General features: G+C 36.9%; 1 protein-coding gene and 1 non-coding gene across 2 annotated transcripts; both read left to right on the top strand.

Moving 5' to 3' along the window:
* Window positions 1-20618: 20618 nt before the first annotated feature.
* LOC126162008 (esterase FE4-like) lies at window positions 20619-55308 on the top strand. Its single transcript, XM_049918230.1, has 11 exons — window positions 20619-20731; window positions 21030-21173; window positions 35103-35237; window positions 37333-37483; window positions 41473-41658; window positions 42876-43075; window positions 45038-45203; window positions 49587-49768; window positions 53351-53483; window positions 53636-53756; window positions 55026-55308. Exons 1-11 carry the CDS (start codon window positions 20663-20665, stop codon window positions 55177-55179), a joined length of 1641 nt encoding a protein of 546 aa, XP_049774187.1. The 5' UTR covers window positions 20619-20662; the 3' UTR covers window positions 55180-55308.
* Window positions 55309-62663: 7355 nt separating this feature from the next.
* On the top strand, window positions 62664-62738 carry Trnas-cga (transfer RNA serine (anticodon CGA)). The gene has a single exon. It is a non-coding gene; the product is annotated as a tRNA-Ser (tRNA).
* Window positions 62739-72089: the final 9351 nt, after the last annotated feature.

Consider the following 72089-nt stretch of genomic DNA (forward strand, 5'->3'; position numbering starts at 1 on the left):
AAAAATGACAGAAAACACACACACACACACACACACACACACACACACACACACACACATCTAAACAGCCACAATTTACATATTTACGACCAATATCTCTGACCAGAGTGGAGTAGTTGTCAGGTAGTGTGAAGTGTGCCTGCTTGTGTGAATGTGTGTGCGTTCTTCTTTCTTTGCTGATGAACACTTTGGCTGAAAACTTAGTATGAAACAGTCTGTTTGCTGTGAATGTTTGCAACTCTGTGTGTCATATTTACATGGATTAGCACTCTATCTCTATCATAACTTACCTCTGCTGCATGTGTGTGCAGGTATTTTAATTCTGCATTCCATATGCAGGTATTCAAAAACTTGCTTCACTGCTCTCTGCAGTCTTTAGCGAAAATTAAATATTTTAATGAACAGGAGATTTTGAAATAGTTTCTGGACTCCTCAACTTCCACGACATTTAGAAGCATTATAACTCTTTAAAAGGTTTTCCCACAAGTGTGAAAACTCGCTCCTGATAGGATTAGTTTGTCATAAACTGGATGTCGAACGAACCCGGTGAAAGTAACGCAACAAACAGCAGTAAGTGCGCTATGAAAATATTGTATCACCAGTGATTCCTCCATACTCATGGAGCAATTATTTGTGCACATGGTTGAACTTCAAACATGACAAATATTTTTCTTCTGTGTCTGCATTGAAACCAAGCACCTGCAGCCATTATCGCTTACCAAATTTTTTGGGCCTAACCAGGACTCAATAGCAACAATATTCGTCATTGGTGAATAAGCACAAAGAGTTATGGAATACTGAAATTTTCACCAGTATCAGTTAGCAAATCTAAACTTGATAATTTTTTAGCTCTCCCTCGAATGGTGTCATGTTATCTAACTACGAAAAACGTTTAATACAAATTCAAGTAACACAGTTTGCACATATTTAAAACGAAGTGCCATGATGTAAAGTTTTATGACAGGAACTTCAATCCAGCATGTAATCAGATTTTTGACTAAGTAAAGTCAGTTGTTAGATACAGCCCCAGATCTATGATACTTCTGAACAGGTGCAAAAACTTGATGGTGGCACCCACCCTTGAACGTTTGAGTTTTGATGTAAAAATTTAGAAGAAAACTCGATTTTTCAAAATACATTTATTTTGTAGCGCACATCTTTCTGAGGAGTTTGATATATAAAACATATATGTTCAAGGAAAGGTAAGACATGTTATTCAGTCTTAAGTGTGGCAAAGTGCAGTGTCACGCCTCTTCACACAGCGTTTTAGTACTGTTGGTCCACAATATTTCGCTCTGTGGAATTCTAACGAGTATATTTTGTAATAGGAACTATCAAACCTATACTCAGGAGACTGGGAATTAAAATATCCTATTGTGCCTTTCCAACTCCCAGTCGGCCAGATTGACATCCTATCCTCCTTCAAAAGGAAATAGGAAGCTCGCAATTCGGTGAGATTACTAATGACAGAGAGAATAAGAACTGTTCAAAAAATTTGTACTCTTAATTGCCTATTACGTCATAACTTTCTCTTTTGTGGGACAAAATTAAATACAGAAACAAAAGCCCAGTAAATACAAGAAACAAGCTAGAGTATACATTTCTTGAATCTTTAAGTCCTGGCATTTTTTCCTCTCTAAGTTTGCTACAGCTTTAAATTGTATGCTTTCCTTTCTTTGAAAGAATCTATTATCTCATCAAAGTTCGTCAAATGTTTTGGTACATGTAAAATCGAAATGTCATCGTCTAATACTGAAAAAAGCTATTAATACGAATAGTACCCAAACATGGTGTGAGTTCTCGAATTGATTACGTCTATTTTGTCACTGCCTGCTACATAAAACGAAACAGGCCTTTCTAATATTGCAGCCATTGCAACAGATGCCAAATAAGAGAGACTGTTTTGGTACAAATGGTCATTTTTGTGTACTTAATTTACATACGTAACAAGAGAGAACATAACTCACGATGTACCAATACAAAATGCCTATTGTGCCTACTACAAGCAAAAAGTTTTATTTTAGGAAATAGTTTCACTTTTCATTCATGTGTTCCAGTTTTTTAAACATGAGGTCGAAAAGTAGTAGCAGTGCAAAATTTATATATAAATTTGGAATCGTCATATCCTTCCATATAATTTGTGTGATGTCCCTATTTCTTCTCCTTCCTCATTCCAACAAACAATCTTGTCATCATTAATTCTGTAACTATTCCTGCCATTGTCAAAGGTTATTCTCTGGTTAACTTTGCTAACCTTGCCAGAATCAGAAGTTCAGTTTTCACGCGTTTTTTCTCCGTTTAGGGCTTTAGGCATTATTATGTGTCCATACAACGAGTTTTTCACGCTATTTCGAGAATAGAGCTTAAATCAACTCCTAAATGGGATCTGTACAACTGACAGGGTAGCGATCTAGCGAAAATTTTCTGTAAAAATTTCATTTTCTTTGATACACCGATAATATGTCATCTTTTATGCTTGTTATTCCTGTTAGTCGTTTGTTTCCGCTCTGGTAGTCTGAATCTATGGATTTCGCTAATAATTATGACAAAGCTGGTCATTTGCACACCCAATCAACCACATAGACTAACAATGATTGCCGTTCACGTGTTTGGGTTTATTCGGCTCTGCTTGTATAGCCCTGTCTCCTTTTGTCTGTGGTAAAGTTTTTTGTTTCCAGATGCGACACAGATTCACTTGACAGAGAAATCACGTACACTGTGCACGCATTCAAAAGAACCTAATGAGTTCAAAACAGTTCAAAAACCAACTGGGATGCATTTCGAAATCATATGAATAATTGATAGACTAACATGTGCTGGATGCTAGGCGCTTTGTGAAAAAGGATTTTTTTTCTTCAAGAACATGACTTTGGTGCCTCCTGAAATTGCTGCTGGAGTTAGCTACCCCAGTTTGCCCCCAACCCCTCTACCCCACAGATCAGGGCCCAGTCATACCCAGACTGGTCAAATATGTCACTTGACATATCGCGTGGGGTTGGCTGCACTGCGATTACGAGTTTGCAATAGGTGCCACCGCACACGCTCACAACTCCGAAGTACGTTTCGTAAATGTAAGCTACAATCAATGTTTATGCATAAGTGCAACGAAGTATGTTATCCTAACAATGGAGAGAACGACGACGGAGACTAAGCGTTTGATAGTATATGAAACCAGGAAATAAATACACCCGAAGTTAATGACAATATCTATGAAAAGTCGTTCCAAATCGTTACAGTAATAGCCGCGTGTAAAAGTCATATAATAATGTAAATCTATGCATACCAAATAACACGCTATCCACACTCATAGAAAGAAATAAAGCAACACATGCATAGCCTACCTGGCTGCAGAGAGAAAAAGAATTAAATCTGTATAGTTTTACACTTACCAATTAACGATGTCAATGGCGCAATTCCATCCAATTCTGCTTCTCTGTCGTCGGAATCGGCGCCAAAGCCGTTGTCTTCCTCATCATCATTATTAAGAGAAATCATTAATTGTTGGTTTTCATTTATAATGCCATCTATAGTCTGTGCATCTCCCATCAGTTTAGCAACATGGTCTACTTTTTTCCTCCATGACGTAGCGTCTACAATAGCAAGACCACGTAGCAGTCTTTCCACTTCTGTTAAAGTAAAAGTCTTGTTGTTACTTCTAATGTACGCCTTGACTTCACTTCAAACCAATTCACTTGGATTAAAATGGCAGTGATAAGGCGGAAGCCTAATTATCAAGTGACCCTGGTCGCTTACGATTTCATCTACGACGTATTTAGGCGTCACAGGCTTATTTTGTTTCGCGAGCGAGTACAACAGTTTCTTTCCGGTCACTAGTGGTGGGAGTTTTATCAAAAATCACGGAATGGTACGGTGCATTGTCCATCACATAAACTGTTGGAACATTAAACTGGAGCAATAAAATTTTAAACCACTGTAGAAACTGTGGGTGATCCATATCCTCATGATAGTCACAGGTTTTTTTCGATCGAAAAACGAGAAGTCCTTCAGGCAAAAAGCCGTTTCAAGACCTTGCATGGGCCACAATTGAACGTTGGCTGATGACCGCTGCTATTCTTAGTATCATCTATCCAGCATTTCTCAACTGATTCTCCAGCGTTAACCTAGGTTTCGTCTAACCAAATGACTGAGAGTATGTCCTTTCCTACAGTTTTGTATAAGAAAATGGTACGAGTTGCAACAACATGAACTTTTTCTAGTAACAGTTTTCGTCCATCTAACTTTTTGAAATGGAAGCCCATACCTTTTAATATCATCTTAAGTGACGTTTTCCCCCCAGAGGAAAGTTCACTTCCTTTTAAACAAATTGGCAACTTCGCTATTGTGGGGTATTCTTTCCTTTTATAGTATCCGTATAAGTGCCAACGAAATGCATCGGATTGGAAAGAATCAATATCTGCAACAGGACAAGGCTGCTTTTTTTTTTCTTGCCCGGAGTACTTAAAAACATACTGTTTCTTCCACAGGGGCTTCCTGCCACACTGTTTACTTCACTGTCTTGTAAGTCTTGAAGTAGCACCCCTTTCCTTATAATTGTTCTTTCGCTGAGTCCTAGAGTTTTCGAGGTACGCTCGACAGGAATCGACGCATGCCCACGAACAGAAACAAATTCTTTTTCTTGTTCGTAAAACTCACGCGTCCTCCGTAGCAATTCCAAAGCCTGACTGTTTAATGGCACTCCACCGCCCAACGGATTGTCGCTTGGTGAACGACATCATTTTGGTGACATTGTTTAACAAACAAAAACTGTAGTCGAGGCAGTAACACAACACAACAGCAGGCGTTCGCGCACTAACATACAATGTTTGCATGGTAGCCGGCAACGTGGTAGCGTCGACGACGGAACCGGGTTTTGTTCGGTGCTGTTATTTGTTCAGATGACGCGGCGCCTCCCGTTCTTCACTTGTTCGTTTGTTTCAGCGGCCCGGGTATAGATATCACAATTTTTTCACCAGTAGCGAGATGTTTGAACTTGAAATGAAGATGTAATTTTTTTTATGACTTTGAATCGAATCTGGCACCTACCGCCGATGTATTCTATCCATGAATTATTTTCTCATCAGTAGTCAGACGCGTGCATGTTTGGCTAGAAATAATGGCTCACATATGTACCTTTTATGGAGACCTAGAGGAGTCTGCAGTCTTGAGGAAAACAATGGAATCACCGAAATGTATCATTTGGTATGGGTCAGATACAATGAAAGAGGAGATCCCAATTCGAATTCCAGTCCAGCACTAAATTTTGCAGCGTACCAAGTTCAAATAAAATAAGAGCACTGGGATCTTAAACGATCATTGCCTCATTAAGTAAAATAAATTTTCTCCTGTAGGAAGCTCAGTGGCTACAAAGTTTTTGTTTGCCATGATTTCTGCCTCTGCTATGGACAAACCTAAATTTTCTCTGTTCCAGTTGGTAGTGAAAGGATGTGACGTTTGTAATGTGGATCCTGAACTACAATGCAACCTGATGTTATTCAGTTGGCATTATTAAAGTTAAAGGAGATCTGTTTGTTGTGTTTAAAATACCTGCCGGAAGTAGGACTCGAACCCATACCTAGAATCAGTCCATCAGATCACTGAAGCCCACATTTATTACAGTCATGATTGTCTTATAACTTAGGTTTTACGTAGATTATTAATTAGGCATGGTGAAAAAAAATTCAATTCCCTATCAACTGGTTAATAATGAGCAGCCTTCTGACATGTAAATTACGCTAGTCTCATGTCAGTGGCATATAAAGACACTTTTAGCCATGATAGGCTTGACTCAAAGCCATTTTGAAAGTTTCTCTATTTCAAGAAATTTCTTACATTGAGAAATACCATTGAATAGTATGGAGTTTTCAGAGAATCCGATTATTACTGCCATTGTCACTGTTGACTTCTTCATTCTGCTGCTGCTAACTGAGTGCTTGAAGGAAGCATTTAACGTTTCTTGATCATTTTTAGAAGCAGCTTCCCAAAAACAAGTACCAGTAAGTACGGTATTTAGTTCACAGTAAACTGTTGCCACGTTCTGTAGCAGCTGGACCATAAGAAGTAGTTTTTCTTTCCATGTTTAAGGAATGGTTTTGAAGTAAATATTGGATACCTCCATTTATTTGTAGATTACACTGAAACTAAATTGACTGATGAAGACGTTGCTTCATGACAGAAATAGCGTTGTATTTCTTCATTTAGTTGCAATTAGCAACAATGTTTGTAAAATGTTAAAAATTACAGTAAATGCCACCTTCAGAGCCAGAGGATGTTAATGTCTCCCGTTAAATGTTAGGATCATTCACTCCAGATGACTTGGTCGTCATCACCTTTTTCAAGTACTACAAGGAAGAAAATATGGCAGACAATCAACTGCCTTCATTCTTATTACAAAGTAGGATCTTTAGAGACAAATATATTTACACATTATTCTAGACAATAATCACAAGGAAGTAATTTATTAAATCTTTTGCAAAGTGTGTAATCCTGAATGAATTTAACTTCTGAGGTGAAGGAACTGTCCTCCATCTTGAATCACTCTTTGTTTCGTCCCGCCCGCAGCTCGTGGTCGTGCGGTAGCGTTCTCGCTTCCCACGCCCGGGTTCCCGGGTTCGATTCCCGGCGGGGTCAGGGATTTTCTCTGCCTCGTGATAGCTGGGTGTTGTGTGATGTCCTTAGGTTAGTTAGGTTTAAGTAGTTCTAAGTTCTAGGGGACTGATGACCATATATGTTAAGTCCCATAGTGCTCAGAGCCATTTGAACCATTTTTGTTTCGTCCCACCTTGTCAGTAGGTTCCTACCTGCGAAATGTCACAGCTCAAGGAATTTGATAAAATTCGCATTCTTGCACTTTATGAAGATAGATACCGTTGCAGCATACAGCAGATCTTTGATTCACCTGTGGGTAAAGAGTGTGGCAGAGGAACGCCACAGCAACTGTTTTTGTCACTATGGATGTCCATGGACTACCACAGAAGATCAAGACAATAGCATACTCCACTACAGTGATGAAGACCCTGTCAGGACTATCAGTGAAATTGGGAACATCCGTCAAGCAAATGTGAGTAGGCTGACCTGTCATCGTCATCTCAACGAGAAAGGAAGGAAAGGAAGAAAATTAGTGGCTAAGGAAATGCTGAAGGAGCAGCATAAGGCTGCCAGATTAAACTTCACACTGGAGTACAGAAGGACACAACTTAGTTATGTTTATGGATGAGAAGGTGTTTTCTACTGCACCAAAAACTTTAGTCGCTGTATATCGACCATATGGAGTGAGATTTGACAGCAAATATGTCCATCAGACGCAAAGGTGTGGTCTAACCGCTGTCACAGTTTGGGGATGAATATAAGTAAGTGGTTGCGGCATACTGTGGCAACTGAATCATCTGTCTTCTAGCCAGTACTTCTGTGAAGTACTGGAGAACGTAATGCTTTCTTCTGTTAGTCAAAGATTTTGGTGAGGAAGCGTACTTTTCGACCATGAATAATAATAATAATAATTTTAATTAGAATAATAATTTTATTGTCATTCGGCCATTACAGCAATAGACAACGTCATATACATACTAAAATACAATTAATAGTTTGAAAGAAACAACAGGTTTCTTGTTAACATTATAGTATTATATTACAGTTGATAAATTCTCTTATGTCATAGAATGGGTGGAGGATTAGCCAGTCATGAATTGTTTGTTTGAATAATTGTTCAGGTAATTCTTGAACAGATTGAGGAAGATTATTAAATAATTTGTATCCCATGATTTCGTAGCTGTTGAGTGACTTTGACAATCTGTGGTAGGGAATATAGAGGCACCTATTCCTTCTCGTATTGTGGCTGTGTACATTTTCTCTGGTTTTTGTTTCTGGTAATTTCTTCTTCGTATAAATTAGAACATAGTATATGTACCTGTCCACATAGAGAACTCTCTAAAACACGGATTTCGAACGAACAGAGTAGTTGAGCTATTGAACTGATGCATGGGAAAGTCGTCACAGCATAACAAATTCACATGGAAAATTTGTTGCTTCTATTCCATGAGGGCTAGATGCAGTCACAGAGGAGGGTGGAAACTCGACACGGTATTGAATTATTGCGTTTTTATGGAGCTTATTTGATTTATGACAAAAGAACACTTCCTTTTCTCTTGAAGAAGAGGAAAATGTTTTTGAGTTATCACTTTTTCTTTCTTTTTCTTAAAAAAAGAGAAGTAGATTATGTATCAAAACTAGGCCATCTATTTCACTCTTTCCAGGCATTCAATATACTTTTGATTTTAAATTAATTTGTGACCATTGATCAAAAACACTGAGACAAAAGTGAAAATCAGCGTTTGGGTCACATGGTGCATGATGTCAGTGCTGATGAAGGCATCAAAGAGAAAGTATTTAGTTTTCTTTATGTCAAGAAAAAACAGAATGGCAGTGCTGACAAAACCACAGAGGAGATATCATTTTCTTCTAATGCCAAGCAGAAACCATTATACACAAAGAGATAAAGTGGTGCAAGGCCAGCAGTGTACATGGTAAACTGGGTATTCAGTTCACTACAGACCCAGTTGCATACTTATTATTAATTTAGAAATATGAACACTTAATAATTGGTATTGTCCCCCTAAACTAATGACTCTTACCATGAATTAAAATTCATCGAAGTGGCAGAATTCAAACGTCCTTGCTACGGATTAGAAACTGATCACCTTAGGAAATGCAGTTGAATTATACACTTGTCATATCTCTCTTATGACGGAACTTTGATGTAAAGAAAGACAACTGTTCATTTTAGTCAAAGTTCTGAACTGATTCAGGTACATCACATGGTAATAAAAATGTAAATTTTGTATTTCTTCTGATGTAGAAACAAGAAGAATGACATACAAAAACATGCAACACTGATGTACAATACATTTATCTTCTTCAGATTTATCTCAGTATGTTAATTGCTTCCACAATCATTGTCTTGGGTGATGACTCCCTAAACAACACACAAATTACCATCATTAATGGTTCCTCAGAACGATTTCTGCCATTCTTGTGAAGTAACTTAGTATTTACAAAACAGACGCTTCTGGTCACATCTAAAATATATTGAACGGAAGTTGTGAGAGGGCTTATGATGTAGAGCTTGTCTCATGATTTAGCCATTGAATTTCATTCTGGCCATTTTCATACTGAATAAATAAAACAAGAAAATCAATAAACTACCTGATTAGTCTCAGGCTGTTTTCAGTAACATGAGAGATTATACTATTGGTGATTAATTTCTCTCTGATGTTTACTGTTTTGTTGAATAAAATAATCAACAACTCTATTAAAATATGCATTGTACTAACTCGAATGGAATTCATATTACCACGATATTCTTCTGACAAATGCCTATTTTAATGAAACATAAACTATCTGTAACTGGAGTGTGCCTAATCCAGGCAAATTAGTAAGGCATTACTCATTCTGGACTCAAAAACGGTCTGTGTTTACTTGCAGTCCTGTGTCACAATGAAATGGCATGAAAATGTGGCTTTTCATAAATAAAATAAACGAAAGTTTCTTACTGGTTTTTGATCTGACTTCTTGTAGCTCTATCACAAAACAGCTAAAAATATATCCTTCAGCAAGACTGAAACTGGGAACCAAAGCAGTCCAATTTTTACAGGCACCCATGTTACCTCACAGCTAGCAGGATACTACAGCATCGAGCGTACCCTTATTGCTCCAGTGCTGGCCACGATAGATTAAACTTGCAGCATAAGAGACAAGATTAACTGCAGCTTCCAGCATGAACGACTTTCCTGGATTCAAACTGATAACTTTATTTAACCCGTGAGAACTTGTGGCCTTGAAAGGTATGCAAATGCTCGCATGTCGGGCATTTTGCTTATACTCAAAAAGCAGTATAAAATGTACCTAAAATGTTTAAATAGTATGTTTTTTGTTATTTTTGCGATAAAACACCCATATTTTAGTTTTTAATGTATTTATTTGCAGTACACAACGGTGAGTTTATTTATGTCTTTGGCAATAACCTTAGGAAAATTACAATCGCCATTCTTCTGAGGCACTTATAAAAAAATTGAAAAAAAAACAAGAAAGAAAACAGGTATCTTGTGACTTAATCTTCATCATATATCTGAGCTTTGCATGTATCATATAACAGTGCAGCATGTTCATTACACAAAAATATTTAACAATGGATACAAGCCATTTTTGTCTTCCGATTTTTGCGTCTTGGACACACTTGACATATATCTCTGGGTTTGTCAGCTTCTGAAACTTCAGTTTCATTGGTAAATCGTTTTATAACTTGCTGTAGAGAATGAGATAGATTTTCCATTGTGGCCGTGTTAGCTCTAGAGTACTGTCTTCTATCAATAATCACATTTGTATTATCTTTATATATTATTTGACTGTTTATGCAAGTAACATTTAAAATCTAAAAAAATTATTTCACCTACATGCTCTTCGAGCCACCGAACGTTCTTCTTCCAGTCGATCCACCATATCGACACCTCCTTTTGTCCGATTACAATACGTGATGATTTCGGGTTTTGTGTATTTTTTCTTTTTTATTTAATATATAGGAAACCGGGACAATTTTCTTACGAAAACAAAAGATAATGCTGGGTGTTGGTCTTATTTTAGTATCTAGGAAGATAGGAGGGATATCTTTTTTATTCTTTCTGACTGTACCAACTAAAGTTGTCCTTTTCCTCATCAATTCGTCAGCCAATGGAACCCAGGTGCAATAATTACGTCACTGTATTTCTATCAGTGTATAATATATCTTGCGATAAACGATTAACGACAGAAAATCCAGTGTTATCGATTTTGTATGGGCCATTTGGCTGCTCGCCTGGGAAAATTTCTACTTGATTTGTGTGAAAACAATTAAGAGTCGAATAAAGTATACACCTTGATTACGTCCTTACCAGGTTATTTGCTGTGTATATAGGGAATTTATAGTGGCCTCGAAATGCTTCTAACATTTCATCAGTCGTTACATTTTCTCCTATCTCATAATTCGATAGACATTTTGCGACAAATTAATCAAATATTTCACAGATTGGGGAGAGATTGTCATACTTAGACCTCTCTGAGCTTGTCTGAATACCGTTAAACCTTACAGTTGTCATCAGAAAACGAAATCTAGTACCGCTGATATCGGCTCGAAAAATATCAGGAGCAGTGCCATATTTGTCGCACATTTCCTGCACATTCAAATGAGGCATTTTTCGTATAAAATGCCAGTAAACGCTTTCAATTTATAGTATCAGTACGTTTACGATCTCTCTCTCTTGAAAATCGAGCCTTGATATTTCTAAAATGAATATTAGTATTTGTTACCATGTCAGTCGGCATTTGTTAACTTACAAAAAGAGGAAAACAGTCTACAATATCTTTGGCATCCTTTGCCACAGCTTTTGTCTCTCGTCTACCAATAATAATATGATGAGATCTTGTCCTCACATTGGAACGTCCTGGATTAACTCCACTTTGTTTGTTTATCTTTGTCTAAGTAAAATAACAGACCTCGTGCTTAGGTGGAAGACATTTCCACCTGTACTTCATCTGATGACTATTCCGTGTCGGTACCGTGGTCGTTTTGTTCACTGCCCAAGTCACTTTCGGTGTTATCGGCTCTAACAGATGATACTGCAATATCTTGTTTGTCGTCTTCTTCCAGCAACGCCAAAATTATTTCTTTTGGTCTATCTGTCTACAAAAATAAAAATAATGTTAATTTACGTAGATACTTAACGATCGTAAACATTAAAAAAAAACACAATTAATCGAGAGAAATCCACATAAAACGATATTTTAAGAAATATGAATAACAAAATATATACTTACGTCGACACTTGCACGATGAGCAAAATGCCGTACGACGAAGATCTGCCTAACGAAAATGTATCTGCGAGCAACACACACGTACTGGCGCAATGACAACAGTTTGTGCTGGTTGGGGGAAGCACAAAACCCAACTACAGGAACGCTGAAGGCATTGTTGACAAAATGCCGATTGTTTTAAAATTTGTGTGTGCAAAATGCTCTTAGCGCGAGTACTTGCTGGTTAACACCTTATTTGAAAACCATTCCGATCATTTAATGGAAATTATATAAATATATCAAGTGAATTGTGTAGGCAAATTCTGTGTCAAACAGAAAAAAATAATCGATCACAGGATTGACATGCCTATTCTGCATTGTTGCCAAGACTCAGTTATACTTCTAGACAGTGACAACAATTTAGGTGTCAAAGAAATGGAGCCAAGCACCGAAATATCCAATGTATGTATATCAATGAGTCCTTTTTGAATTTCTGTATTTGCGTTTAGGGACTAGAACATCGGCACTAATAATACTCAGTAGTTGTACTGTAAATGTTATGAGTAGGCAACAACCTTTTTTGTAATAATAGATGAGGAAAAAATTTTTCTATAGATCGATGCAGATGTCAATGTCCATAAAAGACAGTCACGCAAATGAAGAGAAAGCAACAGCAATTATGGGTTATATGGAGATCCATTTTTTGTCATGTGTTGTGAGTGTGTACATCCATAGTGAGACTTTATAAACTGTGAACGACATGAAGTTCCAAATCAGGGAAGGCAACTAGGCATGAAACCAAAAGAAATGATAAAATATGTAGGGTCAGAATTCTGTTGAAAATTAAACTTCGATTTCAACGTCTGCTGACGTGAAACGTAAAGCAGTTGTTACAAGTACGTTGAGAAGGAACACAAAACACTGACAGTAAAGTCTAGAATAAGTCAGCCTTGAGTAAAACTGCCATTCAGTCCTTAAGTACTAAAAGAAAAATACGCATTATCTATTCGTTATGATTAACTGTATCAGCTGCTGGAGTGATTGTAAAAATGAGAAGCACCTATGTTGAAAAACTTTTTGACTTCAATGTGCTTAAAACAGAGAGAAGCTGAAATAACAAAAGGTTCACCAAGCTGAGTGTGGTGCTGAGGTTCTATGCACTGCGTACCCAGAATGTTTTTAATTTTGCCCCTGGTGTTTTAATGTTCACAATGTCTGAAGATGGTGCCGAATGAAAAGTGTAACGACACGTCTGTCTCTACCAAAAAGGAAAAAAATCAGCGGTTCTGCATGTAAGCAATGCAGAAAACGTGAGATAAAAGGAATCTTATGCGTAAAGTGCAATTTTTGGCTCCATGAGAAGTGCGCAAAAGTGAACCTGAAATTCATTAGTGACGAAGTTCCGTGGACATGCACCGACTGTTTGCAGTGGGAAACATCAGAACTTGGAAGTACCATAAAGTCAAAAGAAGAAATAATTAAAGTGCTACAAAGTGATATCGGAACTCTCAAAAAAGAGATTCAGTCTCTGAAAGAAGAAAACGCAAAGCTAAAAAGTGAACCGGCAAGCTGCGTATGTGGAAACCCATTACAGAACAAAACAAACAATGTGAGGACTCTTTTGTGCAAACTCCGTTCGCGAGCAAAAAACAAAACCGTGAAAACTTACATGTGCATATTCCGGCAAAAACAGTGGCAGAAAGCGAAACATGTGGAAATTCAATAAACTCCCGCGTGCAAACTACGTTATTGGGAAGTAAACAAACCAATGTAAACTCGCATATGCAAATCCCAGCGAAAACAGTGGCGGAATACGATTCGTGCGGTAAATCTGTAAGCAAATATAAGTGGAAAACTGTGGCGTATAAGAAAAAAGATAAATGTGAAAGAAATCAAGCAAAACACATCGACAAAAGTGATTTCTTTGTCATCGGCGATTCCATGTTAAAAAATGTAGTGGTTCCGAACTGTCGATGTTCGCCCTGGAATCCGACCACAGCAGATTGTGAAACATTTCAACAACATTAGGAACACGGAAAAATCCAACCAAAACAACAATGATTCCAACACAAATTTTAAAGGCGTGATAATTCACGTAGGGACAAACTCTATTAGAAGCAGCAGACAAGAAGAAATCATAAATGATATTCGTAATGTAATTCGGTCAGCCAAAGGTTTGTTTACAAACTCCAGAATTGTTATCAACGGAATTCTACAAAGAAGATCGGTGAGTAACGCGTATACAAACAAAATAAACACTGGCATTAGGGAACAGTGTGACGAACTTGGTGTTGTATTTGTTGACCCAAATAAATTTCTCGACGACAAATGTCTGGGTAGGGATGGCCTGCACCTAAACAGACTAGGTGCAATGAGTTTCAGTAAAATGGTCCTGGATTTATGTAAAATTATAAAAAATTAGGGAAACTAATACGGTCTGCAGGGGGTGACTATCCAAGAATACCATATGCAAACAAAAAACGTGAGTGTAATCATAATAAGGAAGCAGTTGAACCAAAACAGAACGACATTAAAACGAAAAAAAGTGGGAATGCAAATAGTGCCGGAAAAAGTTACTTAACAGTTGTTCACCAAAATATATGTTCCCTAGCAAATAAGACCCAACAGCTAGAAGTGGAGCTGGAGTCTACAGAGTGCTCAGTTGTTTGTCTCACTGAGCATTGGTGCAATGAGGCTGAAATTAATCAGTTAGTCTTGCAGTCTTATAATTTAGCGTGTGCATACTGTAGGACTTCTATGAAGTGTGGAGGGTGTTGTATTTATGTAAAACAAATTTATCAGTATAAGACCAGAAGCGATTTATGTGTAATCAGTGAAGAGCAACATTTTGAACTGGCAGCAGTTGAAATCGGGGATCAATACAGGTGTAGGAATTTGATTATCTTATGTATATACAGATCTCCTAGTGGAGACTTCAATATCTTTTACTCCAAACTTAATCATGTTCTTAACAAGATATCCACTCCAAAGAACCACATTCTCATATGTGGAGACCTAAATGTGGATAAACTGAATCCTGATTCTACATGGGACTCATTACAAAGTCTTGCTCAAAGTTTCAATTTAGTTCCAATGGTTAACAGTGCAACCAGAATAACAAAATACTCAAAGACAGCTGTTGATCAGGTATTAACAGATTTAGGCAAAGATAACTGTGAGGTGGTGGTAGCAGAGCTAGGATTATCTGATCACTCAGCTCAAATCATTAATATAAAAGTGGCTCCAGAAGAAACAAAGAAAATGCATATTTACAGACGAATTTTTTCTAAAAAAAGAGACATGAGTTTGCCAAACAGATAGCAGGACAAAAATGGGACTCAGTATACTCAGAGGTAGATGCAAATAAAAAATTCAAAAATTTCATGACATTGTTCAAATTAAATTTTGAAGAAACATTTCCTAAAGTATTATGTCCATTATCAACAGCAGGAAAAAGCAAGTGGGTCACAAAAGGAATCAAAAAATCATCTGAAACACTAAAGTACCTGAGCTCTATTAAACACAGCCAAACTAATCCTGCTTTCTCACTCTTTTATAAAAGATATAGGAAAACCTATAGGAAAATACTGCTTGCAGCAAAGAGAGCTCATAACTCCAAAATAGTGCACTCTGCTGAAAACAAAAATAAGGCAGTATGGAAGATTGTGAAGCAGGAAACTGGTACCAGGAAATTGAATCTGTCAAACTTGAAAATCAAAGAGGAAGGGACTCTAATAAAAGACCCAATATATTTGGCAAACTATATAAATGATTATTTTAGTGGCATAGCAATAAAATTACAGGAAAATTTTCTAACAGCCTCTCAGGTCAAAAAGCCAAATAATGGTGTATCACACTCAATGGTGTTATTCCCTACAACACAGGAAGAAGTCTATAAAGCAGTCAGCAAACTGAGAAACAAAAACTCAGCTGGTCTGGATGAAGTCCCCATTTTTATAATTAAGGACTGTATCAAGAGCCTACTTCCACCTTTAGTTGATATTATAAATCAATCTTTCAAGCAGGGCTACTTTCCAGACTATTTAAAATATGCGAAATTACTACCTCTCTTCAAAAAAGGTGATGCAGGAATAATTGAAAATTATAGGCCAATTTCTCTACTATCATGCTTTGCAAAAATATTAGAAACTATTATGAAAGATAGGCTAATGAATTATTTAAATAAATACAACTTACTGTCTGTTGACCAGTTTGGATTTCGATCAGGGAAGAGCACAGAATCAGCAACAGCACACCTCACAAAACACATTCTAGAAGCATTAGATAAAGGGAACTACACAACTGGTATATTTCTTGATCTAACTAAAGCGTTTGATACAGTAGACCACAACATATTGTTAAATAAGTTAGATGAACTTGGAATAAGGGGACTTGTGAACAAATGGTTCCAGTCATACCTAAAAAATAGAAGACAGATAACTGAAATCTCACATATTTCAATTTGCTCAAACTATATTGTAAAGTATACTTCAGACCCAAATTATGTAAATATAGGTGTCCCACAGGGTAGTGTCCTTGGCCCAGTACTATTCCTCATTTACATAAACGACTTCCCACAGAGCATCAAGCATGGACAAACAATATTGTTTGCAGATGACTCAAATGTTCTAATCAGTGACAAATCACCAGATGCACTAAAAGAAAAAGCCAAACAAACACTAAACAGTGTATGTGAGTGGGCATTCAATAATAAACTAACACTAAATCTTAAAAAAACAAATGCTGTTAACTTCTATGTCTGCAAAAAACCACACAATAACAACTTTAAGTTAAACAATGAAACTATAGAATGTGTAGACTACACAAAATTTCTTGGTATGCATGTTGACAGTCAGTTAAAGTGGGAAGAACATATTAAAATACTTAGTAACAGAATTGCTACAGCATGCTATGCTCTGAGAATTCTGACTGCAGTTTGTGATACTACATGTGTCAGATCTGTATATTTTTCTTATATCCACTCTGTTATTACCTATGGAATAATATTTTGGGGAGTCAACAGTAAAAATATTCAAATAGTTTTCAAATTACATAAAAGAGCAATTCGTATAATAACCAAGAGTGGCAGTAGGGCTCACTGCCTTGAACATTTCCAAAAGCTGGAAATCCTTACTGTCCCCTGTGAATACATTTTTCAAAGTGTTATGTATGTAAAAAAAAATATTGACTGCTATATGAAAAATTCTTTAGTACACAGCTATGAAACTAGAAACCAATACAATCTGCATCTAGAGAGGAAAAATAAAGTTAAAACTCTGCAGAGCTTGTTGTACAATCCTGTTAAATTATATAATAAATTACCCCAAAAAATAAAAGATATTGACACAATCGGACAGTTCAAAACTAAACTAAAATTTTTTTTATTAAATAAAAGTTATTACGCAGTAATGGACTATCTGAATTAAAACATGTAGTGTAATTAAAGTAGCCTGCATTGTAATACATGATAAAATAATTATAATATGAAATCAAAATTGTACAGTACTATAAGAAAATTACAAATTACACAAGGATATAAAACTAATTTAAGATACCTCAAAAATGTGTGTAAATACAAATTTTATATGTATAATTGTAGGTATATTGTATTGTATATGATTTTGCTGACGAAATCCACACAATGTAAATTGTTACATGGATTAATAAAGAAATCAATCAATCAATCAAAAACCACAATAGCCATATGAGAATTATTGCCAGCACAGATGGGCAGATGGTTCTAGAATTAGCAGGGGCTATCCATATGCTACTGGATCACAATGCCAATCTACTACTAAATAAAATTATAGACCATACTTAATTTCTATTTATTTATTTATTTGTCCATGAGACCATGTTGGTACATAGAATGTACATAAGAAGTTGGACATCATTTAGTAGAATATTGTTTCTATCATTTTAACATAATTTATCTCTTATGGTTACACTACCTAGTATTGGTACATTATTTGTATTTACAATGTTACTATTATTTCAGTGGATAAGACTGGTATGTTATTATTCATACTGGCACATTATTATTTGCCAAAATGTTCGCTCAGACTGTAGATGCAGTGATCAGTTAGATACGCCTTTACTGCAGCTCTGAAATCTGCTATGTTGTTTATTGATTATATATCACTTTTTAGTTTCCTAAATATCTTTTTTTCAATGTGTAGAACTTCATTTTGGCAGAGCTTAGTTGTTTTATTGCGCATATGGAGATCCACTTTTTGCCATGTGTTGTGTGTACATCTTCATTTTTGAGGAGGAGTGTGGGTAAGTCACAGCATCTTTTTTAATATATATATATATATATATATATATATATATATATATATATATATATATATATATATATATATATATATATATATATATAAAGATGCTGTGATTTACCAAATGGGAAAGCACTGGTAGATAGACACAATAAAAAACACACAAACACACACACAAATATCAAGCTTTCGCAACCCACGGTTGCTTCATCAGGAAAGAGGGAAGGAGAGGGAAAGATGAAAGGATGTGGGTTTTAATGGAGAGGGTAAGGAGTCATTCCAATCCCGGGAGTGGAAAGGGGGAAAAAAGGACGGGTATACACTCGCACACACACACACACATATCAGACACGTATTCATCCACACATATACAGGCACAAGCCTGTATATGTGCCTGTATGTGTGTGGATGGATATGTGTGTGTGTGCGAGTGTATACCCGTCCTTTTTTCCCCCTAAGGTAAGTCTTTCTGCTCCCGGGATTAGAATGACTCCTTAACCTCTCCCTTAAAACCCACATCCTTTCGTCTTTCCCTCTCCTTCCCTCTTTCCTGACGAAGCAACCGTTGGTTGCGAAAGTTAGAATTTTGTGTGTATGTTTGTGTTTGTTTGTGTGTCTATCGACGTGCCAGCACTTTCGTTTGGTAAGTCACATCATCTTTGTTTTTTTATATATATATATATATATATATATATATATATATATATATATATATATATATATATATATAGTATAGTTTTCTCTTTTTCTTGCTTGAGATCTTTATTCCAGTTGTTACCCAAGATTTATCTCAATTATTAAACCTCAGTCTACGTTTATTTATTGGGAATGCAAATTCTTAGTAGTTGTTAAATATTTTCATAAATCTGTTAAACTTTTCACATGCACTTCCCTGCTCGTATACTGCATTCCATGTTTCCTTAGGTTACAGTTGTCTGAAGGTGCCTGTATTCTGTTTGCTTAGGGTTCATTATTCTGTGGCTAGTTCTGTTGGCATTGTGGTTTTAGGTATCAGTATTGTATGGAAATCAATATACTGTCCATTATGGTCACTTAATCCTGTTCTTATGGTTCCTGCCGGGAAGTCGTTTTTTTCTGCATATGTGAATATTTAGTCAATAGTGCTACATGTACATGTAGTTTTGGTGATTCTTGTGGGAGAGCTTATAGTGGGCTGTAAATTATACGTTGAAGGAATGGTTACAGGATTTTGTTTTACATTTCAGTTTTACTGGAAATTTATGTTGAAGTAACCACATACTATTATCTTTTTCTTGTCGGCTTTAAGTCTGCAGAGTGCAATGTCTAGTTTCTGTAGGAAAATATGTATCACACGATACCACAGTACAATAACTGTTGTAAAACTATTTGCTTCCCACACAGGCCATGGTGTTCACAGTGAGCTCAGATGCACACCAGCAGAAGGCCACACTAGACGTTAATTTCTTGCCATCCACTGACATTCCCAAATACCACTATAGCCACTCCAGCAGCGAACAGTGAGTAAATCAGTTCTACGTTAATTTAGGTTAAGATAATTTATCATTATGTAACAGTTTTCTGTATGCATAAGCACTTGATGATGGGCACAGCATGCTTCAAATGCATCATAATGTGTTAAATTAAACATAAAATAAATAATTAACCTGCGTCTCTCTGCCGTAATTTGAACTACACTGAGGAAGGAATGTTCACATACTTGATTCCTCAGTAGCTGAGTGCTAATAAAACTGTAATAAAACTGTAACCATCTCTCTGGAGTACTACTTTTAAATTAAGACTTTTTCCTCCTCCTCTATTGTAACTGAATTTAAGTAAGAGATTCCTATGAAACCCTGAAGTTTGTACTGCAATAATGCATAGGTTTTATATTATTCTATATTGTTCATAGTATTATGGCTGTCCATACTCCTGCACAATTATTTCTTCCCGTTCTTTCCTTATGAGCAGGTTTTTTGAATAAAATTATGTTATTATGAATAACAAGTCGTACAATAACTTGACAGTCCAGTTACACTTTTTAACACTAGTTTTTGTGGCTCATAAAACAGTTTCTGATGAGAATTAATTGTCTTGGCAACAAGACATTTGCTTAAATCAAGACTTTGTCAGATAATTATCTACCTAATTCAGACTGCTCATAATATGTGCTTTCATAGGTCATACGAACAATTTATCATCAATTAATTTATTCTGGGAGATAATTGCCTTCACAGTAAGATTAATGTAATCTCATCACCTTTGTATTAAAAACTGATGCTCTCAAATCAACACACACCCAGGCAGTTATCAGTTTATCTGCTTCACAAGTGGTAAATTATCTCATATTTAGTAGGTAACTCCCCGCAAAACTTGAACTTTGTTTGATCACAAGTCTTATCTCACAAAAGTGCATTACAGCAATTTAGCCTACGAGCGAGCAGAGCAAGTTCACACGTGAGTATTTGATGGATATTTTATCTTACAATGAAATTATAATTTCTGATATACATCTGTATATATAGTAGTTGAGGGGAACACTTCTCTGCCTAGTAAGTCTGTGCTTTGACATTTTCTCACAGACAGCGATGCCTCACATAAAAATTGTGTATCTTGCCTTTGCTCTTTTCGTATGTGGTTTAGTGAAGCAAACTGAGGTAATACAGCATTCAGCTAATATATACTATGTTTTGAGAAAGCAACGTTCTGTTTTATAACAACTGGAATATATCAGCACTTTTATACAATCAGTAATTTTGAGCTTACCTGCAGTTTTTTGGTAGTACCTTAGTAATGACTACGTTCATTCCTTTGTCATTAGTTTGAATCTACTTTTTGAAACTAACTTCACAAGAAAGTTTATACAGTTTATGAAACAATAGTAACTTCTTTGGATTAATTATTTGCAATGTGTATCTCCTATCCTAATAAACTTGACATTAATTTTTTTCGTAGGGTGCATCACGAATATACGTAACAGTCGACACACCTCTGGGTCCCATAAGAGGTCGTCAACTTAATACCACAACTGGCAATCCTGTTTATACCTTCAAAGGAATTCCATATGCTGAACCACCAGTTGGATCATTACGGTTTCAGGTGAGCAGAAATATTCTTTAAAATAGTTTAATATTTTGTGGATGTATAATGTAATGCTATTATAAAGTTGTGCAACGTCAGTGTTATAGCAGGTTACAGTTTTTTTGCAAGAAGTAAGTTAAATAAATGTCAATTTGGTAATGTTGTTTAATTTTTCTTTTCAAATGTATTTGTTGTGTTAGTTTAATGTATTAAACAACTATGTTGCAACAAAATACCCATAATTAATTTTCATATGTCATAATGTGTGTGAGCTGTGGTTATGTGGATGTGTATGTGAGTTGTCCACTTTAGAAGAAGGCCTTTTGGCTGAAAGCTCATTTGTTTAGCAGTCTTTTTGTTGTTCCGCTCTGTGACTCTGCATGGTGAGTAGTAACGGTCAGCAAGCAGCAGCGGAACCCGCATGTAAAAAAGGTTACAATTATGCAAACTTCTGAGGCCAATGGCTCCTTCTTCTGGCAGAAGGGGTGAAGAGGAAGAAAGAGGGGTGAAGGAAAATGACTGGAGAGGTATAGGAAAAGGAGTAGTTTTCGGAAATTCACCCAGAATTGCAGGTCAGGGGAGATTCACTGGGCAGGATGGGAAGGAAAGACTTATTCTTGGGGACTGCACTGGACAAGATCTGAAAATGTTAGAGCTTAAAGGTGGAAGACAGGGTAATATGCAAGACAGAGATTACTGATACAACATTGAGTAGACTGAAAAACTAAATGCATTTTATGTAACACAGATAGAAGTGGATGGCGAAAAATAGACAGGTAAGAAATTGTAAGATGTAGAAAACTAAAATTCAGTGAAGACAGGAGCAGTTACAACAAAAAATGCTAAGATTTAAGAAATAGCGTAAATTAAGGCCAGGAGGGTGGCGAGAACCAATGATATGTTGTAGCACTAGTTCGCACCTGTAGAGGTCTGAGAAAGTGGTCTCTGTGGGAAGAATCCAAATAGTGCATGTGGTGAAACAGGCACCTATATCATAACTGTCATGTTGTAGAGCATGCCTGCAACAGGATATGTTGTGCTGCCAGTATATACCCTCTGCCTATGACCATCCATTCTAGCTGATAATTTGGTAATAGTAATCATGGCAATGTAAAAGGCCAATCAGTGTATACACAATGTTGGAATATGATGTGTTGTTTCTCAGGTGGCTCTCTCATTGATAGTACATGTTTTGACAGTTACTGGGATGGTGTAGGTGGTGGTAGGAGGACACACTGTTGTGCTGCCAGTATATACCCTCTGCCTATGACCATCCATTCTAGCTGATAATTTGGTGATAGTAATCATGGCAATGTAAAAGGCCAATCAGTGTATACACAATGTTGGAATATGATGTGTTGTTTCTCAGGTGGCTCTCTCATTGATAGTACATGTTTTGACAGTTACTGGGATGGTGTAGGTGGTGGTAGGAGGACACACAGATCAAGTCTTGCAATGGGAATGGTTACAGGGGTAGAGGTAATAGGGTAGGATGCTGGGTGCAGAAGAAACATAGGGACTGACAAGAACATTGTGGAGATTGGGAGGGCGAAAAGCAGCTATTCTAGGTGTAGTGGGGAGCATCGGAAACAGAATGGATCTGGTTTCAAGGCATCATTTTAGTAAGTCATAGGTCTGTTGAAGTAGCTAGTTAATACATCCCAGACCTAGATAATATGAGTGACAAGTGCAGTGCTTCAAAGTTGTCTTTTGGAGGGATCAGCAGTACCAGGATTGGATATGATGGCCCAGGAAATCTGCTTTTGAAGCAGGCTGGTGGAGTAATTATGTCCAATGAAGGTGGAGGTGATATTGGTGGTGTATTATGTAAAGAGACTTCATCTGAAAAAAAGTGTAGCTCAAATGTGAAGACTGTATAGGAGGAATTGTTTGATATGGAAAGGGTGGCAACTGTCAGAATATAAGTAGTGCTGTTTGTTAGTAGGTGTAGTATGGACATAAGTGTGTAGTTGGCCTTAGGTGAGAATGAGATCAGCATAAAGGAAAATAGCATGATGTTCAGAATAGCAAAATGTGAAATTTCATTGAGAAAAGGTATTCAGAGAGTCTAGGAATTTTAACAGGTCAGCCTCATGTTAATTTCTTTTTTTTTTTAGCAGGAATCTCATTCTTTCATATTACCCTGTCTTCCACCTTTAAGCTCTAAGGTTTTCAAATCTCATCCAGTGCAGTCCCCATCAATTAGTCTTTCCTTCTCATTCCATCCAGTTCATCTCCAATGACCAATGGTTCTGGGTGACTTTTCCAACTTGTATCACTTTTGCTAGACCTCTGCAGTCATTTTCCTTCACCCCTCTGCCTTCCTCTTCATCTCTTCTGCTGGAAGAAGGACTCAATGGCTCAAAAAGCTTGTATAATTATAACCTTTTCTTATGTGTGTGTTCTGCAGCCACTTGGTGATCAAATTTTATTACCCATCCAGTTACATTACAGTTTCAATAACACATTGTTTTTCATTGTTATATTAGTCCGCCCTTTTTGTAATATTTCGTTAAATTATCATATACAGCTTTGAGGTTACATGTTTGAGTGTATATTTGTTTCTATATGTACATCTACTATTACATTATTGAAGCCAGTCTCGCGTCCGTCGGCTGCCGTAATTTAATATATATATATATTATTATTGTTATTATTATTCTTTGATTGTTGTCGACTTACGTGGTGGGCCTTAATAAAAATTATATTCTATTTAATTTTGATTTTACGGTTAAATGCTTTCCTGAATTTCTCTTTTTATCAATATTAATCTCAAATTATTTGTTACGTTAATGAATATTATACTCGCTGCATTTTACAAACATGAACATACAAGCTGAACAACGTAATAAACTTTGCATATTAATTTCCTCGGCTAGTCAGTTCACTTTAAAGCAAGAAATCTTTAGTTATTAATTAAAATTGCGGCCCACACACGCGCGAGAGTATTTTTCTTACCTCTGTTAACCATTGTATTGTAGTCGGAGTCCTGGCTCTGGGTCTCGGCTATGGTACTGAAAATAAGAATCTTAAAGCTAAGTATTTTCTGCAACGTCGGGCGGCTGTGGGGAAAAATTAATATTATGCTAATAGCGGGCGAGTTTTCAGCTTCCGCTAATTTTTTCATAAGTTAATATCGCCACGTAATGGCGTCGTTGGCTGCATCGGCCGCTGCAATTGTTGAGCTGTAAATTACTTGAATGCAGGTTAATTCAAGGAATGTGGACATGAAATCGGGATCACCTCTTACAAATTAAAAGTGCACAATAATATTCAATTAATATATTATCTGCTTAACTCATACAAATATGCTTACATTTGTCAGCACTCGAAAGATGTCCTTCTATACACACTCAAGACAAAAGAGGAAGTAATGAAGACGACTAAAAAATTAACAAAAGAGTGTATCTTGTCATAAATTATTTCTTTGCATTTGAAACTTGGACAGAGAAATTCTTATGTTACAGCTACATGAAAAAAAATCTCTTACAAATTATGAATGTCTTCTTTATAAATAATTTAAAGTCTTTTCGTAATATGGCCCTGGGGACGCTATACCAGTTTACAGTGTTTGGTCACGTCCCCAATTTTGTATTATAATTACAAGTGGCCTGCAGGCTGAATGTCATTTTGTAAGCAACCATTTGATCTCCGTTCTCTTTATTATCGCAGAATTTCAACAGTAAAGGATACCATGACACACAAAGGCCCTCTTGGAGTACCTGGAGTTGGATGTGAATCTATGTGACACTTTTTCATATTTATTTATTATACTTACACTTAGTGTAATACACTCATCTACACCTCTTCTTTGGATGACCTCTGCTTCCTCTATCAGTTCTACCTGTAATGGGTCCGAGAGTGAGGAAAAATAATCAACTATTGGTGAAAACAAGAATATGTAAGCTAACTGCTTGGTGTGCCGACACCTATTCTATTTCCTGTAATTAGAGTTAGTTGGTGATTCTACTATAAATTTCCCTGTACATGTACTCCCATATATTTAATAGATGTGACTGTCATAGTGTCATTGAACAGTAAATGTTTCTTCTTTCTATTACATAGAATGTATTAAAATGGTTGATTGTAAAGTTTTGGAACAGGTGTTAATCCTCTGCAGGTCTTCTTACATTTTACTATACTTATCTACTATTGCAACTTCCCCATAGGCAATGGCACCAATCAATACACAGTGTAGACAGAAACACTATAAAAATCTTGTAAGCATATTGTAGGGTAGGTTGTGCTGGGAAGTAATTGTTAAGAAAAAAATCAATATGCTGCACCATGAGTTAATTAGCATTGAAGTTAGTGTATCAGGTTGCTATCAATGCAAAGTTTTTTTTTTAATTATTTTTATTTTTTTAATTTGGTATGCGTATTCCATAGATCCGTACATGTGAGTGATTCGCCTGGGTGTGGAACGTGTCAATACAATTTTACAAATACAATTAATTCTATAGAATAGTAATATAATACAATGATATAGATATTATAAGTATCACTTTTTCTCATTTACAAGCTGTCATTAAACTAGTATAGCAATTCTCAATATAACATTATAACTATAACATTAACATAATATTGTATCATCCATCAATAACTAAGAGACTAAATACATCTATTATTAAGGGAGGGCATTACTTCTGGAAAAGAATTCATCTAACGAGTACAGTGGATGGTCGAGCAGGTATTTTTTTAACATACCTTTGAACAGCGTTTCGTTTTCTATTGAACATTCAATATAATTAGGCAATGCATTAAAAGTCTTTATAGCAGCATACTTTACTCCCTTCTGTACAAGTGTTAAATTTTTTAGTTCAACATGTAGATCATCTTTAACTCTAATATTGTAGTTATGGTATGAACAATTTGTTTCATACTGAGCATAGTCTTTATTAACTACATTCATCAGAGAGTATATGTACTGACATGTTGTGGTCAGAATACCTAACTATGTAAAAAGTTTTCTACATGAGGTTCGTGGAGGAACCCAACACATGATTCTGACTGCTCTCTTCTGAGCAGTTAAGATTTTTTTGAGGCTGGTGAATTACCCCAGAATATTATTCCGTAACTCATTAATGAGTGAAGGTCCCCAAATTAAGATGATTTTAAAATGTTGATGTCCCCAAAATGAGTAATTATTCTTAGAGCGAAAGTTGCCGATGAAAGCCTTTTTAGAGTAAGGGACACATGCTGTTCCCAGTTGAGCCTACTGTCAATGTGAACCCCCAGGAATTTAGTGGATTGCACCTGTTCTAGTTCCTGGTTGTCATGAGCAATTACTATATTTTCTAGAGTTTTATTTTTTGTGTGGAACTGTATAAAATTAGTTTTTTTAATATTAGCTGAAAGAGAATTAATTGAAAACCAAGCTGTAACTTCTCTGAGTATATCATTAACATCAGTCTCCAGATCAGCAGCAGACTTACCATCTACGGCAATGCTTGTATCATCAGCAAATATTGTGAATTCACAATTTTTACTAATGGACAGGGGTAAATCATTAACATATATTAAAAACAGCAAGGGTCCAAGGACAGATCCCTGGGGAACTCCATGCTGAATTTTGCCTCATTCAGAATCCACTAGATTAGGAGATACTTTGTTTCAGCCATTTAGAACCACCTTTTGTTTCCTGTCTTCAAGATATGATTTTAGCCAGTTACCTATAGGCCCTTTGATTCCGTAATGATAGGCCTTCTCCAAGAGTATCTTGTGGTTTACACAATCAAAGGCCTTGGAAATATCACAGAAGACACCAGCTGGTGACTTCTTACTATTAATAGACTCCAAGACATCATTTGTGAGTGAATATATGGCACGCTCTGTGGAAACCCCTTTTTGAAAACCAAACTGTCTGTGGTTAATAATATTAAGTTTATCAAGATGTGCCACAATCCTGTTATACACTGCCTTTTCAAGAACCTTTGAAAATGTTGTTAAGAGAGAGACAGGACAATAATTTTTTACATCTGTAGCATCGCCAGACTTGAAAAGAGGTCTCACAATGGCGTATTTCATTCTCTGTGGAACAACTCCCTCATAAAGAGACATGTTGCAAATGTGAGCAAGTACTACACTTACATCATTACTGCAGGCTTTCAACAGTTTATTAGAGATGTTATCTATACCTGAAGATCCTTTACTTTTCAATGAGTGAATTATTTTTTTTATTTCATTAACAGTTATGGGTGTTACATTTATATCATTAAAACATTGTGGGAGGTTAAGTTTCAGAATATCTAAAGCTTCCCTTAGGTCACCACTGCAACCTATTTGAGAGGTGACAGAAAGTGGTTGTTAAATGTGTCTGCTATCTGTTTACTATCAGTTATTTCCAAATCGTTAATTTTTAGAACAGCAGTTTTTTCATTGTCAGATGGTGCAGTACCTGTTTCCCTCTTTATTACATTCCAAATCGTTCTTATTTTATTGTTTGAACAGTTAATTTCAGATTGCATGCACATACTTTTAGATTTTTTAATGACTTTAGTTAAGATTTTGCAGTATGTCCTATAATATTTAATCTGCAGGGGATTATTGGATTGTCTAGATATTATATACAGTTCCCTTTTTCTCTGGCATGATATTTTTATGCCCTTGGTGAGCCATGGTTTTTTGCTTGATTGCCTGTTCTGTAGTCTACAGACCTTTTTTGGAAAGACATTTTCAAATATACCTCATAATTCATCAGCAAATAAATTATATTTTGTATTAACATAATTTACAAGATAAACATACCTCCAGTCAGTCTCCCGAATGCATAATTTGAATTTTTGGATATTTTCCTCATTCATGTTTCTAATGGTTTTCCATTGTGCACTAGCTTTTTTCTGATTTGTATTAAAGTTGTCAATTGTGAGTATTTGCCCATCATGATCAGAGAGACCATTTACGACTTTTTCAACTTTGATGTGATTAGTTTTACTCATATCTACAAAGATATTGTCTATTAGAGTGCTGGAAGTGGCAGTAGTTCTTGTGGGAAAACTGACAGTGGAGACAAGGTTCTAGGTATGCATTAAATTTGCAAACTCTGTCTTAGAAGATGAGCTTTCTAGGAAATCTATATTAAAATCCCCAGTCACTATAATGTCCCTATTTTTTCTTGTGGGATACAATAGCACAGAATCTAATTGTTTCATGAATACTTTAAAATTACCAGATGGAGCCCTGTATACTGCTACGATTACCAGTGTCTTGTTAGCTTCTACTATTTCTGTGACACATGCCTCAAAGTCTTTCTCTACACAGTATTTCTCTACATCTATTGTATTAAAGGACAGGCTGTTTTTCACATAAATAACTGCCCCACCTTTGCACATATGCTTTCTACAAAATGAGGTAGCTAAAACATAGTTTGGTATATTGAGCATTTCGATGCCAAAAGTGATATGGTGTTCTGTCAGACAGAGAATATGAGCACAATTTGCACTTGTTGGTTCATCAATATTTACAATAAATTGGTCTAACTTACAGAGCAGGCTTTGAATATCAAGTGGCTTGCCAGATACAGTTAGTGCCAGTTGCTCTCATGGTGTAGATAATAGTCCATAAGGTTGTTCAGCCCTTACCTGTGATTCAGTACTTGCCACTTTCCCAACTATAATTCTTGCATCACTCTCTTCTTCAGATGTAGAAAACCAAACCTAAGAGCATTTGGTGACATCATCTCTGGTGGGCTACTTGATTTGTGCACACAACAGTATTACTGGCTAACTTCAGTGCTAATTAACTCAGAAATGGTGCAACGTACCAAATTATTTTTTAACAATTATTTCTCAGCACATCATAACCTGCAGCATCCTCGCAAACTTTTCAGGTATATTTATAACAACCAGGTAAACATTTTCTAGTCAATAATGGTTCTATAACAATCTCCTGTGATGCATCGTAAGCTACTTTTGAATCCATTGATTTATTTTCATTAATAATATCATGCCTAATTCATTTGTTTGGAAATCCTCAACCCATTGACAAAAGTGATATGATCTTACATACTCTTATATTTTCTCATTAGATGACAATGAATAACTTTATAAAATATTTTCTATAAATCAATTAACACAGCATCAATCTGCACATTGATATGTACTACCTACGTGTGTTATGTACAAAGGTTGAGCTAGGTTTCACGTAATGTTTGTTTTTTAAATGAGTATGGTGATTTTTACAAAGTATTCCATTGGAATGTAGAATCACCTTAATATGTGATCATAAAACATGTCCAAATATCCTATAACTGACTGACTTCAATGATGTTGGCCTGTAATTGTGTGGATCTGTTTGATGACCCTTTATGAGTACATGAATGATCTGCGTTTTTTTTTTTTTTTTATCTTTAGAAACCCATTGTTCTGATAGTGATGTATTATATATTATCAATAGAACAGGATTGAGTTCTTTCATATTTCTGTATCCATCCCAGCAACTACAGTCACCATTCTCTCTGTTATGCAACTGTAGATGATTTTCTTTCCTACAATCACATATTTCAATATCTGTCTTCTTCATGTTTAAGTGATGATAAAAGTGAGGAAACATAGTGTAATGTTTCTAACTGAAACAATTTTGGGAAGCTGAATTTAGTATTTAGGCATTCCCTTTGTCATCCTACATTTTGATGCTAAGGTAAACACTGGACAGATACCTTTGACTGTTTACTAATTTTGCTTAAGACCAAACTCTCCTAGAATTTTCTGAAAGATAAGAGGATAATATTTTACTTTTCAATTTGATGAATACTTCTAGAAAATCTCTCCTTGTTGCACATTTTTTCTTCATTTAGTGTTTTGTTTCTGTGAAAGCTGGTTACATTCAAATATGTGGTAAAACTTTCTTTTGTTACACAGCTACTTTCTAACATAATTTCTGAACCACACCGGGTCTCTCCTATTGCTCACAAACCTGCCTAAGACAAATTTTACAATGCTTTTGAGGTTTTTCAGTTTACACTCAACATTTCCATTATGTTATGATGTTGACTGTTCTAACACTCTTCTTACTGTGGTGTAACACACAATCAGTGTTCAGATTTCAGTGTTGAGTTTTGTGTGATTTCATTGTAGACTGTAAACAGAACATGATCACGTTAATAATTTGGTTGTCTAATACTTATCTCATTATATAATGGCCTTGTTATCATCATCAAGGGTGCCGAATTTTAGTTCTGGTTTTTAAGTATGAAGAACGTGGAAGTACCTTAATAAATGAAAGTGAATAATTCAGGTAGCAAAAGTTATTAAATAATCTTAACACAATTTTAGTTTGGTTTCTCTGTTCTGTATTTTGCCTGGAAAATAATCTTCTAAATGACAGTGTGTTTAGTCTTCACAATGATAGCCTTACAATTTTATTACAAAATAAAAATAATAAAAAAATACACTCAAGTGTCTAATAATAACTTGAACTGCTCCTATACCAAAACTGGTATGAAAATACACATTTTTCACGCAATGAACTCTTTTACAACCATCATTTCACTACAATTAACTGTAAAATTAATCATTACAAGCAAAACCAAAAGTAATTACATTTACATTATCAGTAAATAAATTACTTGATTTACTTTTCTGTAAATTTTGCATAAAAATGTAAGTTAAAGGATATATTACTACAAGTTATAGTCTTCTTTACATAGCTTTATTTTCAGTTAACAAGTTATCGAAATTATGTAATCCAAAATTTTACTTTTTCACTGTATTTACCACTATGATGTGGTACTAACGGATACATATAAAGTATGTGACTAGATTACAACACACTGCTAACTTAATATGAAATCTGTTTATTTTTACACTTATATGGAAAAGCCATGCATAGCTTTTTTGGTATTTATATTGACACACTTAGTCTGTAAGAGTGTAAGGGTCTTACATTCATGTTTTCCTGCCGTACATTAAGTGAATGAAAAGATTCAGCCTGTTACTAACAAAAATATCTAAGATGTTCCTCTTACAAGTTCTCTGTTAAATTTACAGAGAAGGCATAGAGAACAATATCACTAAATTGCTGTTCACAACAACTGCCTTAATCTCTCAGGTCTCCCAGTCTACAGCTGATATGATGAAATCTACTCCTAATTCTATAACATGTTTGGGGAATTTACATGCAATTTGTTAAAAATTTTCTGTGACATGTGATGCCATTACAGTTCTTAAGACAGAGGGTACATAAAAGCAACTGGTTACAAATGCAGTCCCTCATTAACATTTGTCCTCAACCAGCTTATTTTGTTATCAACATCTCCACTAACATGATTAGATAGGTTTACTACCATATTATTCACAGCTGTAAACAGACATGAACCACCATCATACAGTGTATCTTAACAATATGTAAGCATTCAAAATCAAAATCTGATTTGCCATTAATATGTGGTTCCAGCTTGCTTTCTGTTACTAGCAATATGTGAACATCTTTACTATTTGTAAGCAAGACAAATCTGGAATCTTTCCATAGATTCTCATGCAGTAATTTAATATTATAGTAACATTTTCTTTCACCTGTCTACAAGATTAGATACTACTCTTTGTAAGTAATAGATCATAGATTCTGACATATTTGTCAGTCCTTTAAAGTGGTATCTGTACTCTAAAATACCCACTTGTGCATGACACATATACCCTGCTGACATAGTAAATCCTTTCTGCATGTGGTGCATGCCTGATGTATTAGGGAGGGACCAACAATTATTCACTTTATAACTGAGGTTTATTTTGATATTCAAAATGATCACAGAATTGTATGATTCTCTAGTTTCAGCCATCCACTTCACACTAAACCAAAGAAAATGAATTGTTTCTGGGAGTAATTTTGCAGATTCCAACCTATTTGCAAGGCTAGCTGTCTCCACCAGTTCAGTAAGCTGCCTGTAAGAAAAGGTGGTATTCTCTGAACACAGGTAGCAGATGTCATTCAGGCTCTCATGGCCAGTTATTTGCCAGTGGCTAAGCCAAGTGTAGTCAGTAGAGCCACTGGAAGCTCCTCCTCTGTACCTCACATCAGACCACTAAATTTTCATCCTGAGTGGGCACTGGTTTCCTACCCAACCTACACGTTATTTCTCCAAGTGATTCCATCACCTGTCTAACATTGGAACTGTTAATGGTTAGAAAACCCACACTCTGCACTTGTTCGGAATTTTCACTGATGTTGGTCACTGTCCCAACTGTAAGGCAATTTGTGGTGAGTCATATGCATACACACCAATGGCCATACCTCAAAACAGTCTTAAGGCATATAGAGCAGTAGTCCAATGCGTACCTCCTCTCCATAGATTTTTGAGCCTGTCACTCTTAGCTCTTCTTCCTTAGCTCAGTGAGAACTGGCCACATCAAATGAATCATAAATCACTGAGAAATCATGTATCACACACAATGTTAGTCCCAACAGCATGTTCAAGTTTTTATTGAAAGTGATCAGTCTTCACCTTGATAGGAGCAGTACCTATCCATCTACATGAGAAATATAATACTAACCCATGCAACCAACAGACACAACCTAAGTACTCCTGCTACGCTCCTCCTGGGTATAATTTCACAAAAAAACTCACTACTCCTGTGACAATCGATAAAACACTTTAAAAAAACTACCTTACAATAATAAAAACACACCTAATATTATTATTATTATTATTATTATTATTATTATTATTATTATTATTATTATTTTTTTTTTTTTTTTTTTTTTTTTTTTTTTTTTTTTTTGCAGAAGCATGAAAGATAAAGACTAAAGCAAACATTGTGTACAAAATAGATACTATCATTGCTAATGATTACTTATGCTGCAACAACTGGAGCATTGTTTACTTTTTATGATACTATTTCCAATGGTTACAAAATTCAAAATGAATCAGGTAACAGTTGAATGCTGAAGTGATTTTTAACTACAGGAATGAAGTCTATTCATTTAATACAAATGGCCATAACATTAGCAAACCGAAAGAAATTAGTAAACACTATGAAACAGATAAATAGACAAATATTAATCGCTTCTTCACAGAAGAGTCTAAGAAAAGTAGTGAAGGAAATGCTGTGTACAGACTAGGTACTACTGCTACATGTGGCTGTTATAATCTTAATAACTGAACATTGCTTTGCATGTAATGAAACTGACAATGTTTCACCTTTAGAAACAATAGTTAGGTTGCTTCTGTAAAAACTCCAAGGGTATAATGCATTTTATAATGGAATGTAAGACTTTTCATGTGAGAACTAAGAAGTTAATTTATCAGAAAGTAAAAACTGCGTTATATGAATATTCAGATCATCAACTAAGGCCTTTCTTTTTTGTCATCATTATCTAAATGTCTCTAAGTTACCTTACGTATCAGCGAAATCATAGTTACACCTACTCAGTGTCTCAATTTTCAGTATAAATAGGGATGAAGAGTGTAATCCATTAATCTCATTATCCTTTTCATGTAATACTTACAGATTATAAACTCTCCTTCTGAAGAATGTAATTTGCTAATAGTTTGCTTATATTTAATGGTATGTGGTTATACTACCATACACTATGTTATTATTGTGAGCATTATCAAGGAATGGATAAAATAGAGGAATAGTAAATATTACTAGATGAAGAGCTCAGTGCATATAAATATGAGAAATTAAAGTAACTGAAGTGGTTGAGTTGGTGGAAGTGGGGATGGGGTATAGATGTGTGAAATTGAATAGAAAATTCAGTACACTGAAATAAATGTAATACTTAGAAATTTATTAATACTTTTCATTTCAGTTATAAATGTAAAATGAGATATAGAAACTAAACTTTATCTGCATTTGTTTGAAAATCACTCTTTGAGTTATATTTATTTGAAGAGAAACATGTCGAAAATATTAATTATATTTTTGAAGAAACAAGCATTATCAAATATTTCACACAGTCAGTAACATGTTCTTGCCAAGATATTGAACTAGTGAAATAATCAGTGCATGATTTTTTCTGACTGAATTAATAGGTAGCTCATTACAATGTAAAGTAGCTGTACAGGTTATGACAACACATCTCTTTGTACATTTTCATTACTGAAGTTGGCTTTCCCTGCACATATTTGGTATCACTGTATACAGAGAATGTGAGAGGTTCTTTCTCCATCCATACTGCAATACTTAGGAAAAAATCCTTAAAACTCATCTGGTACACCAAATGCAAACACAGCATACCTAACCTCGATAATGTATATTATGGCACTTGTTGTCAAAATGTGTTCAGTTAAAAGTTTTTAATAAATGTTTATCTAATAGGAATCGCCAATACCAACAGTTATAGATGGAACAGAGAATTCTGAGTGTGATTTCAACATTTAGGCATATTTTTAAAAATATCAAACTTTTGAAAGCAATAGTATAATACTCTCCTCATTAATAAATGGTACAGAATGAGACTATTATTGATAAGATTATTGCCAAACAGTTTGCTTGTCTGCATAACTATTGAAGCACCTAGCTTATTTGTTCTTCACTGAAATGAGAAACTTCCTAGTTTCCCCTCAACCTCCTAACATGGTTTCCTCTCATCCTGGAATATGAGTTCTCCTAACCCCTTCTAACATTCCACAGCCTGTCCCTCTTTCCTCCCTTAGAAAGGTAGTGATCATTTCAAAAGCTATGAATAGATTTTCATCTTCTAAGTGTGCCTATTGGTAGTACTACAATTTTTCCTCCTGAAGGTTTCCCTGTCTCTTCATAATTTTACTGTTTTCCCCAAGTGAAATTTCATTTTGATATATTTTTTTGTATTTTTGTAATGATATGTGTCCACTTTTACATGATAATAACGCAATTTTTATTCATTAAAACTTCGCTGACACATCATTTTCTGTGAATAAAACACTTGTATCTCAATTATAATAACTAAATAATAATACGGTTTTAGAAGAACTGTACAATTAGCAGTTGCATAACAATGTGATTGTAAATTTACCGTGATTTGCAGCCACCAGTACCTGTGTCTTCTTGGACAGAAGAAAAAGATGCTCTGCAAACACCAAACCGATGCATACAGATGGATGGTTTGGGAAACATAAAGGGAGATGAAGACTGTCTCTACCTGAATGTCTTTAGCCCAGAGGTAATTTCACAAGAGATTTTCTAATAGATGTAGTTACTGTCAACTTCAGAAATAGAGCAACATTTTAGTGTAATGGACTGATCCAAATGTTGCAAATCTTTAAAGATAGAAATGAACTAACAGATGAAATAAACACAGAAACACAATATTTATGTACTCAGTATTATGATGCATAAGAGAGAGCACAGAAAAAGAGGTACATCCAGTTTTCTTCTGTTGTTTTTTCTTTCTCTATAGTTATATATAGTTACTAGTTCATTAGCACATTAACTGTATCTCACACCTAAATGCTGTTGCACCGTCATTGATTTACTAAGTGGAAAATACTTTTCAAGATAGTGACATTTCATCTACCAGACAGAAACAGAGCTAAGTACAACCACAGCAATTACACAGTTCATCCACAGAGTTTACTGTCTGTTAGACCAGAAGATGCAGACTGCAGTATATTTTTGGACCTTACAAGAGCATTTGATTTGGTAAACCATAGGGTATTTCTTAAAAAGCTAAAATCTTATAGTATTGGGGATCAAGCTATGAATCTTCTAACCACATACCTGATGCATCGTAAGCCAAGCACTAAATTGTCATACAAACTAGGTAATAAAATCATGAACTCCCAGTCCACCAGTGAACTTGTATTACAAGGTGTACCACAGGACTCAATCCTTGGACGCTTTCCCTTCCTTATATATATATTAACGACATTGCACAACCCATTAACTCCCATATTGTAAGCTATGCAGATGACATGTCAATCTTATTCTATGGGGGTGAATATAATGTGCTAGAATCTCTTGCTACTAGTGGTGTAACAGAAGCAACAAAATACTACAATGATCAGGGATTCAAGGTGAATGTCACCAAATCTCAACCACTGACATTTAAAACAGGCAGTTCTCACCACAACAATATGAATTGTGTGTGTAATATCTCTGCAACAGAAAATAGCAACTGTAAATTCCTGGGTGTGTATGTTGATGAAAATTTGTGGTGGACATACCACATTAATTTCGTATGCGGAAAAGTCAGTAGTGCCATATATCTCCTCAGCCACCTTGCAAAGATACTTCCTAGCCAAGCACGGAAATTAGTATATTATGGAACAGTTTACCCCTTTCTCAATTACGGAAGTGAACTATAGGGCTGTGCAGCTGATGTACTTTTAAAAAGAATACTACTACTACAGTAAAAAGCAATAAGACATTTACATGGGATGGGACATAGAGATTCATGTCATGAAGTGCTTGTGCAGCACAAACATCTGACAATATATTCCCTGTACAACTCCAAAATAGTCGTATTTTTTATAAGTTGACCAACAGAAGCTATCCAGGGCAGTGATGTACATGATCACAACACTAGAACAAAGTGTAACTATTTCTGTTTTTGGCATAATAAGCTACCAAACGCTCTAAGAACATACATGGGACATGTTTTTAAAACAAAATTAAAATGTTTTTTAATAGAAAAATGTTTATATTCTTTATTATATATTTTTTTATAAAATGTTTATATTCTTTCAACAAATTTGCATTAGCAGATCAGTTGTAATGTGATAAACGTAAAAAATAGACATAAGAAGCAACAGCTACAGAATTTAGTGTATTTTATAAGTGTAAATATAACCATGGTATTAAGTCTGATGATGTTTGCAAAAACCATCATTACAATGGCTCCACCCAAAGAAAATGTAAATAAATAAAAAAAAGAAACTACATATGTTTCATATTTTACTACTTCTCACTAAAATACATAACTTCTCAGCAAGTATGATCTTAATGTGTAAATCATTTCACATACATATTTCATATGTGTCTACAAAACCTATAATATTATAGGATACAAAGAGAAAGGATAATGAAATATATAAAAACTATATGAAAAACACTACTACATAATAAATACAGTGGTTTTTTGTTATTTGCTGAAGTAAAGCTTCTGTCAGTACAAAGTAGCATACCAGAAATAAACACTATCCTTACAGTTATACACTGGATTTTCATTTTCTTTTTTCTGATTGCTCTTCATTCACAATTCTGATATAGTTGGATATTAAAAATCGAAATAATGTGTGATTGTTATTAAATTGCAGTTGCCATCTGATACAAGTGTCCCAAGACCAGTTCTGGTCCTGATACATGTTGGCTGTTTCAGAACTGGCTATGCTCAGCAACGTTATTTAGATTATTATATTGATCATGGAATAGTGGTTGTATCCATACAGTATCGTCTTGGAGCTTTAGGTAAGAAAATTGACAATACAAGAAAAATCTTGACTGTTAGAAGTAATTATTTACAAATGATAATTCACTTATTAAATATAATATTACAACTAGATTGATTGATTTTTAATTGGTCTTGTTTATTTACATTATGCACAGAGTTTCTGTTTGGAATTTAGGACAAGTCAACTTACCCCAGTATTTAAAAATATTTAGCCTTCAAATTTCAGTGTAAAATAGAAAATTAGCAATAATGATAGTTGTGTTGCATGTTTTTTTTTCTCTCAATTAATATTTGGGTCTTCAATTTACATACTGCAATACATTCAAGCGATTACAGGACACACTTAGAAGTAACAATAGGATTACTCATTCTTTACACATATACTCCTCTAGACCACAAAAATCTTTTTTTGTTAAACAGTTCTTTAGAAGTTTGTGGAACATGCTTTTACTTGTACTGTCCTGTAGACTCCTAAGAAAATTCGTTATCAATTTCCCTATTAAGTATCAAGGATCTCTATCAACAGCTAAAAGTTCTGTGTGATACACATACCTGCTAGTTTCTGTTTCTTGTGTCATATGAATGATAATCTACATCTTCATCAAGCAATTTATTGCCCTTGATTAGTTGAATTATTGTTGTTAAATGTCCTATGAAAATGTCAGTATTTTTAGATTATGAAAGACAATTCTGCAAGAATCTGTTGTTTTTTATACAAGACAGTCCTAATGGCCTTTTTCAACACTAAATTCATTTGGTATTATTGCTGCTGGCATTTCCTAAAATAGTAATTCCATTTTGTCAGTATGGTTCAAACACAGCATGGTACACTGTTCATAGAAGTTGAGAAGTTGTTTGTCAACATAGTGTGCAAGCTATTTCATAAAAAATATCACACTGTTAAGAAACACAGCAGATGTTGCCTATGTCTTGTCTCCCTTGTAGTTTATTGGGAACTGTAATCCCTTAAAATTTGGTAGAGGTACCTTCTTAATGTCTTGATTCATTGATGAATATATCTATGTAAGTTTCCTTGTCTCTAGTTGTGAACACTATGAACATTCTTTCAAATGATGTTATATTCCTTTTTACAGTTACTTACAAGAAAGTAAATCACCATGAATACTGCTTTTACCAGATTTATAATAAATTCATTCCTTATGAGCCATTATACTTTGTCACTTGTTGATATAAACATGCTTCTTTAAACTGTTTCTTCTAGATTCACTAATGTCATGCCTCAGCATTCCATAGTCTTTGATCTTTATGACTGACATCACCAGTTTTATAAGAAGGCTGAAGTCAAGTAAGCCTAGTAGACATTCTTGAGGTACATTGCACTTAATATGCCAGATTCAGATCTGCATCCAAAATTTTACCCATTGTGCTGCATGTCCATGTATGTTGTAGCTTTCAAGTTTTTCAATTAGTGCTGTATATGTGATAGCATCAAGAGATTTAGACCAATCCAGAAACGTAGCAGATACAGAGTTTGTATTGCCTAATGCATGTATAACAGATTTTGTTAGGCTGGAGATAGTGGTTGCTGTATATTTCCTTTCATGGGAACCATGTTGTTCTGGAATCATAATACTATGTTCCTCTGGGAGCATCGCTTGCATTGAGCATCTCTTTTGTTTATGAGTAACCAGTGGTTAAAGACACCAGTCTGCAGTCATTCACATTGTCCTTGTCACCTTTCTTATATGTTATTGTTACTTTTTCTAGAATTACTCCTTTTCTAAGTGACCAGTTTACTATATCCAAAGGAGATTAATTATTTCTTCATTTATGCACTTTATGAAATAATTTGATACTTCATTATCTTTTGCAGACTTCTTGGGTTTCAATCTATGAATTATTTTTATGAGTTCTGTTTACATCACTGGTTCCAGGAAAATTAAGTGGGATGGTTGTCAAAGTGTTCTAGACTGCTTTTATCCTTGGTGACTTCTTTTCCCCTTTACATTTTTACAGAATTCTATAAAACTGTTGTTGAGTACATTAGCAATTTCCATTCCATCCGCAATTATGCTGTTCTCACTTCTCATAAAAAAAATAAAAATAATAATAATAATAATAATAATAAAAACGATGGTATTCTGTTTTTGACCTCTTGTTTTTATAGCTATAAAATTTTAAATGAAGAAAACTTACTGAAAGAAGAATAGAAAACATTCATAGGAAAATTGAGATGCAGACATAATTTCTGCACATGCACCCAGCAGGAGGCATGCCTCCTGGAGAGATGTGAACTTCATTTTTCAGTTCAGTCTTTTTTGCTTATACGTAATGTATAATTATTTCTCTGTAGGTCATGATCCACAAATATCCAGTATTCATTTGTGTGCTGGAGACTTCTCAAGTGCATCAGAGTTAAAGTACTATGTGCTCTGATATGTTATCTATGCTTTCTTAGTGACAATTCACAGCTGTATTGAAACAAGCCCTTTGGATTTGCAGTAATGATAAGCAGCAATGAGCTCTAGATATCAATATTTTGACACATCATGCCATTTCCGGCCATAAACTCTACATGTCAGTATTTTGATGCATCACGCCATTTTTTTTCCTCAGCAACATGCTACTGATAGCTAACACGCCACAACAATTATATTAGTTGTAGTGAATTTTTTGAATGAATTTGTCCTATGACTTATGGTTCAAAGTAGGAGGATATGAAACAAGAGGTCACATGCCCCTTGTCAAGAGAAGGAGGATGAGGGAGAAGGAGATTAGTGTTTAATGTCCCATCAGCAAAAAGGTCATTACAGAGAGAGCACAAATTCGGAGTAGGGAAGGATTGAAAAAAAAAAAAAAAAAAAAAAGAGAGAGAGAGAGAGAGAGAGAGAGAATTGAATTGGCCATGTTGTTTCAAAGGAAGAATCCCAGCACTTGCTTTAAGTGATTTACAAAAAATCACAAACAACTTAAATCGGGATGGCAAGATACAAATTTGAACTCACATCCTCCCAGATGCAATTCCAGTGGGCTTACCACTGCATTACCTCACTCGGTTCTTTCAACAGAAGATACTCAATATTTTAATAGTAAACACTTTAATCTCACATTGAGAGGCACAGTTGCTGTAGTTAGACAGCCTTCCTACAGTTATGACCAGGTGTGCAGCTATTTCTATATCACATGATGATTGGAAAGTGGTTGCATTTTAGATGATTGACAAGTAATGTAGATTTCCAGCATGCCATCATTAGAAAAACTATTGGCCCATGACGGATTACTTCATATCAGAGAGTCAGTGTGTTGTGTCAGTGATATAAATGTTTATTCAAACATGATGAATATGTTCACACTCTTGCATATGTGCTAACTATCGACCACCCAACATACTGGCTTAATTTCACTCTTGTTTTCATGCACTGGCTGATTCACCTTCTGTGTTCTTGTGTGTCTGATATTTGCAAAGAAAATTTTGTTCAATAAGATAATTTGTTTTGGTGCTACTATTCCCTCATCTATTGCCTATTGCAAGGGGACAGATGTTACCACACATATCAGTAACACACCTCAGTAGATTAGTGACAATACTTTTGGAGCATGTATGTCCTAAAGATCATTAAAGTATTAACATTTTAGATCATACTAACAATTTATGTTATGTTGCTAAAATTGATCTGTTTTATGCAACTGAAGAACAATACATCCATATTCAAGTTGTGCATAATTACATCATATTCCTCATCCTTCCTCCCCCCCCCCCCTCCAGCCCTTATAATCTCTCTCTTTTTCAAACTAGAAAAGGAAAATATAGCACATCGGATAATCTTCCTTCCTAATATCAACAACCTTTAAACTAATAAAAATAGTACATTCATACTGTCTAATCATTTCTTACTTTTGCAGATAATTTAAACTTTACTTTTATTCAAATTGCAATTTTTTTTGTCTGTTACAAATTATATACAATAGAGTATCTGCAAAGAAATTTTTGTTTTCAAATGACATGTCTTCTGTTCCATACTGAAAGAATTTTTGTTGAATACAGGGTTCATGAGCACAGGTGACTCTCTCCTTCCTGGAAATCTTGGAATGAAAGATCAGGTCCTTGCACTGAAGTGGATAAAGCAAAACATTAGAGCATTTGGTGGTAATCCAGATGAAGTTACTATTTCTGGTCAGAGTTCAGGAGGATCTGCAGTACATTACCACGTGTTGTCACCACTATCAAAAGGTATAGCAGTAAAATCTAAGATTTGAAAATCATATAATATTATGTAATAAACTGTGGAGCAGCATACTGGGTCAACCAAATAGATCACTTATGATGTGCACATCATCAATACCGTCATTTCTTAAGCTGCAAAGGAGCTTATGTTACTCAATGCAATTACAGTCCCACTTCGTGAGAAGCTGAGATAACTAATTTACCCACTCCTTTGGCAGAAAATAATCTGAAGTATTCTGGGAGTTAAAAAGAAATAAGATTCAATTCTTACTTAAAAAGCTATAAGATATTGCCATTCCAAATGTGTTGAGAAGTGATGGTACATACCAAACCAGCAACACAAGTCCAATAGACATGGGTCTGGAAATGCAATCATCATATCTGAAACCTGAGTCTTAATTCATAGGAAAAGCTGGACATAATGACCACTTACAACATTTTTCCATAGTGGTGTTTATTGTTAAAGCCACCCATCACAATGCCTCCCTCTATGATTTTTACTTCTTTTAGCACTAGAAAATCAGAGATTTTGTGATGGCTTTGCACTGCAATATTTTTAAAGGGCAAAAAACTCCAGAATTGAAATGTAAGAATGCAAAGTGATTACAAATATCACTAATTTCCAATTGAAATTGTATGAGATTGTACTGAACAACAGACTTATTTAAAAGGAATTTTATCAGCCACCGAAATCTCAATTACCACTGAAATATTGGTATTTCCAAGAATTTGTCCCTGCATTATTCACTGTGTAATCTCATGTCGAACAGTTTTCAGATGCAAAGTCCATACCCATGTTTCAAATTTAGTAATAGAAAGTAATAATAAATTGTTTTTACACATAAACTTGTTTTGTAACTCCTGTTAGTTAGTATAAACTTCTCTGTTATAGTTTTTCTCTGCTGTTTACTTTTTTACTCATGGGAAGGTAGAAGACATTTACAGCATATTTCAGAAACAAATAAATGGCAGTAAATCCCATTACAGTACGATAATGAGGGAGTTAAATGCAAAATAAATTAAATATTAGGAATTTGAGTGAAATGCATAAATGACCAGTGTCATATTAGTAAAAATATTGAACATTGCAGGAGCAAATCATTGTGACAGAAATTAACAAAGCCAAAAACATAATTTCATGTCAAGCAAAGATCTTAAGTTGACATAATGTACTTATTTTCTCCTTTCTTTGTATTGAATAAACAATTTTTGTGTCGTCACAGGTCTTTTCAAACGAGCTATAGCACAGAGTGGATCTGCACTTAGTCCTTGGGCATTTACTACAAATGCTACTGACAGAACATTCCGTTATGCATCATATTTGGGATTTATTGGAGAGACCACTTCAGAACTTATGGAGTTTTTGATGACTGTTGATGCAAAGGAATTTGTCAAAGCAAGGGGGCCAGCTCTGGATCCAAAGGTAATGATTCCAGATTTGTCAAGTGTTGAGAGATTTAATCTACAGAAGTTAACAGATTTATGATACTAATCTGAACAACCTACAATGTATTTAACTGTCAAAGGATTTAAACACACCTTGTTTAAGAGTAGTCTGAATTAGCACAGTCTGTGTTTATTTTCCAAGTATTTGTCCATCCAGACACTGTTATAAAGATGGGCAGAGAGAGAGAGAGAGAGATTCGCTATATTCTCTATTTTGTGAGAAATTATGGTCCAAAACATACTGAATCAAATGACAAAGAATAATTTTCAAAGCTCTTCAGTCAACATGATTACAGGATACTTTATTAAAGAATATTGTCTTATTTAATAGGAGATTCAATTAATGATTCACATTACCTTATATTTAAAATTGAAAGTGACATTAGAAATGTCACTGGAAGTTCTCCTAACATATTCTGTCACTACTACTCACTTTACACAAGATGATTTGCTCACACCCTCGATGTGTTAATTCATTTATGATGGATCCCCTGACTAGCTTCTGACATGTTGACAGTGGTTTATACCGTACTTCCACTTTACCTTTTCCACACTGTCTTGTAATCATTGGGAATACTGTATAACATATATACTTTGTGAATTCCCGGCAAACGTTCTGTTACAAAAGAAAACATAGATTATGAATCTTTGTGTTTAGTTGCTACATCTTAATAAAGCATTGTTTTAAATGGAGAAGTGCCCTGGAATGAAGGGCAGAAAAATTAGTTACAAATCAAATTGTAATGGTGTGAAGTTCATTACAGTTTTCATGACCAGATTCGCAACTTTTCTTCCAAATTTGAATACTCAAACTTTTCTTTGTGAATGTGACTAAAACTAGATCACAATGTATATTAGAGAAGTAGTTTCAGTTTTTTTTTTTTTTTAAATTAGTTATCTGCCGGTACTACAAGAGGTTGTTTGTAGATGAAGAAATCGCATGCCAAGAAATGAAATATGAAAGAAGCAATTGTTCCTAGGAACATGCCCAAGGCTCTTTTATGGAACTGAAAAAAATTTCATTGCAGTAGATAAACTGGATTGAACTTATAGTGTATGAAAAATACACCAATAATGAATATTTTATAAAGTTTTGACAAGTTTGTTAAAAGATCAAAATGAGCAGATGTGGACTGATATCTTAGTTCTTAACATATATTTCAAAAATTCTGCTGTCAGGCCCAGAGAAATGTGCAGAGTTGACTGTCCACAATTTCAGCATTGTGAAATATAGTGCCATTTAGATGCAGTAGGGAAAGGGATAGAACCATGCAACACTCAGCTTCTGCCAGGGTTGCAAATACTGTTGGCTGTATTATCCTTCCAAGCAGCTCCTCCATGAGTCTCATAAGACTGTATGGAACTGTTCTAGTGCTGCCACCAACGGAAAAATCTCTCAGACCACGAGTGTTGAAGCCTGCTCATCAACATTGCACTGCTGATGACCTCTCAGCTATAGATACCATCCCTTCATACCAATGCACTATGACATTTTTTTTCTTAATAAAATTTTGCCTTTTAATATAACAAAATATCACTGATAAAAAAAGTAAGCCACTAAGAATTATGTTTCCCTCAATTGTTACATGATAGTATAAGGAAAGAAGACTTCATGTTATTTCCATTTAGACAAACCGCTGTCTCAGGTATTTATATGAGATGCACAACAAAATGTTTAACAAATCCCCTTTGAGCACAAAGTCATTTAGAGACATGAATTTATGTAAGTTGATATTAATATTTGTGTACAGATGATTTGAATGAGTAAGGCCACAGAGATTTAAGTTCAGCAAATATACTTGTAGCATAATGTGCAGGAGCAGATAATAAACAAATAAGCAATGGAGATGTTGAGTCACAAATAGGTACAACAAATATTCTATGCTGGATTTTCCATTGATTGACTTAAACAAACATTTAAGATTTTCTTTCATTCCAGGACCGTAAAAATGCCCTTATCTGTGTTTGGGCTCCACATGTGGAACCAGAAAATGAAGGTGCATTCCTGACTGAGCATCCAGCTAAACTGATATCAGAAAACCGCTATACACATGTGCCATACTTAACAGGTGTAACAAGCTATGAACTGCTTGTTAGGACACAAGGTATGATTATAGATTATACATATATTTATTCATAGACTGAGCAGATTTAACACTCAAGATAACAGCTGCTTCAAAGATATGGATCAAATGAACTTGCAATATATTTTTTAAGTGTAGTTTCGAGTGAAAAGTGCACCGTTCTACCACTACCAAAATATTAAGTTTATACTGAGGACTGTAAAAAAATAACTTCATCAGCCTCAGATGCAGGTTTCACTTGATAATATGATGATCACCAGATCAGTTATGACTATGTAAAATTTTTTAACCGTGACGAATGCAATAAAAGTTGTTAGCTTATAGTATTATATTTGTATACAATGAAATGAAACTTTTCGTACTCTATCTTTAAGAAACACTAAATAGATACATTCCAGTATCTCATTTTATTCTGTAATGAAGCAAAATCATTGCTGTCTTAGCTTTTCAAGCATTGGCCATCTACAAATTCTCAAAATAACGCAAATACACTGTTTCTAATTTATCAACTTGAAATCTTATTTTTGTGTAGCTCATATATAATTGAAATAAATATAATCTTTATAAAAAGGTGATTTATTCTTGTTGATAACTTTTGCTACAAGAAAATGAATATTTGATTAAATTGAGACATGAGTTAACTCCAGAAAAGCACAACATAAACTGTTTACCAAAATCTTTCTTTCCTCATCACTTGTGATAATAATGAAATAACAATTACTTACCTCAATTCCAATGGTGATTTGTCAGTTACAACTCAATTCATTATTGCTAGTGGGATTTTATTCACTGTCTTGCTCAATACATGTAGTTTTACACTAAGAGTAGGTAGTTGATTGTCAAGAGTAAAGTGGCAATTTGTGAATGCAACAAACAGTTTACCTCAAAAAAGTCACAAAGTTACACAAAATGAACTAAATTACTTAAGCTTTGACTGTTTATGACTAAATAGTACACATTTCAAATATCCAAAACTTTTCTTTCATATTATTTTGAACATTTTCTTGGAACTCGATTGAGTCAGTGATCAGCATATGGGATAAGAATTAATTTTGCGTTTACAAAGGAAAAAGCAAAATTTTTCAACATTATCACAGAGAAGGGAAAAGTTATGATTCTTTTTGTTGATGAGACAGTCAAACGCTTTTCACAAGTGGTGTACTTTTTAAACTCTCAACTATAAAGCATAATTTCTAATTTGACATTAAACACATCTAACATTTACACTCTGCATGCCATTTGCTGTGTGTGATGCAGGGTACTTTGTGTCTACCATCACTTTCCCCCTTATCTGTTCCAGTTGTGAGTAGGTTGCAGGAAAAATGACTGCCAGTAAGCATCTGTGTGGGTTCAAATCTCTCTAATTTTTTCTTCGTGGTCTTTTCGCAAGATGTACATTAAGGGATGGAATGTATTTGTTAATTTTTATAGGAATGTATGCTCTTGAAACTTTAACAGTAAACCACAGTAAGATGCTGAATGTTTGCCTTGTAGCATCTACCACAGGAATTGGTTGATCCTTCCTGGGACACATTTGTACTTACATTTGAATAAGCCAGATTTGGCGGATATAACTTCCTTTTATGACTAGTTATATCTGTCACTCTGACTGATAAATAATCTCACAGAAAGATAATCATTATGACCTTATTTTCAGTATTATGATACTGGCTTATGCCTTCTGATAGGTAGCTTTCACAGTGACAGGGATTATAGATTGGGAAGAATAAATGTTGTTACATAGAGCAGGAGCTGAGAGATTTGGACCATTACTGAGATATGAGTATTTACACAAGCAAAATTCACAAACATATTGCCATTGTCTCTAGGCCCCAGTGCCACTGACTCCAGACAAAAGTGCCAAGAGACAGAGACAATTTCTCTATGTAATGCGCTTGTGTTAACATACATGTGTCTTGTAGTAAAAGAGGAGAACATTGTCATATGCCTCAATATTTTTCCATTCTGGACTTTCCAACATTTGAAAAAAATATTTGATCAGTCCAGAAGTAGTCATTATCATGTGATCATGTCAGGGATTACAATTACAGGGGATGGACAGAAATATGATAACACCAAGAGAAATGCATGCCTCAACATAAATAAAGGTGCTAGCCAAACCCCCTGGTTGGATGCTGTATTTGACCACAGGTGTGAGCTGTGCAGTGTCCTCGATATGTTGCAAGTATCTTTCATGATTAGAATAGTGTTCTGCAAGGTAACAGAAGCATTTGGTGTTACAAGAGACACCATTTTGAAGGTTTATACCACACATAGGAAAAGCAGAAAAACCTCTCCTGCTAATTCACAATGTGGATGAATGTGTGTATTGAGTGACTGTGACAGTAAGTCACTGAACGGGACTGTGATGAAAAAATAAGAGGTCAAGGGCTCTAAAAGCTACAACAGAACTGAATGTTGCACTTGGAAACACTGTCAGCACTAAATCAAAATGAAGAGACCTCCAAAAGCAGCAATTTGAGGGTGAAGTTTAATGTGAAAACCACTCATCATTGATGAAAATGTCCAAGCATAGAAAAATGTGGTGCCAAAGATATAAAAAAATGGAATATGGAGCAATGGAAGAATATCATTTGGTCAGATGTGTCTTTTTTCACACTGTTTTCAACTTGTGGCCATGTTTATGTCCCAAGAGTGAAACAAGGTGAGAGTGTGATCGTGATTTGGGCTGCCATAATGTACTATTGCTTGTACCCTGTGGTCACTCTGCAACACTGTCACGGATTACATCAGCAGTTTTGCAGAACAGACCCATCTCGTGGTTCAGTGCTTGTTACCCAATGGGGATGCTGGGTTTCAAGGTGGCAGAGCCCCTGTTCACACAGCATGCACCATCCAGGACCAGTTTTGTGATACAAGGATGAAGTGTCTTCAGGTCTCCCCCAGCCACCACAGTCACCAGATCTCAGTATTATTTAGCCTTTTGCAGCTGCTTTTGAGGGGAGGTTGTGTGATCACACAATTCCCTTGAAAACTATATGGGACCAGTATTTATCCATTCTGAGATGACTGGAAGCTGTTTTAAATGCCAACAGTTGCGTACAATGTATTACACATGTTAGTGTGTTGTACTTTTGGTATTTCTCTATTTTTGTCCACCCCGTCCATAAAGTGGACAAATGGAGAGTAGGTAACACCCAATAATATCAATATTATTGTGAATGAATGAGACCTCAGAAGTGATGAAAATATTAACTAATAATACATTATCTATATGTCTGATGAAGACTTGGAGCGGGATACATTCACAAAATTAAATAAAAAATATAACAAGAAATGTAAATGGTAAAATACAACAAAGTGTTAAAAACAACTGTGGATAATTTGTCACAAAGTACACAAGGTGTTACCATTGCTATAAGGTACTCGCTGCCATGATCTTGACAGCCTTATGCAGAGTACGGATGTAATTATGGAGGAAGATCTAGATATAAAAGCAGTTAATGTAACTGGCATGAACTTTTTATAACAGAAGAGAATCTGTTAGTGTTTTAATTCACTATGCTTAAAAGCAGTAAGTATAATAGTTAATATAAGAGGAATTGTGCTAAAAAATAAAATTTCAATAAAAAACGATGAAGATATTCACTGTCACGTAAAGCAAATGAGCAGGTGGACAGAGAAAATCAGAGACACAGTACATGTGAGAGCAAATACAAGAATTTTTTATCATAACAAATGAGCTATTGCACCAACAGTGTATCTATTTGATGCAGTAACTTCTAACTCTTAAAGGACTGTAATAAGTAATTTTAGAAGGACGCATACAAGAGTAAAACAAAAATTTCAGAGATAAATTTCTGTCCAATTTAGTAGACCAACAACAGAGAACAAAATTTTGCAAATTATTAACAGACAAAACAATTTTTTGTGTAGTGTAGTGGCTACACTTTCGCAGTTTTGTAATGACCAAAATATATTTTCAATCCCAACTGGTCAATATTTGAGTATTTGAGTATAGTATAATGTTTTATCACAGGTGTCTTTTTTTTTTTTTTTTTTTGACAGTGGTGCCACTTAATGTATCACTGACAGCAAACTTCTATGCACCTCTCTATAAAAATACTCACGAAAATGAACATGGCCTGCAGCTAACAGTTACAACCTGTCTCAAGTAAAATTATTTTTCTAATAGTACTGTTTCATTCAGACCATTCTCTGTATAATCTTAGCACTGCCTCCTGCCCTTGTCATTGATACTTTTGTCTGCTCCAAGTAGGAACATTCTAACACACTTAAAAAAGCTAATAAATTATCTTCAAAACAAGAGAGGAGTGTTACTTTCTTTTTATACTGAAGTCTTGTATGGAAATGAAATATTATATGTAAAATGTCATATTCAGAGTAATGATATCTGCTAACTAACTAAATTTTTACTTCCAGCTGATGGGCTGTTTGCAACTGAAGAAGGAGCAAAGAATTTGAATGACAACTTTGATCTCTATGTTGCTGATGAACTTCGCTTCTCAAGTGAAGAACAACAGCTGAAAGTAGCAGAAGAGGTCCGGCAGTTTTACTATGGAGACAACGAGATCACTCCAGCAATGAATGACTCAACTGCAACTGTAAGAGCCAATCTTTAAAATTTGGGTTTAAGAAGATGAAAATTTCCTTTCATTACTATTCTGAGAAGGAGGTACTGAACAGGTTCTAGGAAGATTAGGAATTGCATTGTACAATTCACAGCTGTTTTGCTATTTTTATTGAAGACAAATGATTTTGGTCCAACATCAAACCGTCTTCAAATCTCCTGCACCATTTGTTTCTGGTTTTCTCCTGCACATGGTTGCTTTTGTTGCACCACACTCAAAGATGGTCTAATGTTGTACCAAAATTGGTTGTTTTCAATAAAAATATTAGTACAACTGTTTGTTTTTGAATTCAGTATTTAATATTTTAACTGAAGTATTATCTCCTATCACATATTTATGGATGGTGTGTATGTACAGACAAATCTAGCCAACAGAATTGTACTTCTTTCTGCAAGTGTCATGAAAACAGTAATTCTTTATTTTTAGGATGATCTGATAGTGAAAATGTTAATTAAAATGAACGGACAACTCTCATTTTGAAGTTACGATACCTTTACAATATAGCCTGTATAAACTTCCTCAAAGGAAGGTCACTGAATGCACAACTGCTTTGCAAGATGTTTCGAGTTTTCTGCTAGTAATTTCATAATTAGTGTTCACCAGTAATTGGCTAGCAATGATTCACTCCACTTTCCCTGGTATCTCATTTCCATGTCTGAAATTTGCTGATAGAAGCACTCTCAATGCTGATTGGTTACAGTACCACAGCTGTCAGGGAAGAAGTCCCAGTGATAATCTAGGAAATCTAACTTTAAGAACATGTTGCACCCCTATCTATTACAATAATGCAGAAGATTTGCAACAATATTCTTACAGCTTTCTCCCCTCTTATTTCCTAGAAAGTTTGTTGCACTTTAACAAGGGCATCCCAAGCAAACTTTTCATCACCTGTAAGGTTGGTGCTTAAATGCTCATTGTCATACAGTTTGTGTATTTGAGAACCTATAAGAGTCCCCTCTTTTAATTTTGCCTTGCTAAGACATGGAAATTTCTCAAGCAAACAGAAAAATATTTACCTAGTTTTGACCATTGTCTTAATAAAGTTTTTCATTAGGCTGACTATTATACGAAGAGCAGAAAAAAAATTTGTCCTTGGATACAACAAGCACTTTGTGCATAACATTATGAGATTTAGGTTCAAGTGACTGACATCAGTCTTTCTTTTTATAATGAAGTGCTTTTGTGCAGCTGTCCCAGAGGCACAGGAAGCAATAGAATATGGTGTAGCCTGGTTGTAGCCTAAGTAATATATGCCTGTGACTTTCAGATCCCTAGAAATCTGCCATTTAAACTTGTTATAGTTCATTCACAAAAACAGTTGTTTCATGTTATTATATTTCTTTCATGTATGGTGCATATCCAATCAGAATTGATGATAATATGTTGTCATTATGCTGTAGCACACACTTGAGAGTTACTTTGGAGGAGTCAATGAAAAACCCCCACTGATCACTTTTATAGTCAATGCTCATAGCTGCCATTAGTCCCTGTACATCAGTACAAAATACCAAGTTCTTTTCAATTTTGAAAATCGAGGGAATGGCATATGTCAGTTACATAACAAAGTCTCATTTACTATCTTATCAAGATAAGTCCGCTGTTGAAGTTCTTGAGACCAATAGTTAAGCTTTACCTTTCGGCAATCTAGGTCCCTCACCGGACCATCATATTCATACAGTGGTATTTTCTTAATCTCTGTTCACTCACTGTTACACACGAAATCAGGATCTTTTGAAGAACAGGGTTTTGAAGGTGATGGTGCAGCACTAGTTTCACTACTGCCCTTGTCACTATCTTAATCACATGGGACAGGAACAGTGAGTCCCTCTGTGTGAGGCACTGATCACTTGGCTCATGGTATTTTAGGATATGTCAAGGAAGACTTTCTGCTTGGAAATACCATGTGTTAATGGAGTTGTAATACAAAAGTAAGAATTATTCACATGTTTTGATGGTCCTCACAGATCATGCGTACAGCAAAGCCCATGGCACATATTTTATGATTCAGCCATTAATGAAAACTTGAGACTGAAGATATGCAAAATACATTAGGAGCCTAGGGCTTGTCCTGGATCCTGTTTTCACAGCCAAAGCACAGTCGAAATGCCTTCCTAATCCATGGCATTATCGGCATTCAATGTAGCCTGTCTGCAAATGTAGCAAAAATTGTCAGCATTGTTTATGCATTTGTGAGGCATACTGAGTCACAATAATTACAATGAGCACTCACACTAATTACACTTTAGCAACATGTTCTCCCAGCACAGAAACAGAACACAGCTTGTAACAGACTGAAACTATGCTCAAATGAAACATGCTCCACTCCTCCCTCTCCCCTGCCCCTTGTTGCTACTAGACTGGGCTGAAAATGGTGACAAAACACACACAGCTATTGTTTCCTGAACTTCATATCTACCATTAGTGGATTTGAAGATCATTTGGGAAGGATTGACAACAAATGATAACAACATATAATTAAATGCACCCCATTTAAGTTGAAAATCAGAGCTAATTCATGTTTTTCACTATTGTTATCATCATGTAGTCAATATAGATAACAAACATTTATTTCATCACAGTTATGTTTTCACTGTTGGCTAGAGTATAACTGAAGCTGCAGTTGGGTGTGAGAGAAAAGTAGATCATTTCACAGATGAATCTTCCTCTGATGAAATATACCATGGCATTAGTGGAATAGTATGTGGTGGGAGGGTGCATTGACAAGGACAGGAAGGAAAGTTTTGGAAGCATCTGTAGAACTAGGCTACTTCATCATTTGATGAGATTCAAAGTATCACTTAGGAATGGATGGCAATGATTTTGAGTGCAGGGTGGCAATGATTTTGATTTCTGGCAAAGATATCAGATATTTTTTTCAGTCTGTCATATAGTTGGGTAATGAGAGGGATGTTTTTTTTCTGATTGATTATTAGAGTGGCTAACCTGTATAAAAAAGGTCTGGAACAAGACAACTGTTTGTAGACATATCCTACATGATAATATCCATTCTGAGTGTAATCATATTCTAACAAAACAGTAGTGTAACCAAAGCTTTGTCTTACTTTGTGTTCTTGTATATATATTATTTTGAGAGTTCTTGTTTTGTATACAATTAAACACAATACTATGAACAGTCAAGAAGACAAATGAATAGTTAATACCTTATTTTTAATACCAGAATATGTCTGTTATATTTCTGAGATCATATATACGAGACATCAAATCAAATTTATTCTGTCAAAATCCATTACAGACCACAATATCCATGAGTGAACTAATACATAACACATCCATAAAAAACATTTGAAAGTTTATCAGTGAATTACAGAAAAGAACATGTTTTCAGGATGAACTTTTATTAAGTGTATTTCTTCCTACAGTCACAATGTTGGCCTATTAGGTTAATCTCTAATAGTAGCTTACAACAAATTATATCAATGCATATTGTAACTTCTAAAATGACACTGTCTTGGTGACTACAATTATTGACTCATTATTATGCAGTTCATGTTCTCTTCTACACATAATGGTACATAATGTTTAAATTTTTTACAGATGATATCAGATCTCCTTATTGTGGAAGGAATAGACACCACTGTACGGAACATGAGTAGGGATTCTTCAGAACCTGTTTACTATTATCAGTTTTCATTCAATGGACCACTCAATACATTCCCTGATTTCCCAGGTAATTGTTTTACATTCATATAAATACTGAGCAACTATCAATTCATTCTTTTTCAATTTTCAAAGCTTGATAAAAGTCATTTAGTAGTAGTAAATTATCTGTATCTCCACTTCCATAAAACATACACTAATTATGTCATCTAACTTTCACAGGAGCTAGCCATGGAGATGACAGGAGATACATGTGGTATTATGAATCTCTTGAAACATGTTCACCGGGCTATCTAACTGCAGTGCAGCTGCTACAGATGTGGACAAATTTTATCAAATACAGGTAAAGAAATTCATTATATTCCATCAATTCCTTCACATGTTCTGAAGATCCAATTTGATTGATAACCTTCATTTTTGTCGTATAGGTGTCTAACAGATTAGCATCAGCTGCAAAGAATTGTTAGGGGCCTACTAGTTATTATTAATTAGGTAACTTTTTTCAGAGGGATCACCATTGTCACCATCAGTCAGTAGCAATATCCTTATTGTGAAGATACTTGCCCTACAAGTCTCTTCCATTTGTATCTGTTGAGTGCAATGTTTGTCATTTAATGTTGATATTCATCATAGCCATATTCTCCCACATATTCTTTCATTATGTAATTATGAATCTTCCTCTTCCTTTCATTCTGTCTATTGCCCTGCTGAAGGCTATTCCAGGAAATCTGTTCCCCATCATTCTTGCTACATTGCCAGGCTGGTTCAGGCTTCTCTTCTTTAGCATTATTATGATGTTATAGTGTTTGTACAGGTCTTATAATTCGTTTTCTGTTATCCTCCATTCTGTGTTACTTTCATCACATAGATGTCCAAAACTTATACTTAGCATTTTTCCTTCAAATATTAACAGTTCCTCTTCATCTTTATTTCCAAATATTAACATTTCTCATCAGTAGCACAATACTGCTATAACATACAATTAATGTAGGTGAATATTTAAGTTAGTACTAAGTGTGTTTCTCTTTAAGATATTGATAAAATTTAAGTGTTTTTATGCGCATTGTTTGATGAGAATCTGTGATATTATTGTTACTTATAAGACATTCTAAGTAATTGAGGCACTCTACTGTTTCGAAAATGAATTCATCTACAACGAACCGTGCATCACTTCAGATTTTCTTACTTATAACTATATATTCTGTCTTTTTTTCTGGTAACAAATAGCCCTGTTTTCTCAGCAATTTTGTAATAGTTTTGAATAATTTTGATTACTTCTGTTTTGGAAATACTCATTAATGCAACAACATCTGCATAGCCAAGTCCAGTAATGACCCTTGCAGCTCAATCCCTTGTTTATTAGTTTTAATAAATCTCCTATGAATTTTCTCTAAGATGAGATTGAATAAAATAAGTGAAGTGGGTGTCCCATCGTCTCAGTCCAATGTACACTTTTTTAAGGGGATACAGGATTTCTAAAAAGTTCCACGTCAGTGTTACAATATTTAACCTTCTACATACTTTTCATTTTGTTTTAGGCATTCTGCATTAATATATTAAGAAGCCATCAGATTTTGTAGAGTGTCTATAATTCTGAATTATCTCCTTTCAGTGATCCTTCTCCCTACACTGGTGGAAAAGTTACTGTAGACTGGAATGCATATAAGCCAGACAACCCTAATTATCTAGAAGTTGGCTGCACAATTCAACCTGGTACAGCACCTAACAAGGATCGCATGGATTTCTGGCACAGTGTTATGCCATAGATTAGGCACAGTAAAGCATGGAAGTTATTTATATCTGTTCAACATTTTGTTACAAGAACTATTAATGAAAATCAACTATGTAAGGGCAATGGAAATTAAATAAAGAAATGATGCACATAAATATTGGATTTATTATTCCTTGGCTATTTCCATCATCTGAAATCTATGAATATTTTATTTACTTTGTGGTGTAAGTGGGTAATTAAGTAGACAATTAGTTTTGATATTGACTTTCAAACATAACTGGAAATATTTTTGTGTTGAAATGAAATCAGTATTTTTGAGGTGTCCTCAAGAAGTCTTTACTTCCATTATCCAGTTTACTCATTACCAGTTTCTTACATTTGTGTATTATGACTAGGTTCTAAGATACAATAATGGCCACCACTTTTTACTCGTAGTGGTTTTGTAGCCCATTGCACATGATTTGAGTCTTGTAGTCAATAAAACATTATCACTATCTAAGAATGATATCATTATAGTTCCACTGTAATTCCTTTAACATCAATGCCAGTTAGTAGTATGATGAACAGAATCATCAACCAGATGCTTAAGGATCATATCATCCTTTGAAGTAACAACCAAAAGCAAAGAAATATTGGTTGCTGGTGATTTCAATGTAGATTTCCTTAAATACTCTCCCAATAAGAACTTATTTGAGTTAGTAACACTATCATTCAACTTAATTCCCACTTTAAAGTTCCCCACTAGGGTAGCCATTTGCTCACAAACAGCCATTGATAATATCTTTATAGAAAAGTCCAATGAACAAAATTATATTACAGAACCAATAGTCAATGGCCTCTCAGATCATGATATGCAGTTCCTTCTGTTAAATGTTAACACTGAACAGGATATAAAATCTGTTAAATCTGAGCTCAAGAGGGTAATGAATGAGCCAAAAATTGATTAGGACACTCCTCAGAGACATTCACCGGACTGATGTTTACAGTGCTCAGGGCATGAATGAAAAACATAACACTTTTGCTAATAAAGTGTTTACCTTATTTGAACACTGTTTTCCCCAAAAATGTACCAAGGTTAGAGCTAAGTCTGCAAAGAAGCCACGGATTACTCAAGGAATAGGGGTAACTTGTAAAACAAAAAGAAAATTGTATCTGTCAATCCGAAACAGTTCCGATGTTGATACTATAGTACCTTACAAGAAATACTGCAAAATATTAAAGACTGTAATATGGACATCAAAGCAAATATATTACAAGGAAAAGATTTTCATATCAGATAACAAAATAAAGACAATATGGGATATAGCAAAGGAGGAGACTGGTAGAACCAGACATGAAGAGGGACAAATAGCATTAAGTGTAAATGATACATTGGTGACAGATGTGTGTAGTGTTGCAGAACTTTTTAACAAACATTTCATAACTATTACTGAAAAGATGGAGTTGTCAGGTTCTGTAGATGCTGCTATGGAATACCTCAGACCAGACATTTCAAGTAACTTCCATAATATGAATTTGACCCTCAGTACCCCAGAAGAAATAATGTCCATCATAAAATCTTTAAAATCAAAAATATCTAGTGGGTATGATGAAATATTAACAAAGCTAATTAAAGAATGTGATTCTGAGTTAAGTAACATATTAAGCTATCTGTGTAACAGTTGTTTATCAGTGGAATATTTCCTGAATGATTAAATATGCTGAAGATAAGCCACTGTTTAAGAAGGGAGATAAAGAAATAGCATCAAATTTCCATCCAATTTCACTTTTGCCTGCATTCTCAAAAATTTTATAAAGAGTTATGTACAATCGGCTTTATAACCATCTTATCTCTAATAACATACAGACACAGTTCGGATTTCTAAAGGGTTCTGATATTGAGAAGGCTATCTACACTTACGGTGAAATGTGCTTAATTCATTAGATTTAAAGTTGCAGGCAACTTGTATATTTTGTGATCTGTCAAAGGCATTTGACTGTATAAATCACAATAACTTTTAAGTAAATTAGAATATTATAGTGTAACAGGAAATGCTACAAAATGGTTCAAATCTTATATGTCTTGCAGGAAACAAAGGGTGTTATTAGGAAAGAGACATGTATCAAGCTATAAGGCATCATCCAACTGGGAACTAATTACATGTGGGGTCCCACAAGGTTCCATTTTAGGGCCCTTACTTTTTCTTGTGTATATCAATGACCTTTCTTCAGTAACATTACCAGATGCCAAGTTCATTTTGTTTGCTGATGATACAAACATTGCAATAGTAAATCAAGTGTAGTCTTAGAATGATCAGCTAATGACATACTCAGTCCTTATACACGTGACTGATTGTAACCCTTCCTGCTTCTCCTTTGAGCGACAAATATATAAAACATTTGGAGGAATGGTTCCTAATCATCAGTGATCTTAAAACACATTCATTAACAGATCCTTCATTGTCTAGTCTCAGTGACAACATGTCACATTTGTCATAGTCTTAATAACTTCTCCAAACTTACAACTCTCCTGGTTCAGTCTCCACTAGCTTTGTCCCACATCTATACTTGTACCTGCTCGTATACTCCTCCCATCCCCCCTTCCCTTCATTAATCTATCTTCAGAGTACTATCTTCACAATCTCGTTCTTTCTTTGTTCTGTCTCTTACATGAACCCACTCCTCCATTTCACTGCATGGCATAACCAAGGTGATGACACATTCCTAGTCCATTTTGTTGCTTTTGCTCTCCCCAGGTGTCTCCTCCAAACATTCCTCCAGCCTCTTCACCACTGTTCCTCTTCCTCAGTCCAGTTTACACAATTCAAGTCAGACTGTAGTGCCAGATCAATGCTGAGAGTCAGGATCATAGAGCTGTGTCTGTATATGAGGATGTTATGAGAATCTGCTAAATTCAATTATGAACATTGTTCAAAAGCTCAACAACCATTTAAAAATACTATGCTTTTCATTATTGAACTGGTGGAGGTGGTCTGGGCATATCAGCAGTGTAGAGGATATAAAGAAGGGGAGAGAGCACAGAGCCATGGAGCACTCCAGCACTGGGATGAAAGGTACAGTAATTGTTATTGTTAATAATGACAAAATATGAACAATGAAACAGGAAAGACACAATAGGTAGGATATAGTTATTTGGAAGCGTGTGTGTCTGGAATTTGAAAAGGAGACAAGAATGCCATATACAGTTGTAAGTTTTCTCTACACTGAGGGAGACAAAAATAGTGGGTTTACAGGATCTGAGCTGCAGGAACAGACACAAGGATGAAGTGCAGGAAAAAGAAATGGTTCAAATGGCTCTGAGCACTATGGGACTTAACAACTGTGGTCATCAGTCCCCTAGAACTTAGAACTACTTAAACCTAACTAACCTAAGGACATCACACACATCCATGCCCGAGGCAGGATTCGAACCTGCAACCGTAGCAGTCGCGCGGTTCCGGACTGAGTGCCTAGAAACGCGAGACCACCGCGGCCGGCCGAAGTGCAAGAGCTGCTCATCAGGGGAGAAATTGGATCAGAGGACACATGGGTAAATGGGAAGGATATGATGTTGGTTCATTTACTGATGTATCTGTCAGATTCAAAGACCATACTGAACACACCATCAACTAATTGCTTATGATTCTATAACACTGTAGATGTGAGACAACTGCTTGGGATCGTAATTTCATGTGCATCTAGAAAAGGTTATATTTACATTTCAGTCATGGAGCATTACATTATACCTCTTTATGAGGCTGTTATAAACATTTACTGTAAGCATATGTAAGGCATTCAGCCAAATAATAATCTCATTTCTGTTTCTTGGTAACGCCTCTGGTAAGCCAAAAGCCATGCAGCTCACAAAGTGGTGCCCCTTTTTAATGATCTCTGCTGTTGTTTTGACGAATGCTAAAGTGAACAACTCTGAGAAAACAAGGCCAGCCAACAGTTTCGCTAGGTCTCCATTACATTATGACAAATGGCCCACAGACAGAGAGTATATTGGTAATACGGCAATGATGTTTTACTGTGAATGGATTGCTGCCAGGTTGTGAGTTGGTGAAAGTGTTGTTATTTCTATACATCTCTTTCACCACCATCTAGTATTTTCTTTCCATCACACCAGTGAATTACTGCTGTATATCAAGATGTACTGGCAACTACTGGACTGGGAAAAATATACCTGTGTTCAAATTTCTGATGGATACGTAACTGAGGAAGAAGTAGACTCATCCTGCTCGAGAGAAGAACTTCACTCCATCAGAACATTCTGTCAATAGCACTATCAAGCTCCATATATAAAATAATAGCAACATTAATTTCAGTGTACATGTGAAGTACACAACAGTAGATAATAAACCCTGAAGACTCCATTATCAACATGCAGTTTCATTGAAACTGTCATGCAAATGACTTTCACAGATCAGGTTTAGATTGTTTCAGTACATGATAACTGTACAATGTATAAGTTACATAAAAAAATATGTTATTATGTAAAGAGCTAGTTTAATTTAAAATCCCTACAATAATTACAAATGTATTTCTGTCATCCCAAAATATCTGATCGTAAACATTTTTTTTCATTTCTTGAGTAGTATTTTCTGCATTAGGAATAACAAAATATTTTTAAGGTAGTGAAAACTACTCACCTTGCTTTGCTATCAAAGATGCATGTTATACATTTACTGTTTGAAATCTACATAGTAAGATTATAAGTCAGTACTGTTACAATAATTTTATTTCAAAATATCTCTGGAATAATTTTCTTTTCATTTCCTTTCTGGGTTTGTCAAGATCACTTTATTCTGAGTTATTTGATTCTCCAAAGCACTGCAGTTAACTGGTGAATAACTGTAATTGTAACTGAAGCTGAAAATGTCCTGAAGTTATGTACAAATTTAATTAATGGCAGAGAGAGTGATTTACACATCTGAGTTATTCACTTCCTTCTTGAAATTTTTCCATTTAAAGAAGGTAAGAAGAAAGTTGTTTTATTCCTGAAATCTCAAACTGCATTGTCTCTTCAATCCAAGGCTCATAACAAATTTGACATAGAGCTTTTCATTCTTTATTTTATATTATTTACTATTATTTCTCCACATGCTTATAAGTTTTTGCAATCATCTTGTTTTGTGATTCTATATCATCCAGATTCATTATGGAAGCTTAGCCACAACATGAATGTGAAGCCAAGTAATCCAAATTTCTTAAGTGATTTGAAGGATGAAGTTTCATGTTTGGTAGATGAGATTCACATCAAGTCACATGTTGATTTTAAGACAGGAAATATTACTGGACTGACTTTACATGCTGCTGATATAGCAAACAGTGCACATGTATTCATGATTCAGAGTATTCTTTTCGTTTCAATCAGTTTTGCTTGTATTGCCTGTCAAGAAACTGAATGCAGAAAGTTTGTTTGATATGGGAAGGATGTAAGTAGTAGGTGCAGAAGCTGTTGGCTTTCAGGTTGTATCATTTGTTGCAGTTAATAATGCCATCAACAGAAAATGAATCACACATTTTACAAATCCACAAGAAGCCAATTTTGTGACCCTTTTCCCACAGATAGCATAAGACCTCTGGTTTTTCTCCATGCCATCTTTCACATTCTTAAGTAGATTAAAAAACAACTGCATACATCTAAAGAAACATAAGCAGACGTTTTGTTATGCAGATTTTGGTAATCCTGATATAGTTAGATATACATCTTTTGCTGCAGTTGGGGTAGTATATGGCACCAGGTTTGCTACACATTTCCCCAAGTGAAATACTCTGATTACCAGGCATGTTTTAGCATTTTTCCCTGACAAATTTTGAGATGTCAAGGGTAAAGAAAGACATAAGTTGACAAAAAATGTAAGGATTTCTGTATTTATCCCCAATGTGAGCAAATATCTTAAGTACTAACATCAACCTCTTTTGTAATGAACTGCTTTTAGATGGAGAAAGCAAGCCACATGTTGTGTGTGTTTCATTAAGACCACTGTTGCTATTTTATTTCAATAAAACGAAACATATTTCACAACAAAAATACAATTTCCTTGGAGTTGCAACACAGATTTAAAATACTTTCACTGATTTCTGAAATAATTGCAGAAAAAAGTAGGCCTCTTGAAAGAGCATGTAAACTAACACTATAGTTCCCAGAATGAGATTTTCACTCTGCAGCGGAGTGTGCGCTGATATGAAACTTCCTGGCAGATTAAAACTGTGTGCCCGACCGAGACTCGAACTCGGGACCTTTGCCTTTCGCGGGCAAGTGCTCTACCAACTGAGCTACCGAAGCACGACTCACGCCCGGTACTCACAGCTTTACTTCTGCCAGTATCTCGTCTCCTACCTTCCAAACTTTACAGAAGCTCTCCTGCGAACCTTGCAGAACTAGCACTCCTGAAAGAAAGGATATTGCAGAGACATGGCTTAGCCACAGCCTGGGGGATGTTTCCAGAATGAGATTTTCACTCTGCAGCAGAGTGTGCGCTGATATGAAACTTCCTGGCAGATTAAAACTGTGTGCCTGACCGAGACTCGAACTCGGGACCTTTGCCTTTCGCGGGCAAGTGCTCTACCAACTAGGCTACCGAAGCACGACTGGCAGAAGTAAAGCTGTGAGTACCGGGCGTGAGTCGTGCTTCGGTAGCTCAGTTGGTAGAGCACTTGCCCGCGAAAGGCAAAGGTCCCGAGTTCGAGTCTCGGTCGGGCACACAGTTTTAATCTGCCAGGAAGTTTCATATCAGCGCACACTCCGCTGCAGAGTGAAAATCTCATTCTGGAAACATCCCCCAGGCTGTGGCTAAGCCATGTCTCCGCAATATCCTTTCTTTCAGGAGTGCTAGTTCTGCAAGGTTCGCAGGAGAGCTTCTGTAAAGTTTGGAAGGTAGGAGACGAGGTACTGGCAGAAGTAAAGCTGTGAGAACCGGGCGTGAGTCGTGCTTCGGTAGCTCAGTTGGTAGAGCACTTGCCCGCGAAAGGCAAAGGTCCCGAGTTCGAGTCTCGGTCGGGCACACAGTTTTAATCTGCCAGGAAGTTTCATATCAGCGCACACACTGCTGCAGAGTGAAAATCTCATTCTGGAAATATCCCCCAGGCTGTGGCTAAGCCATGTCTCCGCAATATCCTTTCTTTCAGGAGTGCTAGATCTGCAAGGTTCGCAGGAGAGCTTCTGTAAAGTTTGGAAGGTAGGAGACGAGGTACTGGCAGAAGTAAAGCTGTGAGTACCGGGCGTGAGTCGTGCTTCGGTCGCTCAGTTGGTAGAGCACTTGCCCGCGAAAGGCAAAGGTCCCGAGTTCGAGTCTCGGTCGGGCACACAGTTTTAATCTGCCAGGAAGTTTCATATCAGCGCACACTCCGCTGCAGAGTGAAAATCTCATTCTGGAAACATCTCCCAGGCTGGGGCTAAGCCATGTCTCCGCAATATCCTTTCTTTCAGGAGTGCTAGTTCTGCAAGGTTCGCAGGAGAGCTTCTGTAAAGTTTGGAAGGTAGGAGACGAGGTACTGGCAGAAGTATAGCTGTGAGTACCGGGCGTGAGTCGTGCTTCGGTAGCTCAGTTGGTAGAGCACTTGCCCGCGAAAGGCAAAGGTCCCGAGTTCGAGTCTCGGTCGGGAACACAGTTTTAATCTGCCAGGAAGTTTCATATCAGCGCACACTCCGCTGCAGAGTGAAAATCTCATTCTGGAAACATCCCCCAGGCTGTGGCTAAGCTATGTCTCCGCAATATCCTTTCTTTCAGGAGTGCTAGTTCTGCAAGGTTGGCAGGAGAGCTTCTGTAAAGTTTGGAAGATAGAAGACGAGGTACTGGCAGACGTAAAGCTGTGAGTACCGGGCGTGAGTCGTGCTTCGGTAGCTCAGTTGGTAGAGCACTTGCCCGCGAAAGGCAAAGGTCCCGAGTTCGAGTCTCGGTCGGGCACACAGTTTTAATCTGCCAGGAAGTTTCATATCAGCGCACACTCCACTGCAGAGTGAAAATCTCATTCTGGAAACATCCCCCAGGCTGTGGCTAAGCCATGTCTCCGCAATATCCTTTCTTTCAGGAGTGCTAGTTCTGCAAGTTTCGCAGCAGAGCTTCTGTAAAGTTTGGAAGGTAGGAGACGAGGTACTGGCAGAAGTAAAGCTGTGAGTACCGGGCGTGAGTCGTGCTTCGGTAGCTCAGTTGGTAGAGCACTTGCCCACGAAAGGCAAAGGTCCCGAGTTCGAGTCTCGGTCGGGCACACAGTTTTAATCTGCCAGGAAGTTTCATATCAGCGCACACTCCGCTGCAGAGTGAAAATCTCATTCTGGAAACATCCCCCAGGCTGTGGCTAAGCCATGTCTCTGCAATATCCTTTCTTTCAGGAGTGCTAGTTCTGCAAGTTTCGCAGGAGAGCTTCTGTAAAGTTTGGAAGGTAGGAGACGAGGTACTGGCAGAAATAAAGCTGTGAGTACCGGGCGTGAGTCGTGCTTTGGTAGCTCAGTTGGTAGAGCACTTGCCCACAAAAGGCAAAGGTCCCGAGTTCGAGTCTCGGTCGGGCACACAGTTTTAATCTGCCAGGAAGTTTCATATCAGCGCACACTCCGCTGCAGAGTGAAAATCTCATTCTGGAAACATCCCCCAGGCTGTGGCTAAGCCATGTCTCCGCAATATCCTCTCTTTCAGGAGTGCTAGTTCTGCAAGGTTCACAGGAGAGCTTCTGTAAAGTTTGGAAGGTAGGAGACGAGGTACTGGCAGAAGTAAAGCTGTGAGTACCGGGCGTGAGTCGTGCTTCGGTAGCTCAGTTGGTAGAGCACTTGCCCGCGAAAGGCAAAGGTCCCGAGTTCGAGTCTCGGTCGGGCACACAGTTTTAATCTGCCAGGAAGTTTCATATCAGCGCACACTCCGCTGCAGAGTGAAAATCTCATTCTGGAAACATCCCCCAGGCTGGGGCTAAGCCATGTCTCCGCAATATCCTTTCTTTCAGGAGTGCTAGTTCTGCAAGGTTCGCAGGAGAGCTTCTGTAAAGTTTGGAAGGTAGGAGACGAGGTACTGGCAGAAGTAAAGCTGTGAGTACCGGGCGTGAGTCGTGCTTCGGTAGCTCAGTTGGTAGAGCACTTGCCCGCGAAAGGCAAAGGTCCCGAGTTCGAGTCTCGGTCGGGCACACAGTTTTAATCTGCCAGGAAGTTTCATATCAGCGCACACTCCGCTGCAGAGTGAAAATCTCATTCTGGAAACATCCCCCAGGCTGTGGCTAAGCCATGTCTCTGCAATATCCTTTCTTTCAGGAGTGCTAGTTCTGCAAGTTTCGCAGGAGAGCTTCTGTAAAGTTTGGAAGGTAGGAGACGAGGTACTGGCAGAAGTAAAGCTGTGAGTACCGGGCGTGAGTCGTGCTTTGGTAGCTCAGTTGGTAGAGCACTTGCCCGCAAAAGGCAAAGGTCCCGAGTTCAAGTCTCGGTCGGGCACACAGTTTTAATCTGCCAGGAAGTTTCATATCAGCGCACACTCCGCTGCAGAGTGAAAATCTCATTCTGGAAACATCCCCCAGGCTGTGGCTAAGCCATGTCTCCGCAATATCCTTTCTTTCAGGAGTGCTAGTTCTGCAAGGTTCACAGGAGAGCTTCTGTAAAGTTTGGAAGGTCGGAGACGAGGTACTGGCAGAAGTAAAGCTGTGAGTACTGGGCGTGAGTCGTGCTTCGGTAGCTCAGTTGGTAGAGCACTTGCCCGCGAAAGGCAAAGGTCCCGAGTTCGAGTCTCGGTCGGGCACACAGTTTTAATCTGCCAGGAAGTTTCATATTAGCGCACACTCCGCTGCAGAGTGAAAATCTCATTCTGGAAACATCCCCCAGGCTGTGGCTAAGCCATGTCTCCGCAATATCCTTTCTTTCAGGAGTGCTAGTTCTGCAAGCTTCGCAGGAGAGCTTCTGTAAAGTTTGGAAGGTAGGAGACGAGGTACTGGCAGAAGTAAAGCTGTGAGTACCAGGCGTGAGTCGTGCTTCGGTAGCTCAGTTGGTAGAGCACTTGCCCGCGAAAGGCAAAGGTCCCGAGTTTGAGTCTCGGTCGGGCACACAATTTTAATCTGCCAGGATGTTTCATATCAGCGCACACTCCACTGCAGATTGAAAATCTCATTCTGGAAACATCCCCCAGGCTGTGGCTAAGCCATGTCTCCGCAATATCCTTTCTTTCAGGAGTGCTAGTTCTGCAAGGTTCGCAGGAGAGCTTCTGTAAAGTTTGGAAGGTAGGAGACGAGGTACTGGCAGAAGTAAAGCTGTGAGTACTGGGAGTGAGTCGTGCTTCGGTAGCTCAGTTGGTAGAGCACTTGCCCGCGAAAGGCAAAGGTCCCGAGTTTGAGTCTCGGTCGGGCACACAGTTTTAATCTGCCAGGAAGTTTCATATCAGCGCACACTCCACTGCAGAGTGAAAATCTCATTCTGGAAACATCCCCCAGGTTGTGGCTGAGCCATGTCTCCGCAATATCCTTTCTTTCAGGAGTGCTAGTTCTGCAAGGTTTGCAGGAGAGCTTCTGTAAAGTTTGGAAGGTAGGAGACGAGGTACTGGCAGAAGTAAAGCTGTGAGTACCGGGCGTGAGTCATGCTTCGGTAGCTCAGTTGGTAGAGCACTTGCCCGCGAAAGGCAAAGGTCCCGAGTTCGAGTCTCGGTCGGGCACACAGTTTTAATCTGCCAGGAAGTTTCATATCAGCGCACACTCCGCTGCAGAGTGAAAATCTCATTCTGGAAACATCCCCCAGGCTGGGGCTAAGCCATGTCTCCGCAATATCCTTTCTTTCAGGAGTGCTAGTTCTGCAAGGTTGGCAGGAGAGCTTCTGTAAAGTTTGGAAGGTAGGAGACGAGGTACTGGCAGAAGTAAAGCTGTGAGTACCAGGCGTGAGTTGTGCTTCGGTAGCTCAGTTGGTAGAGCACTTGCCCGCGAAAGGCAAAGGTCCCGAGTTCGAGTCTCGGTCGGGCACACAGTTTTAATCTGCCAGGAAGTTTCATATCAGCGCACACTCCGCTGCAGAGTGAAAATCTCATTCTGGAAACATCCCCCAGGCTGTGGCTAAGCCATGTCTCTGCAATATCCTTTCTTTCAGGAGTGCTAGTTCTGCAAGTTTCGCAGGAGAGCTTCTGTAAAGTTTGGAAGGTAGGAGACGAGGTACTGGCAGAAGTAAAGCTGTGAGTACCGGGCGTGAGTCGTGCTTTGGTAGCTCAGTTGGTAGAGCACTTGCCCGCAAAAGGCAAAAGTCCCGAGTTTGAGTCTCGGTCGGGCACACAGTTTTAATCTGCCAGGAAGTTTCATATCAGCGCACACTCCGCTGCAGAGTGAAAATCTCATTCTGGAAACATCCCCCAGGCTGTGGCTAAGCCATGTCTCCGCAATATCCTCTCTTTCAGGAGTGCTAGTTCTGCAAGGTTCACAGGAGAGCTTCTGTAAAGTTTGGAAGGTAGGAGACGAGGTACTGGCAGAAGTAAAGCTGTGAGTACCGGGCGTGAGTCGTGCTTCGGTAGCTCAGTTGGTAGAGCACTTGCCCGCGAAAGGCAAAGGTCCCGAGTTCGAGTCTCGGTCGGGCACACAGTTTTAATCTGCCAGGAAGTTTCATATTAGCGCACACTCCGCTGCAGAGTGATAACCTCATTCTGGAAACATCCCCCAGGCTGTGGCTAAGCCATGTCTCCCCAATATCCTTTCTTTCAGGAGTGCTAGTTCTGCAAGGTTCGCAGGAGAGCTTCTGTAAAGTTTGGAAGGTAGGAGACGAGGTACTGGCAGAAGTAAAGCTGTGAGTACCAGGCGTGAGTCGTGCTTCGGTAGCTCAGTTGGTAGAGCACTTGCCCGCGAAAGGCAAAGGTCCCGAGTTCGAGTCTCGGTCGGGCACACAGTTTTAATCTGCCAGGATGTTTCATATCAGCGCACACTCCACTGCAGATTGAAAATCTCATTCTGGAAACATCCCCCAGGCTGTGGCTAAGCCATGTCTCCGCAATATCCTTTCTTTCAGGAGTGCTAGTTCTGCAAGGTTCGCAGGAGAGCTTCTGTAAAGTTTGGAAGGTAGGAGACGAGGTACTGGCAGAAGTAAAGCTGTGAGTACCGGGCGTGAGTCGTGCTTCGGTAGCTCAGTTGGTAGAGCACTTGCCCGCGAAAGGCAAAGGTCCCGAGTTTGAGTCTCGGTCGGGCACACAGTTTTAATCTGCCAGGAAGTTTCATATCAGCGCACACTCCGCTGCAGAGTGAAAATCTCATTCTGGAAACATCCCCCAGGTTGTGGCTGAGCCATGTCTCCGCAATATCCTTTCTTTCAGGAGTGCTAGTTCTGCAAGGTTTGCAGGAGAGCTTCTGTAAAGTTTGGAAGGTAGGAGACGAGTTACTGGCAGAAGTAAAGCTGTGAGTACCAGGCGTGAGTCATGCTTCGGTAGCTCAGTTGGTAGAGCACTTGCCCGCGAAAGGCAAAGGTCCCGAGTTCGAGTCTCGGTCGGGCACACAGTTTTAATCTGCCAGGATGTTTCATATCAGCGCACACTCCACTGCAGATTGAAAATCTCATTCTGGAAACATCCCCCAGGCTGTGGCTAAGCCATGTCTCCGCAATATCCTTTCTTTCAGGAGTGCTAGTTCTGCAAGGTTCGCAGGAGAGCTTCTGTAAAGTTTGGAAGGTAGGAGACGAGGTACTGGCAGAAGTAAAGCTGTGAGTACCGGGCGTGAGTCGTGCTTCGGTAGCTCAGTTGGTAGAGCACTTGCCCGCGAAAGGCAAAGGTCCCGAGTTTGAGTCTCGGTCGGGCACACAGTTTTAATCTGCCAGGAAGTTTCATATCAGCGCACACTCCGCTGCAGAGTGAAAATCTCATTCTGGAAACATCCCCCAGGTTGTGGCTGAGCCATGTCTCCGCAATATCCTTTCTTTCAGGAGTGCTAGTTCTGCAAGGTTTGCAGGAGAGCTTCTGTAAAGTTTGGAAGGTAGGAGACGAGGTACTGGCAGAAGTAAAGCTGTGAGTACCGGGCGTGAGTCGTGCTTCGGTAGCTCAGTTGGTAGAGCACTTGCCCGCGAAAGGCAAAGGTCCCGAGTTCGAGTCTCGGTCGGGCACACAGTTTTAATCTGCCAGGAAGTTTCAACACTATAGTTGATCACCAATAAAATGTAGGTTCTCCTATGGTCATTATTGTTGTTTATTACCCACTATGTTATGTCTATTGTTTTACAGGTATTGTTTGATTTTTCTTTCAAAAATGTATGAGTACATAGCGTACAAACCACCAGTGACTGCCACAGTTTTCTTCTGCTTATCAAGCTTTTGAAGTTTCAAAATGTACTACATGAAATAAAATTTCACACTGTACAATCTACTTGTGATCAGACAGTCACAATTCCTGAAATCCATTGCCTGCTGGCCTCTGGCCACCTAGGAACACTTCTGTGCTGGGTCCATAGATAAACCATGAAAATCCACTGTATTGTGACTCACACAAATAGACCCAGCTTACAGGCCAATCGGTGAGCCTACATCCAACAGGCAGGGCCTGCACGTTAGTGAGAAATAGTTGGCAGACCTGATCCATTGGAGATATCCACAGAAATGGCCTGCCATTTTGGCCCATCATGGAAATCCATTTCTTTCGCCAGCTATTTACATGTCACAAACACTATGATAATGAAATGAAACTGTGGTTATCAATCCATGCAACAGATAACTTTTACAAATTCTCTGAGAATCAGTACTAATGAGGATATGTAGCTACTTACCTTGAAGATGTTTGTTGAGCCACAGACAGACAAGTAGAAAAGACAATCATACTCTCACAGCTAAATTTTTGGCCAACACTTTTGTCAGAAAATGAAAGCACACTCACATCCACCCAATCAGTCAGACTCACCTCAGTCACACATGACTGCCATCTCCAGTTGCTACATCAACAATCTCTAGCAATCAAGTCCAAACAAACCACTCCTCATGCCTCCCTGCCTCCCATCAGTAGCTGCTAGGCTAGCAGCAAGATGTGGTGTCAGAAGTAACTGCAAGCGGAGGGGAGTGGTAAGAAGGGGAGAAGCAGTAAGAATGAGGGAGTAGAGAAGAGGCACACATACTCAGCTGCACCCATGCAGGAATGATACATGACGGACATCTCAGTAAACAAACCATTTCAAATGCTGAGACAAAAATGAGATTTTTTGTGTTTTTTTTTTCAGATTTCCCTGACACATTTGAAATTTGCTGATTTCCACAACTTGTGGCAACCTTGGATACAGAAAACCAAAAGCTGCTAAAATATAGTTATGAGATGTCAATGAAAACTCTGTTGCCTTCAGCTTTAGAAAGGCAACATGTTCAACTGGTTACAAAACGTTTTCAGTGATTATGTTGAAAGTAGTTTGGCTGAGTTGGTGCCAGTTCATATAATTGGGAGGGTACAGCCAAATTCATAAATATAAGGCCCTGGTGGTGTATTGTTAATGTAAAAGCACCTCTGACCAATAAAGGAGGAGATATGTGCTATAGTTACCTGGATAAACTTATTACTTTGATAGATGAAGGGAGAAGTTGAAGTTCAGAGAATGGTAAACTGTCCCCAGAAACACACACAAAACTTTGGATTATTACATATAGATTAATGCAGGTAACTGAATACTATAGCAAGGAGGTAAATTATCATATATACTGTCAGCAAATTCTCTGGAACCTAGATTTAGTCTCCGTAGACAATTATCTGCATGTCAGTATCACATCTTACTTAGGAAGTTGCTGAACACTGAAAAGAAGATAAGACTTATGACTATCTTAAAAATAAATGTGCACCCAGAAACAAAGTTGAGAATTGTAGAGATGCGTAGTTGTGATGAAAGTATTGAGAACAGTATGTTTGATATTAGTCATTCACTTTTTAATTGCAGTATCAGTAATGCCTCCCCCCATGAACCATGGACCTTGCCATTGGTGGGGAGGCTTGCGTGCCTCAGCGATACAGATAGCGATAGGTGCAACCACAACGGAGGGGTATCTGTTGAGAAGCCAGACAAACGTGTGGTTCCTGAAGAGGGGCAGCAGCCTTTCCAGTAGTTGCAGGGGCAACAGTCTGGATGATTGACTGATCTGGACTTGTAACACTAACCAAAATGGCCTTGCAGTGCTGGTACTGTGAACGGTTGAAAGCAAGGGGAAACTACAGCCGTAATTTTTCCCGAGGGTATGCAGCTTTACTGTATGGTTAATGATGATGGCGTTCTCTTGGGTAAAATATTCTGGAGGTGAAATAGTCCCCCATTCGGATCTCCGGGTGGGGACTACTCAAGAGGACGTCGTTATCAGGAGAAAGAAAACTGGGGTTCTATGGATCGGAGCATGGAATGTCAGATCCCTTAATGGGGCAGGTAGGTTAGAAATTTAAAAAGGGAAATGGATAGGTTAAAGTTAGATATAGTGGGAATTAGTGAAGTTCGGTGGCAGGAGGAACAAGACTTTTGGTCTGGCGACTAAAGGGTTATAAATACAAAGTCAAATAGGCACAATGCAGGAGTAGGTTTAATAATGAATAAAAAAATAGGAATGTGGGTAAGCTACTACAAACAGCATAGTGAACGCATTATTGTGGCCAAGGTAGACACAAAGTCCACACCTACTACAGTAGTACAAGTTTATATGCCAACTAGCTCTGCAAATGACAAAGAAATTGAAGAAATGTATGATGGAATAAAAGAAATTATTCAGATAGTGAAGGGAGACGAAAATTTAATAGTCATGGGTGACTGGAATTCGGTAGTAGGAAAAGGGAGAGATGGAAATGTAGTAGGTGAAATGGATTGGCGGTAAGAAATGAAAGAGGAAGCCGCCTGGTAGAATTTTGCACAGAGCACAACTTAATCATAGCTAACACTTGGTTCAAGAATCATAAAAGAAGGTTGTATACATGGAAGAAGCCTGGAGATACTGACAGAATTCAGATAGATTATATAATGGTAAGACAGAGATTTAGGAACCAGGTATTAAATTGTAAGACATTTGCAGGGGCAGATGTGGACTCTGACCACAATCTATTGGTTATGAACTGTAGATTAAAACTGAAGAAACTGCAAAAAGGTGGGAATTTAAGGAGATGGGGCCTGGATAAACTGACTAAACAAGAGGTTGTACAGAGTTTCAGGGACAGCATAAGGGAACAAATTGCAGGAATGGGGGAAAGAAATATAGTAGAAGAAGAATGGGTAGCTTTGAGGGATGAAGTAGTGAAGGCAGCAGAGGATCAAGTAGGTAAAAAGACGAGGGCTAGTAGAAATCCTTGGGTAACAGAAGAAATATTGAATTTAACTGATGAAAGGAGAAAATATAAAAATGCAGTAAATGAAGCAAGCAAAAAGTAATACAAACGTCTCAAAAATGAGATCGAGAGGAAGTGCAAAGTGGCTAAGCAGGGATGGCCAGAGGTAAAATGTAAGGATATAAAGGCTTATCTCACTAGGGGTAAGATAGATACTGCCTACAGGAAAATTAAAGAGACCTTTGGAGAAAAGAGAACCACTTATATGAATATTAAGAGCTCAGATCGAAACCCAGTTCTAAGCAAAGAAGAGAAAGCAGAAAGGTGGAAGGAGTATATAGAGGGTCTACACAAGGCGATGTACTTAAGGACAATATTATGGAAATGGAAGAGGATGTAGATGAAGATGAAATGGGAGATACGATACTGCGTGAAGAGTTTGACAGAGCACTGAAAGACCTGAGTCAAATCAAGGCCCCGGGAGTAGACAACATTCCATTAGAACTACTGATGGCCTCGAGAGAGCCAGTCCTGACAAAACTCTACCATCTGGTGAGCAAGATGTATGAGACAGGCGAAATACCCTCAGATTAGATTAGATTAGATTAGATTAGATTAATACTAGTTCCATGGATCATGAATACGATATTTCGTAATGATGTGGAACGAGTCAAATTTTCCAATACATGACATAATTAAGTTAATTTAATAACATACTTAAGTTAATATAACAATTCTTACATTTTCTGTGTTTTTTATTTTTTTAATTTT

This window comes from Schistocerca cancellata, chromosome 2 (genome assembly GCF_023864275.1).
Source record: "Schistocerca cancellata isolate TAMUIC-IGC-003103 chromosome 2, iqSchCanc2.1, whole genome shotgun sequence".
Taxonomy (NCBI): domain Eukaryota; kingdom Metazoa; phylum Arthropoda; class Insecta; order Orthoptera; family Acrididae; genus Schistocerca; species Schistocerca cancellata.

Coding starts and splice junctions, on each gene's coding strand:
- LOC126162008 (XM_049918230.1), top strand. CDS start 20,663: ATGCCTCACATAAAAATTGTGTATCTTGCCTTTGCTCTTTTCGTATGT. Junction 20,732..21,029: donor GTTTAGTGAAGCAAACTGAG/GTAATACAGCAT, acceptor TTTTTTTCGTAG/GGTGCATCACGAATATACGT. Junction 41,659..42,875: donor GTTGTCACCACTATCAAAAG/GTATAGCAGTAA, acceptor GTGTCGTCACAG/GTCTTTTCAAACGAGCTATA.